We start from the raw sequence: 72,089 nt of genomic DNA, 5'->3' as shown, positions 1-72,089 counted from the left end.
ACATCACCATGTGATTCCAACGAATCCAACACCCATATAGTTATGGGGTCTGATCACGTCTTGCTCATGAGAGAGGTTTTAGTCAACGGTTCTGAAATTTTTCAGATCCGTGTGTTCTTTACAAATCTTTATGTCATCTTATAGATGCTGCTACTATGTGCTATTCGGAAATACTCCAAATATCTACTCTACTATACGAATCCGTTTCACTACTCATAGTTATTCGGATTAGTGTCAAAGCTTACATCGACGTAACCCTTTACGACGAACTCTTTAACCACCTCCATAATCGAGAAAAATTCCTTAGTCCATCAGTTACTAAGGATAAATTTTGACCGCTGCTAGTGATTCAATCATGGATCACTCTCTGTACCTCTCAACAGACTTGCTGCAAGGCACACATCAGGTGCGGTACTCAGCATGGCATACTTTAGAGTCTACGGCTAAGGCATAGAAGACGACCTTCGTCTATTCTCTTTATTCTGCCGTGGTCGGGTTTTGAGTCTTACTCAAATTCACACCATACAACGCAACCAAGAACTCCTTCTTTGCTGATCTATTTTGAACTCCTTCAAAACTTGTCAAGGCATGCATCTTGTTGAAACTTCCATTAAGCGCTTTTAATCTATCTCCATAGATCTTTGATGCTCAACGTTCAAGTAGCTCAATCCAGGTATTCCTTTGAAAACTCCTTTCAAACAACCTTGTGTGCTTTACAGAAATTCTACATTACTTCTGATCCACAATACGTCAACCACATATACTTATCAGAAATTCTATAGTGCTCCCACTCACTTCTTTGGAAATACAAGTTTCTCATAAACCTTGTACAAACCCAAAATACTTGATCATCTCATCAAAGTGTATATTCCAACTCCCAGATGCTTGCACCAGTCCATTTAAGGATCGCTGGAGCTTGCATACTTGCTAGTATCTTTAGGATCGACAAAACCTCATGGTTGTATCTCATACAATGTTCGCTCAAGGAAACCGTCGAGGAAACAATGTTTTGACATCCTACATGCAATATTTCATAAATAATGCAGCAACTACTAACATAATTCTAACAGACTTTTAGCATCGCTATGAGTGAGAAAGTCTCATCATGGTCAACTATTTGATCTTGTCGGAAACATGTTTGCGACAAGTCGAGCTTTTCTTAATAGTGACTTATCACTATCATCGTCTATCTTCCTTTTAAAGATCCATCTTTACTCAATAGTCCTATGACCATCAAGTAGTTCTTCCAAAGTCTACACTTTGTTTTCATACATGGATCCTCTCTCGGATTTCATGGCTTCCAGCCATTTGTCGGAATCTAGGCCCACCATTGCTTTCTTCATAACTCGTAGGTTCACTGTTGCTCAACAACATGACCTCCAAGACAGGGTTACCGTACCACTCTGTAGTAGTACGCGACCTTGTCAACCTACGAGGCTTGTAGTAACTTGATCCGATGCTCGATGATCACCATCATCAGCTTTCACTTCAATTGGTGTAGGCGCCACATGAACAACTTCCTGCGCCCTACTACACACTGGTCGAAGTGATGGTTCAATAACCTCATCAAGTTCTACCACCCTCCCACTCAATTCTTTCGAGAGAAACCTTTCCTCGAGAAAGGATCCGTTTCTAGAAACAAACACTTTGCTTCCGGATCTGAGATAGGAGATGTACCCAACTGTTTTGGATATCCTATGAAGATGCATTTATCCGCTTTGGGTTCGAGCTTATGAGACTGAAACTTTTTCACATAAGTGTCAAAACCCCAAACTTTCAAGAAACGACAGTTTAGATTTCTCTAAACCTCAGTCTATACTCTGTCATCTCAACGGAAATACTTAGTGCCCTATTTAAAGTGAATGCGGTTGTCTCTAATGCTTAACCCATAAACGATAGTGGTAATTCTATAAGAGACATCATAGCATACACCATACCAAATAGTGTGTGGCTATGACGTTCAGATACATCATCACACTATGATGTTCTAGATGGCATGAACTGCGAAACAATTTCCACATTGTCTTAACTACGTACCAAAACTCGTAACTCAGATATTCATTTATATGATCATATCGTAGACAGTTTATCCTCTTGTTACGACGAACTTCACTTCGAAACAGAATTGAACTTTTCAATATTTCAGACTTGTGATTTATTAAGCAAATACTCTAGTATCTACTCAAATCGTCATTGAAGTAAGAACATAATGATATCCACTACGTGCCTCAGCACCCATTGGACTGCATACATCATAATGTATCACTTCTAACAAGTTACTATCTTATTTCATCTCAATGAAAACAAGGCCTTGCTCATGTGGTATGATTTGCATGTCACTAGTGATTCAAAATCAAGTGAGTATAAAGATCCATCAGCATGGAACCTCTTCATGCAATTTATACCAACATGACTCAAGCGGCAGTGCCACAAGTAAGTGGTACTATCATCCTTACCTCGTATCTTTTGGCACCAATATCATGAACATGTGTAACACTACGATCGAGATTCAATAAACCATTGAAGGTGATTATTCAAGAAAATAGAGTAACCATTATTCTCTTTAAATGAATAATCGTATTGCAATAAACACGATCCAATCATGTTCATGCTTAACGCAAGCACCAAATAACAATTATTTAGGTTTAACACCAATCCCGATGGTAGAGGGAGCGTGCACGTTTGATCATATCAACCTTGGAAACACTTCCAACACGTATCGTCACCTCGCCTTTAGCTAGTCTCCGTTTATGCCGTAGCTTTCATTTCGTGTTACTAATCACTTAGCAACCGAACCGGTATCCAATACCCTCATGCTACTAGGAGTACTAGTAAAGTACACATCAACATCATGTATATCAAATATACTTCTTTCGACTTTTGCCAGCCTTCTTTGTTGGGGAACGTCGCATGGGAAACAAAAAATTTCCTACGTGCACGAAGACCTATCATGGTGATGTCCATCTACGAGAGAGGATGTGTGATCTACGTACCCTTGTAGACCGTACAGCAGAAGCGTTAGTGAACGCAGTTGATGTAGTGGAACGTCCTCACGTCCCTCGATCCGCCCCGCGAACCGTCCCGCGATCAGTCCCACGATCTAGTGCCGAACGGACGGCACCTCCGCGTTCAGCACACGTACAGCTCGACGATGATCTCGGCCTTCTTGATCCATCAAGAGAGACAGAGAGGTAGAAGAGTTCTCCGGCAGCGTGACGGCGCTCCAGAGGTTGGTGATGATCTTGTCTCAGCAGGGCTCCGCCCGAGCTCCGCAGAAACGCGATCTAGAGGAAAAATCGTGGAGGTATGTGGTCGGGCTGCCGTGGAAAAATCGTCTCAAATCAGCTCTAAAACCTTCGTATATATAGGTGGGAGAGGGGGAGCCTTGCCTTGGGGCACAAGGAGCCCCAAGGGGGTCGGCCGAGCCAAGGGGGGAAGGTCTCCCCCCCCCCCAAACCGAGTCCTACTTGGTTTGGTGGGTGGAGTCCTTCTTTCCTTTCCCACCTCCTCCTTTTTTTCTTTTCTCTTTCATTTTCTTCCTATGGCGCATAGGGCCTTCTTGGGCTGTCCCACCAGCCCACTAAGGGATGGTGTGCCACCCCCAAGGCCTATGGGCTTCCCCGGGGTGGGTTGCCCCCCCGGTGAACACCCGGAACCCATTCGTCATTCCCGGTACATTCCTGGTAACTCCGAAAACCTTCCGGTAATCAAATGAGGTCATCCTATATATCAATCTTCGTTTCCGGACCATTCCGGAAACCCTCGTGACGTCCGTGATCTCATCCGGGACTCCGAACAATATTCGGTAACCAACCATATAACTCAAATACGCATAAAACAACGTCGAACCTTAAATGTGCAGACCCTGCGGGTTCGAGAACTATGTAGACATGACCCGAGAGACTCCTCGGTCAATATCCAATAGCGGGACCTGGATGCCCATATTGGATCCTACATATTCTACGAAGATCTTATCGTTTGAACCTCAGTGCCAAGGATTCATATAATCCCGTATGTCATTCCCTCTGTCCTTCGGTATGTTACTTGCCCGAGATTCGATCATCAGTATCCGCATACCTATTTCAATCTCGTTTACCGGCAAGTCTCTTTACTCGTTCCGTAATACAAGATCCCGCAACTTACATTAAGTCACATTGCTTGCAAGGCTTGTGTGTGATGTTGTATTACCGAGTGGGCCCCGAGATACCTCTCCGTCACACGGAGTGACAAATCCAAGTCTCGATCCATACTAACTCAACTAACACCTTCGGAGATACCTGTAGAGCATCTTTATAGTCACCCAGTTACGTTGCGACGTTTGATACACACAAAGCATTCCTCCGGTGTCAGTGAGTTATATGATCTCATGGTCATAGGAACAAATACTTGACACGCAGAAAACAGTAGCAACAAAATGACACGATCAACATGCTACGCCTATTAGTTTGGGTCTAGTCCATCACATGATTCTCCTAATGATGTGATCCCGTTATCAAGTAACAACACTTGCCTATGGCCAGGAAACCTTGGCCATCTTTGATCAACGAGCTAGTCAACTAGAGGCTTACTAGGGACAGCGTTTTGTCTATGTATCCACACAAGTATTGTGTTTCCAATCAATACAATTATAGCATGGATAATAAACGATTATCATGAACAAAGAAATATAATAATAACTAATTTATTATTGCCTCTAGGGCATATTTCCAACATTCTTATCTACCAAGTATCTAGAGTTGCTCCGCCTCAGTGACTGTTCCCCTCATTACAGAAGCACTTAGTCTCGGGTTTGGGTTTAATCTTGGGTCTCTTCATTAGTGCAGCAATTGTTTTGCCGTTTCACGAAGTATCCCTTCTAGCCCTTGCCTTTCTTGAAACTTAGTGGTTTTACAAACCATCAACTATTGATGCTCCTTCTTGATTTCTACTTTCGCAGTGTCAAACATCGCGAATCGCTCAAGGATCATTGTATCTATCCTTGATATGTTATAGTTCATCACGAAGCTCTCACAGGTTGGTGGCAGTGACTTTGGAGAACCATCACTATCTCATCTGGAAGATTAACTCCCACTTGATTCAAGTGATTGTCGTACTCAGACAATCTGAGCACACGCTCAACGATTGAGCTTTTCTCCTTTACTTTGTGGACAAAGAATCTTGTCGGAGGTCTCGTACCTCTCAACAAGGGCACGAGCATGAAATCACAATTTCTTCTCTGTAGAACATCACGTATGTTCCGTGACGTTTCAAAACGTCTTCGGTGCCTTTCTTCTAAGCCATTAAGTATTTTGCACTGAACTATCGTGTAGTCATCAGAAACGTGTATGTCGGATGTTCACAGCATCCACAGACGACGCTCGAGGTGCAGCACACCGAGTGGTGCATTAAGGACATAAGCCTTCTGCGCAGCAACGAGGACAATCCTCGGTTTTACAGACTCAGTCTGCAAAGTTTGCTACTGTCAACTTTCAACTAAATTTTCTCTAGGATCATATAAAAACAGTAGAGCAATAGCGCAAGCTACATCGTAATTCGCAAAGACCATTAGACTATGTTCATGATAATTAGTTCAATTAATCATATTACTTAAGAACTCCCACTCAAAAAGGACATCTCTCTAGTCATTTGAGTGGTACATGATCCAAATCCACTATCTCAAGTCCGATCATCACGTGAGTCGAGAATAGTTTCAGTGGTAAGCATCTCTATGCTAATCATATCAACTATACGATTCATGCTCGACCTTTCGGTCTCATGTGTTCCGAGGCCATGTCTGCACATGCTAGGCTCGTCAAGCTTAACCCGAGTGTTCTGCGTGTGCAACTGTTTTGCACCTGTTGTATGTGAACGTTGAGTCTATCACACCCGATCATCACGTGGTGTCTCGAAATGAAGAACTGTCGCAACGGTGCACAGTCGGGGAGAACACAATTTCGTCTTCAAATTTTAGTGAGAGATCACCTCATAATGCTACCGTCGTTCTAAGCAAGATAAGGTGCAAAAAGGATTAACATCACATGCAATTCATAAGTGACATGATATGGCCATCATCATGCGCTTCTTGATCTCCATCACCAAAGCACCGGCACGATCTTCTTGTCATCGGCGTCACACCATCATCTCCATCATCATGATCTCCATCAACGTGTCGCCATCGGGGTTGTCGTGCTACTCATGCTATTACTACTAAAGCTACGTCCTAGCAATATAGTAAACGCATCTGCAAGCACAAACGTTAGTTTAAAGACAACCCTATGGCTCCTGCCGGTTGCCGTACCATCGACGTGCAAGTCGATATTAACTATTACAACATGATCATCTCATACATCCAATATATCACATCACATCGTTGGCCATATCACATCACAAGCATACCCTGCAAAAACAAGTTAGACGTCCTCTAATTTTGTTGTTGCATGTTTTACGTGGTGACCATGGGTATCCAGTAGGATCGCATCTTACTTACGTAAACACCACAACGGAGATATATGAATTGCTATTTAACCTCATCCAAGGACCTCCTCGGTCAAATCCGATTCAACTAAAGTTGGAGAGACTGACACTTGCCAGTCATCTTTGAGCAACGGGGTTACTCGTAGCGATGAAACCAGTCTCTCGTAAGCGTACGAGTAATGTCGGTCCAAGCCGCTTCAATCCAACAATACCGCGGAATCAAGAAAAGACTAAGGAGGGCAGCAAAACGCACATCACCGCCCACAAAAACTTTTGTGTTCTACTCGAGAAGACATCGACGCATGAACCTAGCTCATGATGCCACTGTTGGGGAACGTCGCATGGGAAACAAAAAATTTCCTACGCGCACGAAGACCTATCATGGTGATGTCCATCTACGAGAGGGGATGTGTGATCTATGTACCCTTGTAGACCGTACAGCAGAAGCGTTAGTGAACGCGGTTGATGTAGTGGAACGTCCTCACGTCCCTCGATCAGCCCCACAAACCGTCCCGCGATCAGTCCCACGATCTAGTGCCGAACGGATGGCACCTCCGCGTTCAGCACACGTACAGCTCGACGATGATCTCGGCCTTCTTGATCCAGCAAGAGAGACGGAGAGGTAGAAGAGTTCTCCGGCAGCGTGACGGCGCTCTGGAGGTTGGTGATGATCTTGTCTCAGCACGGCTCCGCCCGAGCTCTGCGGAAGCGCGATCTAGAGGAAAAACCGTGGAGGTATGTGGTCGGGCTGCCGTGGAAAAATCGTTTCAAATCAGCCCTAAAACCTCCGTATATATAGGTGGGAGAGGGGGAGCCTTGCCTTGGGGCTCAAGGAGCCCCAAGGGGGTCGGTCGAGCCAAGGGGGGAAGGTCTCCCCCCCAAACCGAGTCCTACTTGGTTTGGTGGGTGGAGTCCTTCTTTCATTTCCCACCTCCTCTTTTTTTTCCTTTTCTCTCTGATTTTCTTCCTATGGCGCATAGGGCCTTCTTGGGCTGTCCCACTAGCCCACTAAGGGCTGGTGCGCCACCCCCAAGGCCTATGGGCTTCCCCGGGGTGGGTTGCCCCCCCCCCCGGTTGAACACCCGGAACCCATTCGTCATTCCCGGTAACTCCGAAAACCTTCCGGTAATCAAATGAGGTCATCCTATATATCAATGTTCGTTTCCGGACCATTCCGGAAACCCTCGTGACTTCCGTGATCTCATTCGGGACTCCGAACAACATTCGGTAACCAACCATATAACTCAAATACGCATAAAACAACGTCGAACCTTAAGTGTGCAGACCCTGCGGGTTCGAGAACTATGTAGACATGACCCGAGAGCCTGCTCGGTCAATATCCAAAAGCGGGACCTGGATGCCCATATTGGATCCTACATATTCTACGAAGATCTTATCGTTTGAACCTCAGTGCCAAGGATTCGTATAATCCCGTATGTCATTCCCTTTGTCCTTCGGTATGTTACTTGCCCGAGATTCGATCGTCAGTATTCGCATACCTATTTCAATCTCGTTTACCGGCAAGTCTCTTTACTCGTTCCGTAATACAAGATCCCGCAACTTACACTAAGTCGCATTGCTTGCAAGGCTTGTGTGTGATGTTGTATTACCGAGTGGGCCCCGAGATACCTCTCCGTCACACGGAGTGACAAATCCCAGTCTCGATCCATACTAACTCAACTAACACCTTCAGAGATACCTGTAGAGTATCTTTATGGTCACCTAGTTACCTTGCGACGTTTGATACACACAAAGCATTCCTCCGGTGTTAGTGAGTTATATGATCTCATGGTCATAGGAACAAATACTTGACACGCAGAAAACGGTAGCAACAAAATGAGACGATCAACATGCTACGTCTATTAGTTTGGGTCTAGTCCATCACATGATTCTCCTAATGATGTGATCCCATTATCAAGTAACAACACTTGCCTATGGCCAGGAAACCTTGGCCATCTTTGATCAACGAGCTAGTCAACTAGAGGCTTACTAGGGACAGTGTTTTGTCTATGTATCCACGCAAGTATTGTGTTTCCAATCAATACAATTGTAGCATGGATAATAAACGATTATCATGTACAAAGAAATATAATAATAACTAATTTATTATTGCCTCTAGGGCATATTTCCAACACGGGGTAGATCATGGTTGTGCTGTGTGTGTGTTTACCATATTGTACACGTACTTAGCTTATTTCCCTCTTGTGTATATGTACTGGCTATTGGCTCCGTCCAATACAAGAAGCTCATTTCGTAAGAGGTGCTACCAACATTTTAAGAATCAAGAACTATCAAAATTCAGGCAAATCCACAATCCAGTTAACCATGGATAAGTTATACTACATAGTAGAGTTAGTAAAAATCATCGAAACCTGTGCCATTTCTTTCATGTTTGATTATTCAAGATCAAGTCCTATAGCAGTGGTAATTACCCCAAAAATATGAAATTATAAATCTTACAAGTATTGTATTCTGGCCATTTACAATGCTGGAAACCATATATTATTATTGAGCGTGTGACTTAGCTAGTCTTTGTAGGCAACTTTCTGAAACAGGTACACGTCCGAACGGTACACGTTACTATGTTAGTGAGGAGGACATCTTACTAGCAGATCCCACGATAATCAGAGAACATAAACGGACTCGACTATTGAAGAATACAACGCCGCAACACGCCCTAGGACACCTAAGCTCGACGACAACACCCTGAGGAGTGGGAACAACACTAAGCGTCGTCGCAACCGTCGCCGCAACGCTAAGTCTGTTGGAATTATGTTAGCAGTTGCTGCATCGTTTATGAAATCTTGCAGATAGGATGTCAAAACATTGTTTCCTTGACGGTTTCCTTGAGAAAAGGTTGTATGTGATACAATCAGAAGGTTTTGTCGATCCTAAGGATGCTAACAAGTATGCAAAGCTCCATCGATCCTTCCAAGGACTGAAGAAAGCATCTCGGAGTTGGAATATATGCTTTGATGAGATGATCAAAGCTTTTGGGTTTATACAAGGTTTATGAGAAACTTGTATTTCCAAAGAAGTAAGTGGGAGCACTATAGAATTTCTAATGAGTATATGTGGTTGACATATCGTTGACCGAAAATAATGTAGAATTTCTGGAAAGCATAAAGGGTTTTTTGAAAGGAGTTTTTCAAAGGAGAACCTGGATTAAGCTACTTGAACATTGAGCATCAAGATCTATGGGGATAAAGTGCTTAATAGAACTTTCAATGAAATGAATGCCTTGACAAGTTTTTGAAGGAGTTCAAAATAGACCGACAAAGAAGGAGTTCTCGGTTGTGTTGTAAGGTGTGAATTTGACTAAGACTCAAAAGCCCGACCACGACAGAAGAAAGAAAAAGGACGAAGGTCGTCCTCTATGCATCAGCCGTAGGCCCTAAAGTATGCCATATTGTGTACTGCACCTGATGTGTGCCTTGCCATGAGTTTGTCATGGGGTACAAAGAGTGATCCAGGATTGAATCACTGGACAACGGTCACAGTAATCCTTAGTATCTAGTGGACTAAGGAATTTTTCTCGATTATGGAGGTGATTAAAGAGTTCGTCGTAAAGGGTTACGTTGATGCAAGCTTTGACACTAATCCGGATAACTCTGAGTTGTAAACCAGATTCATATAGTGGAACAGTCATATGGAATAGTTCCAAATGGTGCGTAGTAGCAACATCTATAGGATGACATAGAGATTTGTAAATTACACACGGATCTGAAAGGTTCAGACCCGTTGACTAAAAACCTCTCTCACAAGCAAAGATATGATCAAACACCATGGGTGTTAGATTCATTACAATCACATAGTGATGTAAACTAGATTATTGACTCTAGTGCAAGTGGGAGATTGTTGGAAATATTCCCTAGAGGCAATAATAAATTGGTTATTATTATATTTCCTTGTTCATGATAATTGTCTATTGTTCATGCTATAATTGTATTATCCGGAAACCGTAATACATGTGTGAATACATAGACCACAACATGTCTCTAGTGAGCCTATAGTTGGCTAGCTCGTTGATCATTAGATGGTCATGGTTTCCTGATCATGGACATTGGATGTCATTGATAACGTGATCACATCATTAGGAGAATGATGTGATGGACAAGACCCAATCCTAAGCATAGCATAAGATCGTGTAGTTCGTCTGCTATAGCTTTTCTAATGGCAAGTATCATTTCCTTAGACCATGAGATTGTATAAATCCCGGATACCGTAGGAGTGCTCTGGGTGTATCAAATGTCACAACGTAACTAGGTGATTATAAAGGTGCACTACGGGTATCTCCAAAAGTGTCTGTTGGGTTGGTACGAATCGAGACTGGGATTTGTCCCTCCGTGTGACGGAGAGGTATCTCTGGGCCCACTCGATAATGCATCATCATAATGAGCTCAGTGTGACTAAGGAGTTAGCCACGGGATGATGTGTTACGGAACGAGTAAAGAGACTTGCCGGTAACGAGATTGAACAAGGTTTAGGGATACCAACGATCGAATCTCGGGCAAATATCATACCGGTAGACAAAGGGAATTGCATACGGGATTGAGAATCCTCGACATTGTGGTTCATCCGATGAGATCATCGTGGAACATGTGGGAGCCAACATGGATATCCAGACCCCGCTGTTAGTTATTGGCCGGAGAGGTGTCTCGGTCATGTCTGCATGTTTCCCGAACTCATAGGGTCTACACACTTAAGATTCGGTGACGCTAGAGTTGTTATGGGAATCGTATATGTGGTTACCAAAACTTGTTCGGAGTCCCGGATGTCACGAGGAGTTCCGGAATGGTCCGGAGGTAAATATTTATATATGGGAAGTCCTATTTTTGCCACCGAAAAATGTTTGGGATTTTTCTGTATTGTACCGGGAAGGTTCTAGAAGGTTCCGGAGTGGGCCCACCTGCATGGGGACCCACATGAACCTGGGTATTGGGGGCAAGGCCCCCACGTCCCTGGTCAAGGCGCAGAAAGATGTTTGCTTAGAAGGAATAAGATCATATCTCGAAGGGATAAGATCAAGATCCCTAAAAAAGGGGATAAGTATGGGATTTCTTTCCTCCCACCTTTACCAACGACCCAATGGACTTGGAGGGCAAGAAACCAGCCCCCTCCACCCCTATATATAGTGGGGAGGCGTTGGGAAATGAACCCTAGCCCCTGGTGTAGCCCTCCCCCTTCTACACCACCTCCTCCTCCGCGGTGCTTGGCGAAGCCCTGCCGGAGAACCACATAGCTCAACCGCCACCACGCCGTCGTGTTGCTGGAGTTCTCCCTCAACTTTTCCTCCCTCCTTGCTGGATCAAGAAGGAGGAGACGTCCCCGGGTTGTAGGTGTGTTGAACGCGGAGACACCGTACGTTCGGTGTTCAGATCGGATTTTCCATGATTTGAATCGCCGCGAGTACGACTCGAGCGACCGCGTTCATAGTAACGCTTCCGCATTGCGATCTTCAGCGGTATGAAGATGCTCCACCCCTTTTCTCATTGCTGGTCTCTCCTAGATATATCCTTGTGTGACGTAGATCTTTTTTGGAAATTACTATGTTCTCCAACAAGGCTTGGGTGAGGAACGTCCTGGTGGTAAAGAGACATTATCGGTGGAGGGGGGGGGTGTGGAGACATGGAGTGATAACTCGCATGCACCTGGTTATGGTGAGACGTGATTACTTAGAGTTGTACACGGGTTAGGGTATCTGTTTACACGATAAACAAGTGCGTGGTGAAAAAGATGAAACAAACACCTCCTACGAGCACCCTAAGAGCAAGTACAATAAGTTGACATAAGCAGACTATAAGGATTAGAATATTATATCCTTGCTTAGTTGGAGAAAAAGAGAAGAGGAGAGAGAAGAGAAGCGGGACCTTGATGAATAGCGAGCTCCAACACGAGACCAAGACACTTTGTGAGATTGTAAGATGAGACAACTAATACTAAAATAATACACATCTAAAACTTAGGGGGTGTTTGTTTCGAGGGACTTTTTGGTGTAGGGACTTAAAAAGGTCCCCTTTAGTCCCATGTGAAATTAAACAAGAGAGACTTTTAGGGACTAAAAGGTGGTATTTGGGACTAAAGGAAGAAGTCCCTATGAAAGTGTCTTTTTGGACTTTTTTGACACTTTTTTCAAAAGTGCCTCTATTTTAGCATGCCATTTAATAACTTCTATTACATTACTAGGGGTAACATGGTCTTTTTCATGTCATTTAATGACCTCTAGTTTCTGTTTAGTCCATGAAAACAAACGGGTAGGGACCAGAGATTTTTTAGTTGGGACTAAAAAAAATTATGTGACTTTTGAAACAAACAGGGCCTTAACATTACATATACCGGCTACTAGGTTGACGGGTTGGTTCACAACTCCTTATAACCGACTAGCAAAAGGGCACGTGCGTTGCAACGGGAAAAAAATACAACGAACTCTTAATTTATAAAAGTAGTCTTTAACTTTTTCAAGCTTATTATCCAATTGTTTGTTTAGCAGTTCCAAACTCGTAATCCAGTTAGAAATATTCTTGGGCTCACGAACTCGATTCGACTCAAGCAAAGTAGCTTCTTTCTAAAATGAAACATCTCCTCTGCTAGCTCCACCAGCGGCCAGAACGACTCATTGGAACAAAGTCACCATGATTTCCCACGGTGGCTCGGACAACCCACCCCTCGGCCATAGAAACGTTATGGAGTTTGCATACTGATAATCCAAAGTAAAAAAGGTACATAATACATCTTTCCGGAGTGTTGATCAAAATTTCCAAAAACAGCAGCCCGTTGATATTTGGAAAAGAGGTTTGAGGTGAGCAAGATCTTCAAATAACAGTAGCTTTATTAGTGAATACTCCCTCCGTTCCTAAATATTTGTCTTTCTAGAGATTTCACTACAGACTACATACGGATGTATATAGACATACGGAATAAGCCAGGATCTGCTACCCAGTTGTCCTCCGCGTGACCTACCTATATATGTTAACCTCCTCTACCATCCCTCCTACTCCTCCTTGCTCCCCCTTCACCCATCACAAATAGCAAAGGATCAAAATATGCAGGCCTGGAGAACAAAAATTCCTGAGTACATTGTGTAAGCAAGGAGCATCAAGAAAGCGAGTTCCTCTATGTATGAACATTTCTCGGTCTTCCTCCTCTCTAAAAGTGTAATGGTTATTAGATTAGGATCATGTTTGGTTCAGTTATACTATCAAATTGTGAATCACGAACAGCAATGGAGATAGTGCCAACTTATAAAAATCTCATAGCCACTGCAAATTTATTGTGGGTCTAATCAAGCAGTCCTATTAGGTGGGATGCAACTAAAGAAAAACAAATCCTTTTGAGATTTTAGGCTAACAGTCTATTCTGGACATTGCCAGTGTGACATACCCCTAACTTTTAAAGTGATGAACATAGTTCACTGTCTAAATTTGCATATCCAACCAATTTGTTTCCAGAATGAAATCTCAACATTAGATTTTATAATTTATAGCATGCTTTATCTTGCATTTTCTGTATATTCCTCTACAAAAGTATGCATGCAATTTTCAAAACTTGATTTTCTGAAGCTCTCCAACTGCAAGGGGCGCACACGCACTTGCCCTCATACAACTACATAGATTAGATTAATGTGTCCTGATAAGTGCGCAAAGTTAAATGAATTTGACCAAAACGTGTTGTGGTTAACTAAAAAGTTAACAGTTTATGCAGTCGTCAACTGAAAAATTAACAGTTTTGACTGAATAATTGAAGTTAGTAGAAATTATAGTGTGCAATTGAGTACTCCTTCTCTAAATATAACTTTAAATGTGGTGCAATTAACTTTAGATGTTTATGTCAGCAAGGAGCAATAGCAGAACATGCAGGCAACAATAGGAGAACCCCAGTAAGAAAGCAAGCAAAATGTTTCAGTTAAATTAACAGAAAGAGGTTTCTTATTTTAGCTAAGAAAAAGATTTCAACAAGCAAGCAAGCAAACAACTTGCTATTGCTACTATAGTGCAACTAAACAAGCAGTGCAAGAAAGCACAACTTGCTACTGCTACAGAAAAAGGAGTAGGTTGCAAGTAGTGCAAGCAAGCACAACTTGCAAGGTTAATTAGGTAAAACTTAATTAATGGAACTATAGAAAAAGGAGTAGCAGCCGCACACACTAAACTACTGAAACTACTGCAAGCAAACACATGAAAATCTGACATTAAACTAAAAACATTTCAGTTAATTAGTTGAAACATAACAGCAGCCACACATGCTATACTACTGCAAAGATAATTACAAAGATTCGTTTGCAAAATTGACAAAATTGGCTGAAACTCCACACCTACTGCAAATGCTACTCCCAAAATTGACAAAATTGCTTCATGTACAAAAGTAACAGTAGCTCTAATGGAGAAGAGAAGAGAAGCTTGCTTCTTGCGGTGGTCTTCCCTCCTTGTAGGCCTGCACGCATGATGCATCAGGGAGTTTGAGTGCAGGGGAAACCTTCGATGACAGACCTACATGTCCAGGGATAAGAATGGACCATAACTGCTTTTGTTTACAGGACAACTCTTCCACGTGGACGCGACCGCCGGCGTTCAGATGGAGGCGGCCTCCCTCCTCCTGCCCGAGCACGGCGCCGGCCAGATGGAGGCGGCCTCCCTCCTCCCGCGCGAGCACCGCGTTCGACGGCGAACAGATGGAGGTCGTCTCCCTCCTCCAGCGCAAGCACAATGTCCAACGCCGCCCAGATGGAGGCGTCCTCCCTCCTCCCGGCCTTAGCATGACGCCCGCGACGGCCATATGGAGGCGGTCTCCCTCCTCCCGCCCGAGCACGACGCCGACGGCGGACAGATGGAGGCGGCCACCCTCCTCCTGCACCGCCCATCACCTCGCCGCGGCTGCAGAGTCTGGATAAGATGAAACAGAGGCTCAGAATTAAATTTTTTACAAATGTATGGGGCTTTTTGAAACATGAAACGTTTTCTTAGATCCACTTATAAAGGGACTGTGGGTTGAATGTCATAAACATCAAGGGCTTTTTTATAAAATCACCGCGGTAGGTTTTTCGACAGAAGCGATAGGCTCTTTATTATTAGGTAAAGATAAAGATTTTTACTCTAAAATGTGTTTCCCATCAAATTGTTCCGCCGGTAATAATAGCACCCCCGTTCTCCGGTGAGTCACCGTGCTAATAAATCGAGCAACCAGGAAACCATCGGCAGGAGGGCGGCCCCAGTCGCACGCACGCACGCACCCACTCGACGCACGCACGCACGCACGCACCCACTCGACGCACGCACGCGGCTGAAATCTGCGACGGAATCCGAGGAATCCGCCGGAAATCAACCCCCACCCCCGCCCCCGCCCCCGCCCCCGCCCGATCTGCATGTCCGGAGCTCGCTGGCATCGGAATGCACTGGTGCCCCGGAATCGGGCCGCGGGTGCGCTCCTTCCTGCGTGACTACGACGCGCTCCAGTCCCTCGCCCTCGCCCTCATATACCTCCAGGTGCGCGCGCGGTTCTTTGCCCTCGGCTCGATCCGATCGTCTATTGCTAGTCCGGGCGCGGTTCTTTGTTGTTGCTGTTGTTATCCGTGATGGAGAGCTCAGGCACGGAGAAAAGGAGGGAGCAGATTTGAGGGCGCTGTATTTTGTTACTACCGTGCACGCGCTGCGGCCTTCTGGTGTCCCCATGGTTTATACCCTAACTAATCTAGTTCATCATTCTAGAGGTGTCGGACTACCTAGGATGAACAAGTTCATAATGCGGTTTGGATGGGCTTCAGCTCGCTTTCTTTCTTATGCGTGGCGTAACCTTTGGAAGAGAAGGGAGACGTTTTGATTCAGTCTGGTGTTGAGTCAAGTTTGGGGGCATTGCAATAATTCACAGGTTTAGTGACAACTGTGTGCCTTAGACTACCCATAGTGGGATGAACATACGCGGTAACATCACACATATCTAGGCAGAATAGATGATGTGGCAAGTAATTAATGAGGAAAGAGAGCCACGTGATAACATAATATGTTCCTCACACTATGAGTAACATCACACATACCAAGACAAGATAAGTCTATAACCTAAGAAATGAAGTGTTACATGACACCATACATATGTTACTCCCCACTATAGAGGTAGTAACATAGACTAGTAATATATGCATGTTAGTAGTAAGTTACTTCCCACTATGGGTAGTCTTAGAGGGTGCTTGGATGCATTTTAGTCCCATGACTAAAAGTAATGAGACTAAAACTTGCTAGCTTCACCCATGCTTGGATCCAAGTACTAAAGAGACTAAAATCAAGTTAATGAGCATTTATTATCCTCCAAACCCTCCAATCCATAACTTGCATGAGGAGTTAAATGAGGAGAGAGAGGACTAATGCACATTTTAGTAGGGGTACCCCTGACTAAAAGATTTTAGCCTCAGGGGTGCTTGGAACTTTAGCCTCTTAAAGAGACTAGTTTTAGTCAGACCAGTTTTAGTCTCTTGGATCCAAGCACACTCTTAGCTCGTGGGTTTGGACTTGCCCAAGTGCTGTCATTTTATGTTCCATTTGTCCAGGTCATTTTATTCAGATGCTAGCCTGGATGGGATTCATGTACAGGAAATAGATGACTTGTCTTGCTGTGATTTCTTACTAAGTTAAGTTGTTTTAAACTTTTAACGACACTATGCATGCAGAAATCATAACCAGAATTATTCATATTTGCAACAAATACCAAGCAGTAAAATTAAACAAATACCAAGCTGTTGAATCTCTTGTCTTGTTGGATCCACACTCTCCTCTGCCTCCCTCTTCTCCCTTGCCCTCTCCTTTGCCTCCCTCTTCTCCCTTGCACTCTCCTCTGCATCCCTCGTGTCTCTTGCACTAAAGAGACCACAACAACAACAACAACAACAACCAAGCCTTTCAGTCCCAGACAAGTTGGGGTAGGCTAGAGTTGAAACCCATAAGATCTCGAAGCCAAGTCATGGCTCTGGAAAGTGGATAGCTAACTTCCACGCACCCCTGTCCATGGCTAAGTCTTTGTCGATATTCCAAACCTTCAGGTGTCTCTTAACGGACTCCTCCCATGTCAAGTTTGGTCTACCACGACCCCTCTTAACATTCTCAGCACGCTTTATCCGTCCGCTATGCACCGGCGCTTCCGGTGGCCTCTGTTAAATATGTCCAAACCATTTGAGACGATGCTGGACCAACTTCTCTTCAATCGGTGCTACCCCAAGTCTCTCTTGTATATCGTCATTCCGTACCCGATCCTTCCTTGTGTGGCCACATATCCATCTCAACATGCGCATCTTTGCTACACCTAACTGTTGGATATGTCGTCTCTTGGTTGGCCAACACTCCACGCCGTGCAACATCGCGGGTCGGATAGCTGTCCTATAAAACCTGCCTTTTAGCTTTTTTGGCACTCTCTTGTCACAGAGTACGCCAGAAGCTTGGCGCCACTTCATCCACCCAGCCTTGATTCGGTGGCCCACGTCTTCATCGATATCGCCATCCTTCTGCAACATGGACCCCAAATATCGAAACGTGTCTCTCTCCGGTACCACCTGCCCACCAAGGCTAACCTCTCCATCCTCGTGCCTAGTAGCACTAAAACTGCACCTCATGTATTCAGTTTTAGTTCTACTAAGCCTAAAACCTTTCGATTCTAGAGTCCGCCTTCATAACTAACATTCTATTAACCCCCGTTTGGCTATCATCGACTAGCACCACATCATCCGCAAAGAGCATACACCATGGGATATCTCCTTGTATATCCCTTGTGACCTCATCCATCACCAAATCAAAAAGTTAAGGGCTCAAAGCTGACCCTTGGTGTAGCCCTATTCTAATCGGAAAGTCATCGGTGTCGCCATCACTTGTTCGAACACTTGTCACAACATTATCATACATATCCTTGATGAGGGTAATGTACTTTATTGGGACTTTGTGTTTCTCCAAGGCCCACCACATGACATTCCGAGGTATCTTATCATAGGCCTTCTCCAAATCAATGAACACCATATGAAGGTCCTTCTTTTGCTCCCTGTATCTCTCCATCAGCTGTCGTACCAAGAAGATGGCTTCCATGGTAGACCTCCCAGGCATGAAACCAAATTGTTTTTTGGTCACGCTTGTCAACCTTCTTAAGCGGTGTTCAATGACTCTCTCCCATAGCTTCATAGTATGGCTCATTAGCTTGATTCCGCGGTAATTAGTACAACTTTGAACATCCCCCTTGTTCTTAAAGATTGGTACTAAAATACTCCGCCTCCATTCTTCGGGCATCTTGTTTGATCGAAAAATGAGGTTGAAAAGCTTAGTTAGCCATACTATCGCTATGTCTCCAAGGCCTCTCCACACCTCGATGGGGATACCATCAGGACCCATCGCCTTGCCTACTTTCATCCTTTTTAACGCCTCCTTAACCTCACACTCCTGGATACGTCACACAAAGCACATGCTGGTATCATCAAAGGAGTCGTCTAGCTCAATGGTAGAGCTGTCAACCTCTCCATTGTAAAGGTTGTCAAAGTACTCCCGCCATCTACGCTTGATCGCCTCATCCTTCACAAGAAGCTGATCATCTCCGTCCTTGATGCATTTGACTTCGCCGACATCCCTCATCTTCCTCTCCCTAATCTTGGCCATCTTATAGATGTCCCTTTCGCCTTCCTTAGTGTTTAAACATTGGTAGAGGTCCTCATACGCCTGACCTCTCGCTTCACTCACCGCCCGCTTTGCAGCCTTCTTCGCCACCTTATACTTCTCCATGTTAGCTGCACTCCTGTCCAGATATAGGCATCTGAAACAGTCCTTCTTCTCCCTAATAACCTTCTGGACCTCATCGTTCCACCACCAGGTGTCCTTAGCTTCCCTTCTACTTCCCTTGGTCACCCCAAACTCCTTTACAACGACCTTCCGCAAGAAGGTCGCCATACTCGTCCACATCAAGTTTGCATCGCCTCCTTCCTCCCAAGGGCCCTCCTTAATGACCCTCTCCCTGAAAGCCTGGGATGCCTCCCCCTTGAGCTTCCACCACTTCGTTCTAGCGACTTTGGCGCGCTTATCCCGTTGGACACGAATCCTAAAGCGGAAGTCAGCACCACAAGCTTATGTTGAGGGACAACACTCTCTCCAGGTATCGCTTTACAATCAATGCAAGCGCGTCTGTCTTCTCTTCTAGAGAGGACAAAATCAATCTGGCTAGAGTGTAGACCACTACCGAACGTCACTAGATGGGATTCTCTCTTCCTAAAGAGGGTGTTAGCTACAACCATGTCTTAGGCTAGAGCGAAGCTCAGGACATCTTCTCCTTGGTTCCTAATGCCATAGCCAAAGCCCCCATGCACCCTTTCAAAACCTGTGTTAGATGTACCCACATGGCCATTGTGGTCTCCTCCTATGAAGAGCTTCTCACCAATAGGTACCCTCCTAACCAAGTCCTCCAGGCCTTCCCAAAACTCCCTCTTGGTGCTCTCATTGTGGCCTACTTGTGGGGCATACGCGTTGATAACACTGAGGACTAAGTCCCCAACTACCAGCTTGACAAGGATCATCCGGTCCCCTTGCCTCTTAACGTCCACAACTCCATCCCTAAGGCTCTTGTTGACCAAGATGCCTACTTCATGCGTACAAAAGCCTCATTTTTAGCATTCTCAGTCGCCCACTTATCATTCATCTTTGGACTTGGCAAGTAAGGACACGCCCTCTTCTTCCCACTCTTTCCTCGATTTTGAATAGGTGTAACTTGGCATTCCTGACTTTCACACCCCGAGTCATCCTCCAAAATGATTCGGGAGGGATCACCTTGATACAAGGGAGTTGGCACCCTCACATGCTCATTTCTGACACAACCCCGGGCATCTCCTCCACTTCTGGTTCGTCGGCTCCGCCACCCTCTCCATGAAGTTCTTCGGGGCGACTGGCGTCCGCCTGGAGTGCTGCGCTGAGGGTTCAAGTTGCAGCGAAATGGATTCCTCCGGCGATAGCGACGCTGACAACAGCGTCTTCGGCGTCAAGCTGGAGGGCGACGACTCTGAGTAGCGCGGTCGGCGCCATGAAGGGATCCGAAAAACGAGGCCCCGCCCGTGGGGCCGTTTTCGGATCGATCGCCACATCCTAGTGGCATATCTCCTCCAGACGCTAGCGGTGACGTTAGAGGAAGTCGTACTCCGACTTAACCTCGTCACCATCGTCGCTGACCTCGGAGCAGCTCCTTTTGTTTTTAAATAGCACTCAATGTAATCATGAAAGAAAATCAAAGAAAAACATTGGGTACTACTATCATGTCAAGAATTTGGCTTGTTTCCTCTTCCCCCCTTTTTTTGCGTCTATGCGTGTTAACTTCCTTCCGGACGCAAAGGTTGCGCCCGGGACGCCCTTCCGACTTTGACGCTTAACAGGAACGCTTGCCGGTGAGCGTCGTCTTGCTGTGGGGCGCTTCTAAGGTTAGATCCCGAGCACCCCTTTGGCGGCGCTATAGCCGACAAGGCTGACTTGTTATCCTCGTCGCGATCACCCGGGGCGCTGAGCATGCTTCCACCCCCCCGGCACGCAGCGATTCTGATAAGGGCTCAACAACGCGCAAGTCTTCTCATACATGCGGTGATTATGTAGGAGGGAATGTATTTACTTATCTTTTCCTTCCTCTGCCGACTTACTTGCCGTGAGGTGGTCGCCTTGAACACAGTTGCCCGCTCCTTCTTCCCTTGGGATGACTTATGCACGGGGAGCGCTCTTTCGGGAGAAATGTGATAATAGGATGCGCTACAGGACTTTAGCGTTCCGGTGACGACTTTGTACCGGCTATGAACTACCGCAAAAATCCGCACAATCTACATAATGTAAATATGTACTTAGGCAGGAAAAAGTTGCGGGATATGAAGTTCACCTGGCTTTGTACAAAGGATTACACACATTGCTGCACAAAAGCGGTTGCCGGGGGGCCCGACAATCGCGCCTTACGGGTAGAACTTGCGAAGATGCTCGATATTCCACGAGTTTTGCACCGGAGTGCCATTCTCGGTCTCCACGCGGACTGTGCCAGACCTAGTGACTCGTGCTACCCGGTAAGGGCCTTCCCACTTTGGCGTCAACTTGTTTGATCCCTTCGCGGACTGAATCCTTCTAAGGACCTAGTCGCCTTCCTCAACAATCCTGGTGCGCACTTTGTGGCTATGGTAGCGACGAAAGCCTGATGGTACCTAGCAGCCTACAGTGCAGCCTGGAGACGATCATCCTCGAGGAGCGTGGCATCGTCATGCCTTAGCCGCTCTTGCTGGTCCTCGTCAAAGGCCTGCACTCTTGGTGACCCATACATGAGTTTCGTGGGGAGAATTGCCTCCGCCCTGTAGACTAGGGTGAAGGGTGTGTCGTCGGTGGCTCGATTTGGCGTCGTTCTAATCAACCAAAGAACCGTCGGGATTTCATCAATCCAGTGCCTTCCGTGCTTGCGCAGCTTGTCGAAAGTCCTTGTCTTGAGGCCTCGCAACACTTCAGCATTTGCCCTATCTACTTGCCCGCTGTTCCTGGGGTGAGCAACGGAGGCGAAGCAGACCTTGGTGTCGATATCTTGACAGTATTGCATGAAAGTGCTACTGGTGAACTGCGTGCCGTTGTTGGTGATGATCCTGTTTGGGACCCTGAAACGACAAACAATCCCTTTGAGGAACTTGACTGCTGACAGCGCTGTCACCTTTCTCACCGGCTCCACCTCGGTCCACTTCATGAACTTGTCGATGGCAACAAAGAAGAACTTGAAGCCCCCGGTAGCACGGGGGAGGGGCCCGACGATGTCGAGCCCGTAGACCGAAAATGGCTAGTGGAGTGGTACGGTTTGAAGGGCTTGTGTTGGTTGGTGTATCTGCTTGGCGTGGTATTGGCATTCTTCACACGTTGTCACCATCTCTAAGGCGTCTTGACTCTTGAAGGGCTGTGGGCCAGTAGAAGCCTTGCTGGAACGCCTTTCCGACATGGGCTCGTGATCCTATGTGAGAGCCACAAATCCCCTCGTGTATCTTCCACAGCAGCCGTTGTCCTTCCTCCCGAGCGATGCACCTTAATTTCACCCCATTGGGTCTCCGCCTGTACAGATCGTTGTCCACGAACTGGTACATGCTTGACCGCCGGGCTACTCTTTTGGCTTCTTGCTCTTCGGGGGGTGGGGGGTCTCCTGTTTGGTGGTATTGGACAATCTGCTGCGCCCATGCTGGAGCCCGTGGCTCGACGACAAGGACTAAAGGCGTTTCTTCCGTCGCGGGAGCGCTAGCTTCGACGGCAAGGACTGCCTGTCTTGCCGGAGCTTTGCGCTCATCGTCGAGCACCTCGTCACCTCCGACAACCTTCTTGGCGGCCACGGGTGGCTCTGTCGGGAAATTGTCGCCGGAGTTGATCTTCCTCTTCATGGCTTGCCGCCCTGATGGTGTAACTAAAGGCTGAGTGAGTCGGAGCACGAAGGTGGTCGGTTCCACATGCGATTTCTGAGCTGCTTGTTTCGACAAGTCGTCGGCGATGTTGTTCTCCGTCCTAGGGACGTGTTCCATCTGTAGACCATCAAAACGTTCCTCCAACTTTCTCACTTCATCATCTTACGCTTCCATCACGGGGCTTTGGTAATCCTTATTGACCTGGCGCACAACCAATTGTGAGTCCCCTCGGACTATTAACTTCTTGATCCCCAACTCTACCGCTATCCGCAGCCCGACAAGCAAAACCTCGTATTCCGTTGTATTGTTGGTCGACACCTCCCGGGGGAACTGCATTTGGATCACATACTTGAGGTGCTCTTCGGTTGGTGCTATGAGCAGCACTCCGGCACCGACGCCTTGCAGCGAGAAAGCTCCATCGAAGTACATGACCCATGCCTGGGGGTTTCCTTGTCGTGAATGGCTGTTTCTGGGATCTCTTCATCTGGTGTTGGCATCCATTCGGCGAAGAACTCTACCAGTGCTCGGCTTTTGATGATCACCGTGCTTTCAAAGTTCAGGTCGAAACTGGCCAGCTCCAGGGCCCACTCGACAAGAGTACTTCGACCGAGCCCCCTATAGGAGGGAGCTGACAAAGTACACTGGTTGCTGCACCACCTTCTTCGCTCGCTGTTTCGCTTCCCGTGTCGCTTCCGTATTGAGTTCTTGGCTCATTGGGGTTGGCCTGGGTCCGATGGCTGTCGGTTCAGGGGCCATTGTTTCACTGTTCTCAGTTTCCCTTTTCGCCACTAATGGAGTGCTGACCACCTGGTTCGTTGCTGCCAAATATAATGTCAAAGGTTCCTCGGGCTTGGGCGCAACTACGACATGGGCCGAGGACAGGTACTTCTTCAGGTCTTGTAATGCTGCCTCTGCTTTCGGAGTCCATGTCATTGGTCCTGCCTTCTTCAAGATCTTGAAAAATGGCAGGGCGTGCTCTGCGGATTTGGAAATGAATCTGCTGAGAGCAGCGACACAACCCGCCAGCCGGCGTACATCCTTGACGCGCTTCGGTGCCTTCATTTGCTCGATTGCTTCAATCTTGGCGGGGTTGGCTTCTATCCCATGCTAAGATATGAAGAAACTGAGGAGCTTGCTAGATGGGACCCTGATCACACACTTCTTGGGGTTGAGATTCAAGTTGATCTTGCGCAAATTCGCAAAGGTCTCTTCCAGGTCTTGGATCAGCGTGGCCTTGTTCTTCGTCATGACTATGATGTCCATGTAGGCCTCCACATTTCTGTGCAGTTGTGGTCCAAGATCAATTTGGACGACCCTCACAAACATTGAGCCCGCACTCTTCAGTCCAAAAGGCATGCACCTGAAGCAGTACGTGTCGCAAATGGGTGATGAAGGCTGTTTTTTCTTCGTCTTCCTCGGCCATGAAGATCTGATGATAACCAGAGTACGCATTGAGGAACGACAATAGGTTGCAGCCGGCAGTCGAATCCACGATCTGGTCGATGCGCGACAAGGGAAAGGGGTCCTTTGGGCAAGCCTTGTTGACATCTGTGAAAATGGTGCAGAGCCTCCACTTCCCGCTTGCCTTGCGCACCACCACGGGATTCGCCAGCCATGTTGGGTGGAGCACACCCTTGACTAGCCCAATCGCTTCCAACTATTTGATCTCTTCGGCAATAAACTCTTGCCGCTCCAGTGCTTGTTTTCAGACCTTCTGTTTGACGGGGCGCGCACGAGGACAAACAACAAGGTGGTGCTCAGTCACCTCCTTGGGAACACCAGGGATGTCAGACGGTTGCCAGGCAAACACGTCGACATTTGCCTGCAGGAAGGAGATAGCGTGCTTTCCTATTTGCTGTCGAGGGTGGCACTTATGGTGAAAGTACCCCCTCGTCGTCCGTCGTCCTCTTGCACGGCCACTGGCTTCGTCTTGGGGATGGTCACTGTTTTTCTTGCCCCCGGCGTTAGAAGTCCCGGGTGAGTCATTGACGGGCGTGCTGTGCTCAGCGGCGCGCTTCCCGGATTCATCACGAGTCTTGCCAGAGGTCTTGGACTTGTTCTCGGCAGGAACGGGTGCCATGTCGGTGGACGCTGCGACTGCCTCTCGATAGATCTTGTCGACACATAGGACTGTGTCTTTCTTGTCTGCATGGATGGTGATGATTCTCATCGGCCCTGGCATCTTGAGTGTGTTGCAGGCGTGGTGGGATGCCGCCATGAACTTAGCCAGTGAGGGACGGCCCAGGACTCCGTTGTACGACAGCGACATCTTGGCAACGTCGAAGGTGACCCTCTCTGTCTTGAAATTGAGCTCGCTACCAAATGTGACCGGAAGGGTTATCTTCCCCTTTGGCTGAAATCTCCCCCCGTCCACTCCTTGGAAGGAGCCCGTGGGTTTAAGATCTGAATCGGGGATCTGCAGCCGCTTGATCACATCGGGCGATATCAAGTTCAGGCCGGCCTCACTGCCGACCAACATCTTTGTGACCTTGAGGTTGCGAACTGTTGGTGAGACCAACAGCGGCATGCACCCGACCGTGATGATGCAATTAGGGTGGTCCTCAACGTCGAAGATGATGGGAGTGTTGGATCACTTGAGAGACTTCCTTGCTTCTGCCGCTGGCTCCGCCACGTTGACTTCGCAGACCCATTGCTTCAGCTGCTTATGGGAGGACTGCAAAGATGTGCCTCCGTCAACGCACATAGCATCCATGGCCTTCTAGAACTTTTGCTCGTTGGATTCTTCTTCATCCTCGTCATTGTCATCATCACACCGTCAGATTGTCATCTGGCCTCTAGCAGGCTTCTCTTTCTGCTGTTTGGCCGCGGTGGCCACCTCGGCCGTTGCGTCCCTTCTTGTCGGATCCACCGGCACCATCTCGGCCCTTCTCCTTGTCACACCTTTCGTACTCTTGCTTCCGCTTCTCAGCAAGCTGTTCTACTTGGCGGCACTCGGTGATGTCGTGGCCCTTGGTGCGGTCGACCTTGCAGTACGGCTTGTCGGTCTTCTCGCTTGCCCCGGCATCATCGTTCCCGGAGCATGCGGCAACGTCCTTGTCGGACTCCTCGTATCTGGCCTTCTTGCCGGCGTTAGGCTTGCCGGAGCTCTCGACAGCAATCACTGCCTTTCCTTTGCTCTTCTTCTTACGCTTGCGTCCCTTCTTCGAGGAGGCAGGCGCGTTCTCGTCGTCGTCAGAGTCGACCTCCGCGCCAGCATCCTCCCATGGGAACCTTCTTTCCTCTTCAGCCCGTGCGCACTTGTTGGCCAGAGCGTAGAGCTCGGCGACATCCCGCACCTTGCTGATGGTCATCTCCTCGCGCATGCGGCGATTGCGTACGTTCGTGTGAAACGCAACGATCACCATATCAGGGTGGATGTCCGGGATGTTGTGCTGCAAGCGGTTGAACCTCTGGATGTACTTGCGGAGGGTCTCGCCGTCTCGCTGGGGGAGGATGTGCAGATCGTTGGGTTGCTCCGGGAGCTTGTGGCCTCCATGGTAAGCCCCAACGAACTGGTTACACATATCCGCCCAGGAGGAGTTGGACCCTTCCGGCAAATTCATCAGCCAACTCCTCACATTGGGCTTGAGTGCAAACAGGTAGTTGGCGAGCACCTTCTCGTCTCGTCCCTCGGCAGCCTGCACCGCGATGGTGTGGATGCCTAGGAACTTTGATGGACTGATGTTGCCGTCGTACTTGTCCGGCAACTCCGGCTTGAAGGCCTTGCTGGAGGGCCAGCGGACTTGCCGCAACTCACAAGTGAATGCCGGGCATCCCACCTGGTAAGGTAGGTTACCAGGCGCCCCGGGCGCATGCTCATCAACGACTGGATCCGTGCGACCATCTCCTCTCGATTATGGTGAGCGCGCCCTCCTTGCGCCGGCCCTTCAAGATTTGACGTTGATCTTGCTTCAGCCGCGGGCCCGTCGAGGCTAGAGACACCTCGTCTTGTATGTCGGTCCGGCGGGTAACTTGCTGCTGTCGTGGGGGCGATTGCACAATGTGTACTCCGTAGGCGTCGAGCCTGGCGGTAGGCCCTGCAGGAGCTGCGCGCAGGATACCGCCGCGTCTGGCTTGTCCTTGTTGGCGAAACTCTGCAGGCTTTGTATGGTCGCCCTCCACTCCATCACCTCCGGCGTAGGCGGAAAGTTCAGCAATGGGCCTGCGCCAAAGCTTCCCCGACGCGGGTAGTGCTCTTACTCCTGGTAGTGCCAGAAGGAGCACTTTCCTGCGTCGTCGCCCATCGCCTGCCCCCATCAGGGGGGTTGTTGAGCCTGGCCTTGTGCCTCCTACGCAAGGGTATCGTTCGCGCGTGGCCCGTCGTCGTCATCTCGCGGGCGCGGTGGAGGTCCGGTCGCAACTGCCGCCTCTGCGGCCGCGGCTGCAATGTCACCCCCGGCCGTAGCCGGCGCATACTGCGCTAGCACGACGGCGGCGTCCGGGCCGTGATTTGCGGAGCTCCGCGCAGTGTTGTGGCTGCGTTCGCCGGTTGGACGGGTGCGTTGCCCGCCCTCGTCTCCGTCGCTGTTAGCAGCCGACGTGGGCAGCTTGGACGTCGAAGGGGTGGCTGGCCTTCTTGGGCGCCATGGGTGTTGATGAAGGCACGCAGAAATGTCTGAAGTTTTGCGCACTGGAGCCCACTACGTGGTGCGCCAAAGATGTCGGGGGAAACGACGATCTATGGGACCTGCGAGGCAGTTCTGCAGGGGGATCCAGGTGCACGAAGAGCATCAGTCGACCAGACCACGCACGAGGGTTTATACAGGTTCGGGCCGCTCGGCAGCGTAAAACCCCACCTCCTGTTTGTGCTCGGTTAATTAGGTGGGTTCAAGTACAGGAGCGCAACGACCCAGCGAGGATGCTCGAGAGGCGGCTACGCGTGCAATTGAACAAAGTGTCAACCCTTCTAAAGGTAGTCATGGACCTCCTTTTATAGGACAAGGGGTTACCATAGTGGCTATAACGGTCTTTTTATTGGGTGTACAATGCGTACTCCAGTGACGGGGACTGCTTGTCGGAATAGGTATTGGGAAATACCTAACTCTGATGGACTAGGATAGACGCATTGAATGCGTCGTGAGGTGGCGCGCTGGCGACGTTCCCCGACAATGATTGCCTCTCCTTCTGTGTCGGCCGCCCAACTACCTCCTATTCTTCTGCCATGCCGCAGGACGAGTGTCATTAAGGTTGCAACGCGCCCGTTGCTGTGGCCACGTGCCCCTGCCAGCTCCGCCTGCCCGCTTGACACATCGGCCGATGTAGATAATCACACCCCCCTTGTGAGGTGGAGTGGTGACTTGGCAGACTGGGATCTCGCCAGGCGCCGTAGGCGGACGACTGCATACACTGGTGAGGGTTTTGCCGCCCCGCCTTGGTCTTGGTCCTGACTTGTCTTGGGGTTGCCGGCCTGGGGGTTGCGGTTGACTGTGCCTAAGTCTGGGGTACTAAGGAATCCATTTCTTAGTACACTGACATGTTGCCTCATCATGTTTGGATGGGGATAAGGTGTGAGGTGGAGTGGTGTCCCGTCGTTCCGTGACAAAGGAAAGCATGGCGACGTACGAGTGAAGAAGCGTGGTAGGATGAGCAGCCACGTCGCTGTCCCTGCTGTCGGCCTTCTTCCTCTCCCCCGTAGATCCACCCACCGTGCCAGATGGGCGCTGCCGCAGGCGAGAAGTGGATGGGCAGCGCTCCATCTGCTTCTTGCCCCCTTGCCTGCCTCTCCTCGACTCCGCTTCGCTGCTCCTTCACCCCACCCCGGTCACTCGCAGCAGCCACCTTTAACCAATCCGGATCCACGGTGTGCATCGGCGAGGGAAGAGATCGGCGAGGGAGGAGAGGCGTGGTGGCGTGCAGCGCGGGAGTACCGCAGCATCGAGGAGGCACGAGAGAGAGGGAGAGAGAAGAGGGAGCAGGGTGACCCTCTCCCATCCGCTGCCTTACCTCCCTCTCTTTCCTCTCAGTTTATCCATCGCCGACGGCGGCAAGAGGAACGAGGGTTGTGGGGGAGACGTGGGCTAGGTCTCGCTCTGGCTCACTTTGCCCCTTGCTGCTTGCTGTTTTTATCTCTCGCGCGACACTATTCATAGCAGACGTGGAGCCAACGGTTGCATCTAGCACCCCAGCATCCTTTATAAGAGAAATAACTTTCGCCAATTTGATAATTGGTCATGAAATTCTCAACATTATTACTAAATGAGATCAGATGATTTTTCTTCGACCAAGTTAGCTCAGAGCCATAACTGTAGTAGGTCCGGTCTATTATCTTCGGTGTATTTCTTGGAGAAAAGAAATAAGTTGACAATTAAAAATAAACAAATTTACTAGGGATGAGTAGCAACTACTTTTCAATAAACAATACAAATTATTTAACAAATTTGTGGACAAACTCACAAGGAGGTAGAACTGGAATCATGTCCACATGCACCCAAATTTTGATATTATTTTCACGATCATCTTGAGGACCAAGATCGAAGGTTATTTTCATGCCCTCCTGAAACCCGTAGGCCTTGGATAGTGCTCTCCAATTGGAACAACAAAAATATGTGTGACCTACTGCATTTCTTACCTTGACATAAAAAATGAAATTTTCTGTTTTTAGGTGAGCTCTCTTCGTCTCTATAACCTCCCTATCTTCTAAATGGAACATGTCCTAGGCATGCCTTCTTGCATAAAAGGGAATGCACTAGTCGAATTGCGAAAAAATAATAGGTTAAAACAAAAAGCACACGTCATGCTAAAGTACCAAAAAGAATACATGCCGTCGTTACATAACGTAATAATTTCAAAGCCCTCTTTTAGCGTCACGGTGAAGCACCTACCTTGTCTAAGTGAGGAAAACGGTTGCACGTACCCCCGTCGTCGGTGCAGTAATCGCACTTAGGGATCCTATCGTTGTCAGACATTTCATGTGTTCATGATTCAAAGATTAAAAATCAAGGACAATTATACCGGGAACTCAACACACAGATCATTATTCAGCATGGGTTGACTTTCGGTCTGTCGAGGCTTCCTTGAAAAACTCTCATATCTCATGATGTATATGGTGGGCACTACCTCATACTGATATGGTGGTGTATGTGGTGGCCACTCCCTCACACTAATATTACGACTGTTGGTGATGTTCGTTCTTCCCTTTCTCCCCGTGCATTACCAAAAGGTCTATCACGGGGAGAAAGAGGAAGAGCGACCCCCAAGACAACAGTCGATGTTCTTCCTCTTTGATATTTCGACTGTCGGTGCTGGTCGCTCCTCCCTTGTCCTTGCGTGCATTACCAAAATGTCTAGCACACGGGAAGGAGGAAGCGACCCCACGACATTCCTCCTCTCTTTGATATTTTGATTGTTGGTGATGGTCACTTTCCCTACTTCTCTAGCGCATTATACTAAGGTATATATCACGAGAAGAAGAGAAAACGACCCCCAGGACGACGACATCGGGATTCCTCCTTTAAGAACAGGCTGAGTCATACAAGGAGCTTGGACAGACTGAAAGTCAACCCTAATAAGCATCAGTCAGTTAACACTACATATATGGGGTAATGACATAAAAATGGCCTATGTTTTGCCGGAATGTCGTTTAATTCCTGTTTTGGCAAATCACGGGCACTCGATATTTCCTACTTTCTAGCACAAGTCATACCAAAATTTCGGCATGACCTTTGCTAAAAACAGGACATATCGAGTGCCTGAAATTTGCTGGAACATAAATGAATCAACATTCCAGCAAAACATAGGCCACTCAAAGGTGTTCCCTGCAAATCATACACGTGTCCAAAGAGACAACCAATACATGTACAATATCATTGACTTTTAGCTCTCGACAGAAGGAGGAGGTGGACTTTTAGCTCACCGACTCGACTGTAGAGGAAGCTCCGAGGACGATCACTCCAGGGAGACGCGACACTAGAAAGCCTGCATATTCCATCGAGTGAAAATTTTAGATCATCAAATCCAAGGTTTACGAGTCGATGAGTCGACGATTCGTTCGAATTTTGAGACTCATAGACTAAGCGTGAGTAATCCACACTAGTTGACACTCAAGTGTAGTCGGCCATGGAGTTGAGACTCAATAGACTAGTCTTGTGGTAGAAACTAGGGTTCTACCGGGTCTTGGCAGGAGGTTGTAGGGGAAGGAGGGGATCGGCCGTGGTCGCTGGCGCAGGGGCGCCGTCTCGTACGGATGGGGGCGGCGGCGCGATGGAAGAGGCGGCTAGGGTTAGGGCACCGACTTCTAGTTGGAGCCGATCAAAATAGATTGATCTTTGCTTAATCTTAAAAGTGCTGATTACATGACTATATATAAGTTCCCTAGGCTATAATAAACTGGGCTAAGCCCCTAATATTATTACGATAACTGGGCCAGTTTGGCTAACTGGGCCTCTGGTCATAACATTTCTCCCCGCCTGCGCAAACAGCTTGTCCTCGAGCTGGGCATTTAGAAAATGTTGGCGGAACTCCTTGAGCTGCTCCCAAGGTGCCTTCGGAGGGTTGAGCTGGTCCGAAGTACGTCGTGCATCAATGCTTGAAATGTCGCCGGCGCATTGGAGAGACCGAAAGGCATCACCAGAAACTCGAAGTGGCCGTGATGGGAACCAGAACGCAAATCGAGCGCAGGGAATAAGCGTGGCCCTGGCGGCTCTTCCCGGAGCTCCTGCACGACCGATATAGGAAAATTGACCCACGTCATCTTGGTAGTGAGAGCACGGTAATCGAGGCAGAAACGCCACGAGCCCTCGGGCTTGTGAACAAGGAGCACCAGTAAAAGGTCGTCGTGCTGCTGTAGGGGATGAGCCAACAGGGGTGGCTCGGAGTCTGCTATGGCGGTCGACAACTGAGAGGGAACTGTTGGAGAAGTGCCACCCTCGCCCTTCCACTGCACGATGCGCCCTTGATGCCAGGAAGTCATGGTCAGTGCGTCGAAGTCCCAAAGGATGGGTCCGAGCGTCTGCAAGAAGTCGACGCCGAGGATGAAGTCGTAGTCGCCCAAGTCGATGCCGACGCACGTGATGGCGAAGGACTCGTCGCCGATGAGGATGGGAACCTGCTGCGCAATTCCGTGGCAGCGGAGACGGTCACCATTAGCCATGGTAACTCGGAGTTGCACGCCGCCCGTTGGCTGGAGGGCCAGGCGACGGATAGTAGACGTGGGCAGGAAGTTGTGTGTAGAGCCCGTGTCCAGGAGAGCTAAGAGGCGCTCCCCATTAACTGTCACTGGCAACAACATCGTTGTTTCCGCTTGTATGCCGATAGGGCATGCAGGGAGACCACGAGAGCGGTGGCTGATGCCGGGGCTGCCGCCTCGGCAAGCTTGGAGGGAGCTGTATCCTCCACGATATAGTCGTCCGCCTGCAGGTAGAAGAGGCGCGGACAGACGTGTCTTGGCACGTAGGGCTCATCGCAGTTGAAATATAACCCCTGGCGACGACGCTCGTTTTGTTCGACTGGGGTTAGCCGACGGAATGGTCGAGTTGCTGCTGTGGCGGGCGTCCTTGTCGCCGGCTGGGCAGGCCGGTTGGGTGCAGACATAGCCGGCGGCGAGGTGCCTGGGCCGGGAACGCCTGCTGCATAGCCACCGTTTGCTGCTCGAATGCGCGGGCATAGTACATGGCCGTCTGGATGTCCTGCGGTCCCCGAAGCTCCACGTCCACGCGGATATGATCCGGCTGGCCGCCGACGAAGAGCTTGGCCCGCTGACGGGCCGTCACGACGGGCGCGTGGCACGCCAGGGCTTGGAAGCGGTCGGCGAAGTCCTGCACCATGGAGGTGAAGGGGAGTCGGCCTAGCTCCGCTAGCCGGCTCCCGCGTATCGGCGGCCCGAAGCGAAGGAGACAGAGCTCGCAAAAGCGCTCCCATGGGGGCATGCCGCCCTCTTCCTGCTCGAGGGCGTAGTACCATGTCTGCGTGGCGCCTCGGAGGTGATATGAGGCGAGCCAGGTGCGGTCCGATGCGAGCGTGCGTTGCCCCCGAAAGAACTGCTCACACTGATTAAGCCAGTTGAGGGGGTCCTCGTTGCCGTCGAAGGTGGCGAAGTCGAGTTTGGCGAAGCGCGGCGGTGTCTGAGTATGACCGTCGTGGCCGTACGGGTCGTCGGTGTGGAGCAGCATGGGGGGCGGCGCCGGGTCGGTGGACGCACGGGGTCCCCCATGAAACGGCTGCCCGTCGAGGCCGGCGTAGGGACCTGCGGAGCTGGAGGGCCCGCTGTACTGCAGGGCGGGCGCCGACTGCGGTGACGACCCGGCCGATCAGGCCGGAAGCGGTTACGGCGAAGGCGGGAACCGGACCTGGTGGATCGGGACTCCTACCGGCGCGGTCGTAGCCGGCCCAGAGTGGATCGGCGTGGGGGGGGGGGGGGGGCTTGCAGCTGCAGGGGCGAAACGGAGGCCGCGAGGGTCGGCGATGGCCACTGAGGCCAGGGCGGGTTGGAGGCGGAGGCGGCTGCAGCTGGTGCTGCAGCGGCCCAGCGAACGTCGCGGAGGCCGCCGGGTGCGGCGGTTGCCACGGCAGGAGCAGCGGCCCGGTGGCAGCGGCGGGTGGCGCGGCCGGCGGTGGCTCGTAGGGCCCAGCCAAGTAGAGGCGGATGCCCTGGACCGCGGTGGTGAGATCACGGAGCGCTCCGGTGGGGGGGGGGGGCTTGCAGCTGCGCTCACGGTGAGAATCGGCGCGGCGGAGGTGACCGACAACGGCAGAGAAGGGGTGCCGGCCGTGGTGGCCAGCGGGGCGGTGGTGGCGGTCGGCAGTGGGAGGGCTGAGGTGGGCGGCGGCGAAGACATGATCGCACCGAAGCTACCTGATACCAAACTGGTAGAAACTAGGGTTCTACCGGGTCTTGGCCGGAGGTTATAGGGGAAGGAGGGGATCGGCCGTTGTCGCCGGCGCAGGGGCGCCGTCTCGCACGGATGGGGGCGACGGCGCAATGGAAGAGGCGGTTAGGGTTAGGGTACCGGCTCCTAGTTGGAGCCGATCAAAATAGATTGATCTTTGCTTAATCTTAAAAGTGCTGATTACATGACTATATATAAGTTCCCTAGGCTATAATAAACTGGGCTAAGCCCCTAATATTATTACGATAACTGGGCCAGTTTTGGCTAACTGGGCCTCTGGTCATAACATCTTGACTAATCCTTGAACTCATAATTAATGATCAAATAACATATAGCGTTCTTTGACGACAAAGTGATATTGACATAAACATAATTAAAGTGTCGAATTTGTTTCTATATTCAAAAAACCCAGTCGATACCTAAAACATTTCTATATTCAAAAAAGCTATTCGATACCTAAAACATTTCTATATTAAAAAAACCTATTCGATGCCTAAAATATTTAAAGGTATTTTCTGTTCTCTTACAAACTTTTTTACTGAAAATTTCTATTCAATTAATTATTTTTACTGAAAATTCTCTATTCTATTACTAGTTCTTATAGTAATAACTAGTTTTTATGTTTCCTATTCTATTCTATTACTAATTTTTTTTACTGAAAATTCCTATATCAAACATCAACTAAATACGAAACAAAAAGTTTTAGTGTTATTGAGGAGGGCTGGAGGAGGGAGGGAGGGAGGGAGATTACCTCGGTCGAGGAGGAGTGGGGCAACGACGACGGTGGGCGACGGCCGATGACTGCGGCGGATGACGACGGTGGCAAAGACAGCGAGTGTGAGGGAGACGGGAACCGGCGCATGGGGTGTGGATAAGGTGCCCCTAGTATTAGCGCAGGGTACCTACCAGCTACTACTAGGTGGTGCCTGGGAGCTGGGCTCGGGTGTAAATAGTAGCAGCGCCAGGTCCGTAACCTGCGCTACTGCTAAAATGCTAGTTGTAGGGCGTGTTATAGGGCCGCGCTGCTACTATAGCCAACCCTGGGGACACGGTGGGGGCCATGTAGAAGTGGTGGGGGCCATGTAGAAGTAGTGTGGCCCACCAAGGCCCGCGCTGCTACCAACATGTACCTGTAGAGCTTTATTTGGCCGGTGCTACTGCTAAATAGCAGCAGCGGCAGCCCATTACCCCATGCTACTATTTAATCCTATACCTATTAGGTATTTCCTAGTAGTGTCCTGTGCTGAGGCCGAGCTGCGAGCTATAGCTTCCATGACTGCAGAGATCACTTGGCTATGGTGGCTTGTTCAGGACTTTTGTGTTTCTACTGCTGCACGGACCCTTTGCTCTTGACAACACTAGGGCGCTCATCATTGCCCTATGATGCTGTGAAGCTTGAGCTCACCAAGCACATAGGTGTTTATGCCTCCTACATGCGTTCTCAGGTGCAAGGGGACTGTGGCCCTTCATTATGTGCCCTTGGAGCTTCAGCTTGCTGATTGACAAAAGCTCAGACACGGTCACAACACAGCTTCTCCCTGTCCAAGACCCTACTTGAGTTTGAGGGGGGTGGGGATTAGATCATGGTTGTGCTGTGTGTGTATTTACCATATTGTACAGGTACTTTGCTTATTTCCCTCTTGTGTATATGTACTGGCTGTTGGCTCCGTCCAATACAAGAAACTCATTTCGTAAGAGGTGCTACCAACATTTTAAGAATCAAGAACTATCAAAATTCAGGCAAATCCACAATCCAATTAAACATGGATAAGTTATTCTACAGAGTAGAGTTAGTAAAAATCATCGAAACCTGTGCCATTTCTTTCATGTTTGATTATTCAAGATCAAGTCCTATAGCAGTGGTAATTACCCCAAAAATATGAAATTATAAATCTTACAAGTATTGTATTCTGGCCATTTACAATGCTGGAAACCATATATTATTATTGAGCGTGTGACTTAGCTAGTCTTTGTAGGCAACTTTCTGAAACAGGTACACGAACGGTACATGTTACTATGTTAGTGAGGAGGCCATCTTACTAGCAGATCCCAGGATAACCGGAGAACATAAACGGACGCGACTATGAAAGAATACAAGCATGCTATAATACAACGCCGCAACACGCCCTAGGACACCTAAGCTCGACGACAACACCATGAGGAGTGGGAACAACGCTAAGCGTCTCCGCAACCGAGCCTGAAAACGGAATAAGGTCTTCTCACCCAAAACCCTAGCACAGAGAGAACCACACAATGTCCTTGAGAGGAGGGAAACACCTGTAGGTATCGTCGCCTTTGGCGCCAAGGCGTGGAGCTTTCGCTCGACAGCTCACCCGTGCCACCACGAGGCACCTAGGACAACCGCGACGTGCACATGCCTCCAGATCCTGATATGGGTGTCGCCCTTGTCAATGACAGAGAGCGAGCCCGAGCCACCCGCCGCTACACCCCTTGCTGCCCACATGACCAAGAGACATAGCCACCCGCTGGAGATCCAACCATGCGGACGCCTTCGAGGGCCATCTTGTAGGCAACTAGGAATTGCTATTTTGAAATTTTTTTATCATACACCCCTCTCTGCGCACATGACCAAGAGACATAGCCACCACCGCCGCCATGGTGCCCGCTGGAGAGCCAACCATGCGGACCGCCTTCCAGGGCCATCTTGTAGGCAACTAGGAATTGCTATTTTGAAATTTTTATCATGTTGGTAGAAAATTAGTGATTACTGGTCTCCTTTGCTTTTGCTTATATCATGGTTTAACAGTTAACATTCTTAGATCCCGTGACGCTAGCGTAGTTGCTTTATTTTTAGTTAATTTTATAATACCTGGCTTAATGCTTATAACGTTGAGTGAGCTCTGAGCAGATTGTTCTTCAAACTAAATGTATTCATTTGCATATGTTGTAGATTGGTTGTGCGCTGATTGGATCGCTTGCTGCGCTGTTCAATGGGGTTCTTGTGATAAACCTTGTGATAGGGCTATTTGCTGTTGTTGCGATTGAAAGTAGTAGTCAAAGACTTGGCCGGACTTACGCTCTCCTGCTCTTCTTTGCTATCGTCCTTGATGTTGCATGGTTTATACTCTTCTCACATGCTATATGGTATGTCTTCTGCAACCACTATCTTTCTGTTTTAGTGACCTATTTTTTCTTTTCTTTTTATGCACGTGCAAGTGGGAGCTACATGCACCGGGCTGCCCTTTTTTTTACGCACGTGCACCCTCAGTACACATGGCAACAAAATGATAACATTTCCTGCATAATAGAAGTGCTAATGACTTTGTAAGTGCTACTATTAAACATTATTTTTTTAATAGTTTCATAAGCTTGACGAAATAGTGGACAGATGCAAAATAGTGGTCAAACTAATCTTCGTTTTTAATCTTCTGGGTATTGCATTTTGATTGCCCAAAACAAGGAATTAACAGAAGCACTAATGCCATTTTTTTTGGTGTGTGTGTGTGTGGGGGGGGGGGGGGGGGGGTTGAGTGGGATTTGATTTTAAGCCAGTACTTACTTTGGAATTTGACAATTTGCCTCTTCTTACTTTGTAATTGATCTATTGCCATCTTGTACTTTGCACTTTGATCTTTTGTCATTTAAAAAAAAATACTTGCCTGAGACTTTCTTTGGCTGTGCATTCTCCTTTTAGTATGCCATTTACATATTTTTTGATATTTTACAGATTTATTAGATTCAGTCATTACTACATTGTGAATATGTTTTCTTATCAAATAAGTATCTCTGTGGACAAATGTAGAAATATTTGTTTGTTTTCTTTTTGTTTAGTATCATAGAGAATACTCTGCTGTATTTTACAGTTTTATACCCGTGTGCTTCTGACTATATCTATTTGTACAGGAATAGTACCCCTGATGAGAAGTATGGTCAACTTTTTGTCTTCTCACTCAGACTTGCATTGTGGATGCAAACTATTGGGTTTTCAGTGAGGTTTTTGTCTTCATTTATATGGATCCAGATGTACAGGTTAGGGGTCTCATCAAGCACGCCAACGTATTATGAAGCAAATGATGCAAGAAATAGTTTCTTGAGCCCCAGATCTAATTCAGTTAGACGGGGTTCAGTGGCTGATGATATATTGGGTGGTTCTATTTATGATCCTTCTTACTACTCTTCTCTCTTTGAAGATGTTCGAAATAATGCATGCAATCATCAGGTATGAAAAAGACATACGGTTTCATCAAGCACGCCAACACAGTATCAATCCTAATTAATGCTACTCCCTCCATTTTTATATACAAGGCCACAATCCCACATTACAGGTACCAAGGCAAAAGTTAATGCCTTTTAAGTCAATGTTGCAAGACAACTTGTCTTTTTGTTTACTGTGTAAATTATTGTGTATTTTTCTCTCTCATGCATATCAAGCCAATGATCTCATTCCTGCATGCATGCAAGGGATAATTAATGTCCTCCTTTGCTAGTACTATGAGGCAAACACCATTAATATTGCATCGATTAATGTTAATGGCCTTGTATATATGCAAATTGTAATTTTAATAGTGGCCTTGTATATAAAAATGGAGGGAGTACCATTTCTCCTTGTTTGTACTTACCTGCATGAACAAGTATTAATAAGACGATTATTTCCTTTATGGTTCCTATCATATTGGTCTCATATAAACTACTCTATTCCTCGTTAAGGGGTTGTTTGGATATGGGGATTATGGAAACCGTATTCCCTAAAACGTGATTTCTAACCACCTAAAAAATTGTTTGAGTTATCCAAATAAATCATAGATAAGTACAAGTGAGTTCTATAAAAAGATGAAAAACCAGTTTTAATAGTCGTTTTTGTAGAGAAGCCATAGCGCCGCACAGTCCGATACCTCCTCCCAGCGGTTTCCGCTACTGCGTCTGCATGTCCATGTCCCGGCAATCGAGGAACTGCATCGGGGCACGACCTCCCAGTGAGCTCGCTCACATGAGTTGAGCACGACAAGCCTGCCCATGTGACCTTAGACGTGAGACTAGCCTTGCGCTTCGGGAACATGTCGAGATTGATTATTTGCTGCCTTATATGTGCACGCACATCCCTTTTTCCCTTGCATGAGTTTCCCTTAGTCCCATACGAATGGACTAATTTTAGAGATCTAAAGGATTGGAGCATCACCAAAGAACTAGCCATGGACAGGGATGCGTGGAAGCTTGCTATCCATGGGACAGAACCATGAGTTGGTCGCGAGATTTTATGGGTTTCACCTCTAGCCTACCCCAACTTGTTTGGGACTAAAGGCTTTGTTGTTGTTGTGTATGATCCCCTTACAAGGCAATGCTTGGTGCCAAAATCAGGAGTGATCAACCTGCCATCTGCATGCATAGGCAGGCTAGGAAATCCTTGCACAGCGGTGTGCTCTCACCAATCAGCAAGCTCCTTTCATGCGTGTCTAGAGACATTTAGACTCACCAATCAGCTGCACCGACTAAGGCCTCCATGTAGGGCTGGCCAGACTGACAGAAGAAAGCGTGCATGGTGACACCGATATCAAACCTGTACAGAGGACCCGTGGTACCGGGGCACCGTGTCAGGACTCATTCCTCCAAGCTCTGAAGAATTTGACACTTTAGTCGTGAGTCGGTTATAATTCAAACTTCATCTGTTGGTGTGAAGCAGCTATGGCCGTCCATCTTGCATCTGACGTCTTTCGTTCCTCCGTAACACTTCGTGGTTATGATTGTTGATGTTAGGAGAAAAACAACTTGATATTATTGGGAGGCCAAAGCCAAAACATATACAGGTACAATAGGATGACAAAAGTCTAGAATACAAAAGGTCTAGAGACATCATCAATATAGCTCTAACACCCCCCCTCAAACTCATGGTGGATCCACAACACTGAGTTTGAAGATGTAAAATCCATGTCACGCTCTAGTCTGGGCCTTCGTGAAGAAGTTTGCTAGCTGTAACTCAGAAGGTAGATAGTGAAGAGCAATAACATGATCCTGCACAACAGCACGGACAAAAGAAGCATCAACACCAACATGCTTGGTAAGCTCATGCTTCACGAGGTCCCTTGCAATACTGATAGCACGTGTACTGTCTCACAAGAGGGTGGTAGGTGTAGTAACAGAAACACCAAAATCCTCTATTAACCATCATAGCCAAGTCACCTCTGCCGTCAGAAGAGCCATAGCTCGCAACTCAGCCTCTGCACTCGAACGGGCAACTGCAATCTGTTTCTCCATCTTCCAGGCAATGAGAGAACCACCAAGAAAAACACAGTAAGCAGAAAGTGAACGACGGTTCGTAGGATCGCTAGCCCACGTAGCATCCGAGTAGGCCTGGAGCTGTAACGAGCTAGAACGAGGAAAGAAGAGACGGTGAGAGATCGTGTCACGAAGATATCGTAGAACAAGCATAATGTGACTATGGTGAACTGAAGTGGGAGAAGAGACGAACTGAGTCAGGATATGGACATTATAGGATATATCTGGACGAGTGACAACAAGATAGACAAGACTCCTAACAAGATGACGATAACACGTCGGATTAGACAAAGGCTCACCATCAGAAGCACGAAGGTAAACATTGAGCTTCATAGGAGTTTCAACAGTGCGCCCATCACTAAGAGTCGCACGAGCAAGAAGATCATGGATATACTTTTCTTGAGAAATAAAAAACCCATCGGAGGTGGAGGAAACCTCAATCCCAAGAAAGTAACGAAGAGGACCAAGATCAGACATAAGGAACTGCTCATTGAGACGGGCCTTGACAAAGGCAATGTACTCAGAATCGTCACCAGTGATGATCATGTCATCAACATATAGAAGAATGCGACTACGAGTAGAAAGGTGAACAAACACCGCTGAATCATGAGCACTGGACGAAAAACCAGCTGCAGTGACCACAAAGGCAAAACGCTCAAACCAAGCACGAGGGGCTTACTTAAGACCATAGAGAGAGCGACGAAGACGACAAACCATGCCATCAGGAACTGAATACCCAGGTGGTGGTTGCATATAAACCTCCTCACGCAACTCACTATTAAGGAAGGCATTCTTAACATCAAGCTGAGGCACAGACCAATGGCGAGCAGAGGCCTCGGCGAGAAGTGTGCAAACAGTGGTCATATGAGACACAGGAGCAAAAGTCTCATCGTAATCACGACCATGCTCCTGCTGAAAACCACAAGCCACAAGACGAGCTTTATAACGCTCAAAGAGAACCATCAGAGCGAGTCTTAATCTTATAGACCCACTTACAAGTGATTGGACGAACACGTGGAGGAAGAGAAACCAAATCCCATGTGTTGGCACGCTCAGGGGCAGCAAGCTCCTTTGCCATGGCAAACTGCCATTCAGGATGAATAACAACATCTCGATAAGAAGTCGGCTCAACAATGGTCGAAAGACCATAGCGAGAAGGAGAATATCGATCTGGGGGCGGACAAGGCCGAGAACGAAGACCATAAGTCGGCTGAGAGGAGGAAGATGACACATCAGAAGTAGATGGCACATCAGTAGACTCATCCACAACACGTCGACGACGAGTATAATGGAAAGGAAAGGAGGGGAGAGGTGGAATCACTTGAGGTGGAGACGGTGAATGTATTGGTGATGAAGGTGGAGAAGAGGAAGGTATCGATGATGAAGGTGGAGAGTCATGCGATGAGGGAGAAGAAACCATAGGAGAAGACGACGTCGGGTCCGCAACAGCGGGACGGGGAGTAGGACTACTAGGCAGAGAGGGAGGTGTATCAGGGAATGTGAGAAAAGAGATATCCTCGACTGAAAAGGTTGAGAGGATGGTCATGGGTAGAATGGACGAGACTCATAAAAAGTCACGTCCCGTGAAATACGCATCCGACGACCGATCGGATCCCAACAACGATAACCCTTATGGTCATCACTGTAGCCTAGAAAAACACACTCGACAGACTGAGCGGTCAGTTTGGTGCGTTCTCGAGGGGCAAGGAGAACATAACCAATGCAACCAGACAACCGAAGCATCGAATAATCAGAAACACGCTCAAGAGGAATACCACCCTGCAGAGTAGATGAGGATTGAATGTTGATGAGATATGTGGCAGTGGAGACAAGCTCAACCCAAAAATGAGGTGGAAGAGAGGTGGCAATCATCATCGCACGAGCTGTCTCAAGAAGATGATGATGGTTGCGCTTAGCCACGCCGTTTTGAGCGTGAGCACCAGGACAAGAGAACTGAGTGATAGTACCTTGCTCAGCAAGGAAACCACATAGCATTTTGGAGATATGTTCGCCAACGGAATCAACACGAAACACACGAATAGGTGTAGAGAACTGAGTGTCAACCATGGCAGCAAAGCGCTTATAAATAGAGAGAACCTCGCTACAAGAGGTCATAAACTAAAGCCAAGTATAGCGCGAGAAATCATCTATAAACATAATATAATATCGATGACCCCCTTTGGAAGCGAAGGGAGCCGGACCCCGCACATCAGCATGTACCAAATCAAAAGGGCGATGAGACACCAACTCACTAGAAGGATAAGGTAGTTGAACCTGTTTATCAAGCCTACAACCCAGACACTGTAAAGAGACATGCCCTAGAAGACCACAACCAACTAAAGACGATAGTCGAGAACCACAAAGGTCACCAAGTTGATGATGCCACTGCTGGAAGGAGCTAGTAGTTGAAGCAACAAAGGTCGATAGACTGGCAAGTGCGGTGGCAGCAGAAGGAACATGAAGCCAGTCTAACTCCTAAAGCCCTTGAGAATCAAGGCGGCGAGGGCCAGTCCCAACCAGAGCCTCCGTGTGACGATCCTGGATAGTGCAAGAATCAACATCAAGAATGACACGACAACCAGAATCAGTAAGCTGACTTGTGGAAAATAAGTTCATAGTAAGTCGAGGAACATGAGAAACATCTGGAACATAAAAGGAGGAAGTAGAAACAGTGACTTGACTAGTAACAGGAAGAGAAGTACCATCAGCTGTTAGAACATTAATAGGAGAATCAAGAGATCTAAGAGAGGACAAAACAGAAGAATCAAAAGACATGAAATGAAGCTCCAAAATCCAGGACCCATGGGGATGTACCTGACTGTGTAGATGGTGGTCGCTCAACACTAGAAGCACTTGTTAGAGTTATAATATAAGTCATGTACCCTTTTGTATTTATCCCAATATATAAGGTGTTTCCTGCATATAGTCCACCACCTGTACATGTATATATACTGGCCTATGGCCTCATGGGAATACAAGTTGCTTATTCCTAACATGGTATTAGAGCCTTAGGGTTTTTTCTCGCACGAGCAACTCGTGCTCCGATGTCGTCTCGTCCGCATCTAGTTCCCGTCCCGCTCGCGCCAACGCCAGCTCCCAGCCGAAATCACTCCTGGTGCTGGATCTCGCCTCCGAGCGCTGCTCTCGTCGCCAGCAGCCGCCCCGATCCCGATCCAGACGCTGCTCTCGTCCCGATCCAGGCATTGCTCCTGTCCCGATCCAGGGGCTGCTCTCGTCGCCAGTCGACGCCCCAATCCCAACTCCAGATCAAGGATCCGCTCCAGATCGAGGGCGCCGCTCCAGATCGAGGATCTGATCAAGCCGGTGCGATTTCCCCATCAGCCGGCGTGGCTCCTATCCAGTCTTCCGCTCCAGACCAGCCAGATCGAGCCGGAGCGGTTCCCCCATCGCTCCAGACCAGCCAGATCGAGGCGGTTCCCCCATGTCCAGATCTGACGCCCCATCTCGCCTCGCCAGATCGTGTCCTACTGTCTGACGCGGTTCGTTGACTTATTCCTAAAAAAAGAAAAAAAATGTCTGCTTCATCCGGCTACGTTGCTGTTCCTCGTTGTCCGGTGATCTTTGATGGCACTAATTACACCGAGTTCATTGGCTTCATGTGCATTCACATGCGTGGCATCCGCCTATGGGGTTTTCTTTCTGGCGAGGTCTGCTGTCCGCCATGTCCGATTCCTCCCGTGGCTCCCACTCCGCCGACCCCACCGGCTCTTCCTGTTGATGCTTCTCAGGCTGCAAAGGATGCGGCTAAGCTTGCTGATGAGGCCGCTATCTGTGCTTATGATGAGAAGGTTTTGGCTTATGAGGAGGCTCTTCAGACGTATCATGGTGCTCTGTCTGCTTACACCCAGTGGCTTGATGATGATGCTCGTGCTGCAGCTGTTCTCACTGCTAGCGTTCTGCCTCAGTTTGCCTCTAAGTTTCTGGGCCTTCCTACTGTGTTTGAGATGTGGACTCGCCTTCGTCAGCGCTATGAGCCCTCGGGTGATGCCTTATACCTCTATATGGTCTGTCAGGAGCATGCTCTTCAGCAGGGTGATTCTACTGTTGATGACTTCTATGCACAGAGTTCTGCTATCTGGCGCCAGCTTGATTCTCTCCGCGGTGCTGATTGTCATACTTGCCCCTGTTGCCAGGCTGTCCAGGCCGATTTGGAGTTTCATCGCGTCTACGAGTTCCTGTCTCGGCTCCGTAAGGAGTTTGAGCCCCAGCGTGCTCCGTTGTTTGCTCGTGGCCGTATCTCTCTCATGGAGGCGCTTTCTGAGATTCGTGCTGAGGAGACTCGCTTACGTGGTGCTGGTTTGCTGGAGGTTCCCTCGGTACTCGTTGCTCGGGCTACTTCTAAGCCATCTGCTGCACCGACCCCTTCTCGCTCGAGTGCTTCGCCGCTCTTGCCCACACCTTCTGGAGGCTCAGGTCGCCCCTGTCCACATTGTGGCTACTGCAACAATGATGGTCATATTGCGCCCAACTGCTACACGAAGAAGAAACACTCGCGCAAGGCGCGCTCATCATCTACAGAGACCTCGTCATCTACCTTAGACAGCTTCAGCCATCGCTTTGACTGAGCAGGATATTTTGAGACTTAAGCATCTGCTCGCTGCTTCGGGTTCTTCCTTGACGGGTACTGGGCGATATTTTGAGACTTCAGCGTCTGCTCGTTTGCAGTCGCTCTCCGCCTCCGCAGCAACCTGTGCGCGCCTGATGGCGTCCACGGCCTCTCCCTTGCTGCCGAGGACCATTGCCCACATGTAGCGAGAGAGGTCGTCGACGAGCAGCAGGAAGTAGCGTCGACCTCCTGGTGTGGCTGGCGTCATCGCGCCGCACAGGTCCCCGTGCACGAGCTCAAGCCTCCCCTTGGCCCGGAAACTTGCCTGCTGGGGAAAGGGGAGTCGCCTCTGCTTCGTTAACACATAGATGTCGCAGAACTGCTCCACATGGTCGAGGCACGACAGGCCTCACACCATCTCCTTGGCACTGAGACTCTTCATAGCCTCGAAATGAAGGTGCCCAAAGCTCTCGTGCCATTGCCATGCCTCGCCGTCCCGACGAGCAGCGAGACAGAGGGGTTGTGCCACCTGCACGTCAAGGACGTAGAGTCGATTTTCACCTCTGGGTACCTTGGCGAGAAGGCGACGCTGGCGATCCCAGATGCGTAGGACCCCATGCTTGATCAGCACACGAGCCGTTCTCATCCAGCTGTCCCAAGCTGATGATGGAATTCCTTAGCGCGGGGATGTAGTAGACACGGGTGAGCAGCCGGTGCTCTCTCGTTTTGGCCATGAAGATGATGGAGCCGACGCCCTTAATTTCCATGGTAGAGGCATCCCCAAACTTGAAGGAGCCTCGCGCGTCGGAGTTGAGCTCGGCGAAGAATTCCCTTCGACCGGTCATGTGATGGGTAGCGCCGGTATTGAGGCACCACCCCCCAGTCTTGTCCTTCCCAGAGCCATCGCCGAGAAGAGCGTGCGCTTTTGGCTCGTCGAGGTGGTGGAGAGCCTTTGCGGCTGGTGTCGCTGAAGGTGGCTCGATGCTTGCATGCGCCATGAACAAAGTCGTCTCCTCCTCCGCTGCCTATGCGACGTGAGCCTGGCCGTGTCGTGGCTGTCGATACTCATTGGCTCAATGGCCAAGTCGGCCACAGTTGTGGCAACTGTTGTCCTGTGCCGGTTGGGCTTGTCAGCGGCGCCGTCCTTGGCGCCTCCGCGGGCGTCACCTTCGGCACATCCTTGTGCCCTGCCTGGGGCGCCTCTTCGCGCCTTGCGCTGCTTGCCGCGCCTGTGGCCGCCCACCATGGAAGAGGGTTCCCCTTCTTCATGTCACCGAGGCCGGCATCCCACTGCTCCCGAGATAGGAGCAGCTTCCCGCTGGTGGTGATGGGCCTCGAGAGAGATTGTGGCTCGTCGATGTCGACGACCTTGAGGCGACCTATCGCCTCCTCGATCGTCATTGTGGAGAGGTCCAGCTAAAGACTCGATCGAGCGAGCCATCTTCTTGTACTTCTCGGGGATGCACCGAAAAAGCTTCTCGACAGCTCTCTCCTCGGTGTAGGTGGCATCGCCGAACTTCACCATCTTCTGCAGCAGATTGTTGAGACGGAGAGCAAAGTCATCAACGTCCTCACCTGGCTTGAAGGCCAGGCTCTCCCACTCCTTACGAAGTGCCTGCAGTGTGGATTTGCGAGCACGGTCGCTGTCGATGCGTGCCGCGGCGATGGTGTCCAAGCCTCCTTGGCAGTCCGCTTGTTGGAAAGCGGGAACTGCATCTCGGGCGGGACTGCGGTGATGAGGGCGTCTAGTGCCTGTCGATCCACATGGTGGTCGACGTTGCCGTCCTGGACCGTCTCCCACAGGTGCCGCACCTAGAGCCTGATCTTCATGATCGCGGCCCACTCGACGTAGTTGGTTTTGGTGAGGGTAGGCCACGCAACACCGGGACCAACATCCCTGACCACAGTCTGGACCTCGTAGAGGCTGCGGTCTTGGTCGTCGCAGCCGTCGTCGCCGTGCGCATCTCCACCTGGAGCGCCATCGCGATGTGTGTGGGTGTGCTCGGCTGCCCACTGCGCCATCCGCTCTTGCGCGACATTGGCGCGGTCTGCATAGGTGCCGTTGTCCGCAGGCGCGGAGCCGTTGGAGCTGCCGGAGCCGCCGCGGAGTGCCTTGGCATCCGCCGTAGCCTCACGTGCTGCCTCCGCTGTTGCTGCTTCTACCTTCGCTCTAGCTGCTGCCAGTTCCGCCGATGCCAGCCTCGATGCCTTTGCTGCCGCAGCAGCGGCTGCTGCAGCCACTCGCTCACGCTCCTCTGCCATGGCACGCTCGACCTCCTGTCGACGCTGTGTGCTCGAGGTAGCCGTGTGCTGAGAGCGGTCTGCAGACATGGCCCGCCGTTGGGGGGCTGTCGCGCGGAGAAGAAGCTGCTTCTGATGAGATGCTGCTCGACAGTCCGGAGGGAGGGAGGTAGTAACCAGGGGCAGTCGGAGCAACTGAGTACCCCCTATGTACACCGACAAAGTGAGAACTACCCCCTCTGTAACAAAATATAAAACGGCTTATATTTAGGGGAACTAAGGACCCCCATTCCTTAGTACACCGACACAGTGAGAACTACCCTCTCTGTAACAAAATATAAAACGGCTTATATTTAGTTACATAGGGAGTATTTGTTGACAGTGGCATGCTTTAATTAAACAGTGCGAGGATTAACGAAGTGCCATACATAGAAATATAAGGTTATGCACAAAGTGACATACAGGGATACAAAGTTCCAGACACAGAAATACAGTCATACACCAGTGCCGTAGATACCGCATTTACAAAAGTTCCATTTATACAAAGTGCCAGTTCAAAATATACAAGGTATTCAAATATAAAAGGTACCAAATTACAAAGTAAGTACAACATTCCGAAATATACAGAGTGCCACATCAGTAAACGTACCAAGTACCAGCAGTTTACCATCAATGCATTTGAAGTGCCAGATTACGAAATGCTGCATTGCGAAAATATACATAGGTTCACATCAGTTTACAAAGAGCCACATCAGTAAACATACCAAGTACCAGCAATACTAAATATAAGTGCCAAACATAAGTACCAGGAGTACTAAATTTAATTGCCAAATTACAGAGCGCCATGCAGTAAACATGCTATGTACAAGCAGTTTACCATCAATGCATTTGAAGTATCAGCAATACTGAATTTAAGTGCCAGATTACAAATCATAGTCAAGTTCGATCAGGAGATCAGCAAAGTTCATACTCATGTTTAGTTAAGTTCGAACAGGAGATAGCAAAGTTCATAGTTAATAAGAAAGTCTTCACTTATAAATGCATACTCCCTCTGTACCTAAATAATTATAGTTGGGGAGAACTAGTCTTGTTCTCCCCAACTACAGTTATTTAGGTACAGAGGGAGTACATGCAAAGTGCTGGCTGATATATAACAAAGTACCATATTTGAATTAATGCAACACAAAAGATACATTCAGAAAGTCTTGTACGGTCATTTACAAAGTACCGAAATTAGTACATGCCAACCTCGGTAGAAGCCGGAACATTTTAATTCACAGCGAACTTCTCTGTCTGCAGGGTGATAAACAAAGTGGTAGTAATGATAGCGGGTCAACATCTGCAGGACAATCTCCACGGCTTAAATCTTTTGGTAGTAGATCTTTTCTTTCTAATGATGTAAGTCACGTTCAATTATTTGAAATTAGAATATAGCATGTTTATTCTTAGATTCTCCTTTCTTCTATCACGTCACTACCTTCAGTGACAATCTTATTTCACTGTCTCATTTAAGTTGGATTTTGATCTATGAACGCATGAAGAAATATCTTGATCACACCTATTCATTATGGTGGTATGAGAGTTCATTTTGGTGATATGGTGGGACCATGAATGCAACTTATGTACTGCTGGAGTATATGACAAATTCTGCTCTATCTGTAATAATAAGAGCTGATTTAAACTGCCCTGTTCTAGTAATGGTATAAGTATTATTTATATTTGCGAGTGCTCCATAGTCCTTACTTGTGCAAGGCTTCATTTCGCGTGGCCGTGGTATTTCAAGAGCACATGGTATTTCCATGTCTGGATGTAAGTAGTTGAAAGCATAAATAAGTATATAAATTAAATGCAAAGTCTTGCTGGAATGGCACTGGCAGTCCGTCAGTTTTGGGCAAGAGTTCTAACCTGTAACTCATTGACATCATGTTTAACTGGTAGCATCTCTACAAATTGTTTCTTTAAATGCATTTGTGCTGAGCAATTGTAATTGTAATCACATTGATTCTGACTTTCATTTTGGGGCCATCTTTGTGACATTCTTCTCTTGAAGGTGGAAGTTGGACTAAGAAGGCCGCTGAACTCATGCTCAGTGGAGACAAGTTGAATGGAACTTAATTTTGTCAACCTGACTACCTGAGCACTGTTTGTTGGTCCTCTTTGAGACAGTCACTCTTCTTGACTTAACATAGAGATTTGTACAGTGCGAATGTTCGAACAGCGGCTCCCCAGTAAAACAAGAGCAGCAAGATAGTACACGATGATGGCCTGTGCAAGAGTTTCGGTGCCAATCTGTTAGCTCGTTTTTGCTTGGAGTTTGATTGTTTCACAGGGGCATACGCTGACCAGTTGACAACATGTGGAATACTAGTTGTACTTTGCTGCCCAGCATGGTCCATTTTTCAGACACGTGTATGGCCTGTTTTTCCTCCTGGTTGTCACGGAAGTGAGGCTGATAGTTGCCTACTCCACTATAGTTAAATCAGTCATTCCGAGCGGATGTTGGTCATGTCAACATCATCACTATTTTGACAATGCACATCTTTAGACCCTGAATGAAAGGAGTGTAAATTTTGACCATGTTTATATGCAAACTAAATTGAAATTTCCGCTATTTACTCGCAAGCATCGGTTTTGATCCAGCCAGTTTAGAAGTGGCAGCAAACAGTAGGTTTGCGTGCTGGTACGTACTGTAGATTTTCGAATACAAGGTTATGCAGATTTGAATACTGAGTTATGCTGGATTCCAACGTGGTACGGTAACGGAACGGACGTGGATTATGCTGGATTGAAATACAACATGCATATACGAGGAATACACAAACGACGTACGTAAAGGGCACACCAGATCGTTTCTGCTTTTTTACCGAACGACCTGCCTACCCTTCGATTCAGATCGCGCGTCTGCGAGAAGCCGTCCCGTCCAGATGAGGAATGACCTCCCAAAGACGAACTAGAAAGCAAGCGTCTACCCGCTCGAGCTCGCAACCCGGAAGCGCCCTTCCACCAGCGGCCGCTCTGCCGTCTCCCGGCCACCCCCGCCTTCATCACCTGCCTCGAGCATGCTGCCGTGCCTGCCTGAGCTTACAACCTGGAAGCGCCCTCCAGCTTAAAGATCTACGCGGCGGATGGGCGCTTGGACGAGTCGAGGACTCGGCCGGCGAGCACGAAGTCCACGGAGCCGGAGGAACGGCAGCCGGGGATCGTCTCCGGTGACGGCGAACAGGAGAGAGCACCTCTTCGCGACAGCTACGGCGTCGGACACAGCGAGCTCCTAGAGCACGAGCGTCTCCTGTGTTCAACCGAGTCACACGCTACAGGAGGACGGGCCGGGAACCTGATTTGGGGGGTGTAGACTAGAGAGATTTTGTGAACATGATTCGCATTGTATTACAGCCCATATGACCCATATATATAAAGTTACAAAAGCAATCCTATACTTATACTCCAAGATCTAATCTAGTTTAAAAGGAAAGGATAGATGTGGAGATAGAGATAGGAAGATTTAAGATTACATTAGGTATATATGCTAATACATGCTAACTTATTCTGACCCCCCCCCCCCCCCCTCAGTCGAAGCGTCGTGAGAGGAAATGCCGAGATTCGACCGAAAAGCTTCGAACGAAGAAGTAGGAAGCCTTTTAGTCATGATGTCTGCAAGTTGATGAGTTGTTTGGACATGAACAACACGAAACTGCCCCAAAGCCACCTTCTCGCGGACAAAATGAATATCTAAATCAATGTGTTTCGTGCGTCGATGATGAACGGGATTAGCAGAAAGGTATACTGCAGAGATATTATCACAGAACACGATGGAAGCCTTGTGAATGACACAATGGAGTTCGACAAGAAGTTGACGAAGCCAGCAACATTCAGCCACGGCATTGGTGACCGCGCGGTATTCAGCTTCAGCACTTGAGCGAGAGACAGTAGGTTGGCGTTTCGAGGACCAAGATACCAAAGAATCGCCAAGATAGATGCAATATCCTGAAGTAGACCGACGAGTATCTGGACAACCAACCCAATCAGCATCGGAATAAGCAACAATGTCAATAGAGGAATTGCCGGCAACCCTGAGTTCGTGAGAAGTAGTGCCGCATAGATAGCGAAGTAAGCGTTTGATCAATCCCCAATGAGTGGTACGTGGAGCATGCATATGCAAGCAAATCTGCTGAACAACATATGCAATGTCTGGACGTGTCAAAGTGAGGTATTGAAGACCACCAACAATGCTTCTGTAGTTGGTGGCATCGGTTACAAGTTCACCATCAGCAGCCGAAACCTTCGGTTTTGTGTCAACAGGTGTGGAGACAGGCTTGCAATTTGACATATCTGCACGATCAAGAAGATCCTCCACATATCGCTCCTGATATAGAAAGAAACCAGAGGATGTGCGACGAACAACAACACCGAGAAAAAAATGAAGAGGCCCAAGATCCTTCATCTTGAATTCAGTGCTGAGGGAGCTGATGATCGTGCGAAGAAACGGAACCGATGAAGCTGTGAGAACAATGTCATCAACATAGAGAAGCAAGTAGGCCATGCCGGTACCGCGACGAAGCACAAAGAGCGAGGTGTCCGAAAGAGCCGAGGTAAAACCAAGGCGCCGAAGAAAATCACCAATGCGCGTGTACCAAGCACGTGGGGCCTGTTTTCAATCCATAGAGTGACTTGGACAGCAGGCAAACATGCTCAGGATGGGTAGTGTCAATGAAGCCTGTAGGCTGAGCACAATAAACCCGCTCATGTAAAACACCATGAAGAAAAGCATTAGAGACATCCAGTTGATTGACCGGACAATTCCGAGAAGCAGCAAGGTGCAAAACGGTGCGAACTGTGGCGGGTTTAACGACGGGACTGAAAGTCTCACCAAAATCAATACCAGCACGCTGTGTGAATCCTCGAACGACCCAGCGCGCTTTATAGCGATCCAAAGAACCATCAGGTTTGAGTTTATGTTGAAATACCCATTTGCCGGTGACGATGTTGGCACCTCCAGGACGAGGCACAAGAGTCCATGTGTGATTAGCCTGGAGCTCATCATATTCCTCTTGCATGGCGGAATGCCATGAGGGATCATGAAGCGCTGCACGAGCAGAGTGGGAAGCGGCGAGGGCACAACAGTGGCCGTGTGAGCATCCACAAAACGCCGATTAGGCTGAAGAACACCATGGCGTGCTCGAGTAGCCATCGGATGGATGGATACAGCAGAGGGGCGTAGCCATGGTGCAGCATGGGCAGGTGCCACCGGAGCTGAAGTCGGAGCAGGTGATGACGAAGGCGCGACGATCTCAACGACAGAGCCGGAGGGTACCACGGATGGTGATGACATGTGGGTGGTGGCTGCTGTAGAGTTGCTGGAGGCAGCAGCCATGTCGCTGGGGAGTGGTGTCGGGGCAGCCGACGAGGGTGTTCGAGGAGCGTCAAGCGAGGCGTCTGTTTCCGGGGAACCGTCAGTAGCTTCCAGGGGAGCCGACGAGCGGGACGACCCAGAAAAGGCAACCGTCGTGGCGGCTGGGGAGGGCGATGCAGGGGCAGCCACGACCGGAGTTCTGCCACGACGTTGAGTGGCCAGAGGGGCAGGCACCACGACGGGGTCGGGCGGAGAAGGCTCAATCCGCCCGACGGATGGTGATGTAGTTTCCGGCAGTATGTTCCTGAAAGGAAAAACGCACTCGTCGAAAAACAACATGGCGTGATGTTAGTACACGGCAACTGACCGGATTATAGCAGCGGTATCCACGGTAATCAGGAGGGTAGCCGAAGAAAACACAAGCAATGGAGCGAGGTGCAAGTTTATGAGGAGTAGTGGCGGTGGTATTGGGGTAGCAGAGACATCCAAAAACTCAAAGATGAGAGTAATCAGGTGGGGAACCAAAAAGAAGTTGATGGGGAGGAAGGTTATTACGTGGACGACGGGGTCGAAAATTGAGAAGATAGGTTGCAATATTAAGGGCTTCAGCCCAAAACCTGGGAGGCATATGAGCATGAAATAACAGTGTACGGACACTGTCATTTAATGTGCGAAGTATGCGTTCGGCGTGCCCATTTTGCTGTGATGTATAAGGGCATGTGAGACGAAGGTGGATGCCATGTTGTGCAAAAAAGGTGCGAGAAGCATGGTTGTCAAATTCACGACCATTGTCAGTTTGAAAGGCTAAGATGTAACGTTGAAATTGGGTGGCGACAAAGGCATGAAAGCGAGAGATAATGGAAAATACATCCGACTTACGACGCAATGGAAAAATCCAAACATAGTGCGAGTAATCATCTAGTAAAATGACGTAATATTGAAACCCCGAAACACTGGTGATAGGAGATGTCCAAACATCGCAATGTATAAGAGCAAAAGGGAAACTAGCTTGACTGTCGGATTGTTTGAAGGGTAAACGAACATGCTTCCCCAATCTACAAGCATGGCATGATGTAGTGGGGGATTTGTTACAAGAGAAATCAAAAGAAGCAAGAGTCCTAGAGAGAGCAGCATGTCCTGGATGGCCAAGTCGTTGATGCCAAAGGTCGGTGGTGGCGGCAAGAAAAGCTTGAGGCCTGGTGATGGCGGGATAAAGGTCATGAGGACTGTCACATCGGAGAATCACCGCGCGGGTTCGCCGATCCTTGACAGAACAACCAAGTTCATCAAACTCAACATTAACAGGATTGGTACGAGTTAAAAGACGAACAGAGATTAGATTTTTAAGCAAATTGGGAGTGATAACAACATCACGTAATGAAAGTGGAAAAGAAGTGGTGGACAAAGAAGCAGTGCCGATGTGGGTAATGGGAAGAGAGCCGCCGTTTCCAAAGATGATAGAAGAAAAGGTGGAGGCAGGGGAGAAAGAAGAGAGGATACCGGGATCGCTGGCCATGTGGGCAGTCGCGCTGTGTCAAAAAACCAGTTGGAACCGCCACCGCTGGCGCCACCCTGCTGCAAGGATAGGTTGTTGAGGGCGGCGAGCAGTTGCGTTTGATCCCACGCGGGTGCAGCGACGGGTGACAGAGCGTAGGGATTGTAGACCGGTGGGGTGCCGTAGCCGGGTGGAGCGCCGTAGCCCGGCTGCCCGAGCTGGGCAGTATAGGCCTGGGGTGTAGAAACGCGAGGACGTGGACCAAGAATACCAGCACCGGGAGCACGCCAATTCGGTGGCCATGCCTGGAACATGCCGGAGAGTGGATAGTTGCCGACGGGCCAGAATGGCGTGACAGGATCCTGCACAGCAGGGGTGCGAGGAGGGACACCAGGGCCCTGTTGTTGTTGTGGCTTCTTGCGCCCTTGCCGCGACCCTTGCCACCAGACGAGGGTGCAGTGGGCGGGGAAGGTGCGGGGAAGCGAGGAGCCGAGGACGCCAGTGGTGCACGCGCGGGAGAAAAACGCTGGGCGACGAGAGCGGTCGCCTGAACTTGCTGGGTAAGGCACGCAAGACGGCACTCTTCCTGCAAAAGGGCGCCACGAGCACGGGCGAAGGTCAGGCCATCAGGGTTGATGGAGAGGGCGGCGATGCAGTGGCCGAACTCGCCGTTCAGCCCGTTGAGGAAGGTTGTGAGCATGTCCTGGTCGGTGACCGGAGTGCCCACGTCGCGTAGTGTGTCGGAGATGCTCTTGAGGCGGCTCGCGAAGGCGGTGACGGAGAGGGCAGCGCTCTTCCTGCAAAAGGGAGCCACAAGCACGGGCGAAGGTCAGGCCATCAGGGTTGATGGAGAGGGCGGCGATGCAGTGGCCGAACTCGCCGTTCAACCCGTTGAGGAAGGTTGTGAGCATGTCCTGGTCGGTGACCGGAGTGCCCACGTCGCGTAGTGTGTCGGAGATGCTCTTGAGGCGGCTCGCGAAGGCGGTGACAGAGAGGTCGCCTTGGACGAGGTTGAGGAAGTCACGTTTGGCGAACATGGACCGTTGGAGGCGATTGTCGCGGAAGAGGTCGGTGATGGCGGTCCAAGCATTGGCGGCGGTGTCGGAGGGCTGTATGATCATCTCAAGGATGTCCTTGGAGACCGTGGTGTACAGCCAAGAGACTATGCATTGATCTATTTGGGTCCACTCAACATCCCCGAGAGCCAGGAGGGCGTCGACGGAGCCGTCGATATGATCAACAAGACCAAGTTTGCGGAAGGTGAGATTGAAGAAGGTCTGCGAGATGCAAAAGTTGGACTCGTTGAAATCGAGAACGACGGTGACGTGGTTGCGGATGTTGATGAGCTGGATGGCGGTGGCGCTAGGTGCAGCGGGGTTGGCGGAGCTTGCAGCGAAGGGGTTGGACCCGGAGGAGGCGAGGGAGGAGTTTGGTGTGGAGGCGAGGTCGCCGAAATCCATGGCAGCAGCGGTGGATGGAGAAGCTGGCGGCTGGTGCTAGGGTTTGGTGACTACGGTTGCAGTGGAAATAGGTCACAGGAAAGAGAGAAAAACTGATAGCATGTAGACTAGAGAGATTTTGTGAATATGATTCGCATTGTATTACAGCCCATATGGCGCATATATATAGAGTTACAAAAGAAATCCTATACTTGTACTCCAAGATCTAATCCTAGTTTAAAAGGAAATGATAGATGTGGAGATAGAGATAGGAAGGTTTAAGATTACATTAGGTATATATGCTAATACATGCTAACTTATTCTGACAGGGGGACACATTCCTCCAGTGCTCCCCTGCAGCAGGCACCCCACTGCTCCGGCTTGGTGTCCGAGCTTCGAAATCATCCGTACACGACATGCCTGAGCTTGCATGGCGTGCTGCCGAAACGGCGGGCAACTCCCTCCTTTTCCGGCGCGCTATGGGCTTCTGGCGGGTGCGCGTGCGAGTGGCTCTGCGACTGAATGGAGGTGGTTGTGATCTCCTGCTACTGTGTCTGCTTTTAACACGAGCTTGTGTGTGTATGCGTGTGGGGCTTGTGTTGATGCTGTCAAGTTCGTTCAGTTTCGAATCTAAAAAAGTTTGTTCAATTTCATCAGGTAGTTTTTGTTTCCGACGTACTTCCTCTGGATAGGTTTTTTCTCTCCTGTTTTGCATGTATTCCATCCGTACCTAAATAAGGCTGTGTTTGGTTCAATTTCACCTGCCAACTTTTAGGTCTAAAAGCTAAAATCTGAACCAAACATGTTTTCTATCGAAGCAGCTTTGGGGGAAGCTGCAGATTCACAGAGTGTAATTTCGGCAGCTGGTCGAACCCAACATTCGCAGCTGCAAAAACAACTCAAATAGCTGCCCGAAGTTGGGTATTATCCTGTTTGGGACTGCTTTACTCCAGAAAATTCAGCTCCGCTCTAGAAAACGTAAGCCAAACGGGGTAGCTCCACGATATACCGCCTCGTAAAAAAACTAGAATCTGGGGTCCAACTCCTTGTTTTTTGTGAAACTCCCTAGGAGGTGCTGCATAGAATTATAGAAGCTGGAGTTGAACGAAAATTACTCACCACTGCCACCAGTAAGTGGATACCCCTTCGTTTCTTACCTCCCATCCAATCAAATAGGTCCTTTTCACCAAATTTTCCATCCGTGAAGCTGGAGCTAAATGAGAGCCAAACATTCTCTTGAAATGGTTGCAACTCCTATATGAAACTGCTCTAAAGTGGATTTGATGAAGCGGAGCTGATTTTGATGGAGTGAAGCAGTCCCAAACAGTGCCACTCCAAACTCAGAAGTGAAGTAACTCTTCGATCTATTCTCTCCCAGCACCCCTCCCTCACACGAACGAACAAAGCGAGCCGCCACGGGAGCTGCTCTCCTCGCTAGGGTTCGTCGCCGCCAGCTGCTGCAGCCGGACTCTGATGCAGCCACCGCCGCCACAGGTACTACCCCCTTCTCTCTCCTCCCTCGTCCCTCCCTCCATTCCCTTCGTCTCTCCCTCCTCCCCTTCGTCTCTATCCGGCTAGTCGGAGCATCGCCGGCTGGCCTGAGCAGCGGTATCCGGCTCCATCCTCCCCGCTCCTTACTCCCTCCTTCTCCACCATCGCCCCTCCCAACTCCCTCACAGGGGCCGCCCCTTGCCATCCCGTGCCGCCCAGGGTCAGCCGGCCTGTGGCCCAGATCCGGCTGGAGACCGGCCCTCCTTCACCCCCACCCTAGTGCACCGACCTCTTCCTCCTCCTCCCCCATCCCCTTTCTCACTCCTCTTCCCCCATCCCATGTTAATGTTCAGTTTTGTTCAGATTGTGTCAATGTTCAGTGTAGTTAAAACTAGTCACACATAACTTTAGTTAAATTCAATTCAGTTTATTCCTTTTGTATACTGTATCCCATGCTATGTGATTGTGCTATACTCCTCAATTGAATTTATTTGTTTGATTGAAGAATGACTGAAAAAGCGGTGTGGGATGATGCACACCTCAAGCAAGTTGAGTGACAATTTTTTTGATAAATGTGATGCTGATGATGAATATGTACCTCGAGTGCTACGACAGGAAGTAACACCAATACAAGCGGATCCCATTCAACGAAGGAGAATGAAGAGACCATAGATATTATTCGTAGTAGGATAGCACATGCTTGTCTTGCGATAGGTTAGCTATCTTTCATGGGGTTATCGTCATGTGAAGCACATGTATCTTCTACTCCCTCCGTTCCTAAATATAAGTCTTTATAGAGATTTCATTAAGGGACTACATACGGATGTATATAGACATGTTTTAGAGTGTAGATTCACTCATTTTGCTTCGTATGTAGACCCTTAGTGAAATCTCTTTAAAGACTTATATTTAGGAACGGAGGGAGTATGGCGTATGTCTTTTGTAATATTATTATGGGATCAATATCTATTTATATGTAATATGCAACATGAAAGTATAATTGTTGTATCCGTATACCTTAGTTGTGAATCATCTCAATTGTCATAATTTTATTTTACAAACCAGTCGTTCTATTGCCTACCAATCTAAATTTCATCATTTTACGATCAAGTTGCACATAAAAAAATTGACTCATTGCCCAAGGTCATTACAGACAATTCATAGTCAAATCTACAGTTTCATAATTGTTTCAGCCAAAAAGCTTTGAGCTTTTCCATAGCTGAAAGTTCACAGCTCACATCAGCTTTTACAGAATCTGCAGCTCAACCAAAAACAACCTAATTGTAGTTAGAGAGAATAGACTAGTTCTCTCCAACTACAAGTATTCAGGTACAGAGGGAGTAGCAAATAAGAGAACCTGAACGCGTGCTGGTTCACGGTGGAGGTGCATCTAGTTGTTAGACCGAGTCAGAAACCTGATCGTGGGATGACATGTGAGAAGGGGATCATGGCGCATGATTCAATCCAATTCTGTTAGTCTGTTTCCAAAAGAATAAAGGAAAGAAATGGAAAAGACCTTGAATGAACGCGCCGCAAAACTGCTCTTCCCGCTGGGTGTTCGTGTGTCCCTCTCGCGTGTGTGCATGTGTTCGTCGTAGTCGTTGTGTGATCCGGCCTGAGAACCAATAATTGATATACAAAGCTTGGTCGCGAGGTTTGGTGGCGATATGACGGCGGTGATTGGAGGCACAGCGGTGGCCTGAGAACCAATAATTGATATACAAAGCTTAGTCGCGAGGTTTGGTGGCGATATGACGGCGGTGATTGGAGGCACAGCGGTGGCGGCATGAAGCTGATGCCGTACAAGGACCCGACCAAGGACCTTTGGGTGGCGCAAAGTATCACCCGCCCAAGCATGCCAGGGGCGATGGTAGCTCAGAGGAGAGCGATGTTGTTGTGGTGCGTCTGATGCACAGGTCCACAAATGTCCCAGTCCAGTACCCACAACTGATGGAGTCCAACTGCCAGCTTTGGACGACAAAGATGAAAATCATCATGCGCGTGATGGGCGTGTGGTCGGTGGTCGAGGGAGATGCCGACTATGACGAAGAGAAGGATGAAGGGGTGATGACGGCGAGTTCACAGTTCGTACCCAAAGATGTTATGATGATTCTCACTGAGTACGAGATCGCGCGTGAGGCGTGGGCTGCCATCCACATGATGAGGGTCGGGGAAGACCTTGTAGTGCAAACACGGATGTAGTCGCTGCTCTCGCAGCTTGATCGGCTAAAGATGGGTGATGGTGACGATGTGTCCTCGTTCTACCGGCATGTCACACCCCTGGTAGGCGAGATCAGGTCTTTGCGGGAAAAGATAGCGGAGAGGACAATGATGCAACGGTTGTTCGCAGTGATGCGGATGTGCTTATCACACATCATTGAAACTATTGAGCAGTGGGCGGACATGAGCTAGATGACGGTAGTAGAGGCTGTGGGTCGTGTGAGTACGTTTGAGGAAAACGAGTCTGTGTGCTATGATGATCGCGGTGGCAAGGATGATCAACCGCTACTTATGACCAAGGCCCTTGAGTCCTTTTTTTCAAAAAAAGAAGGGCAGTCCCGGCACCAATGGAAGTTGTAGTAAGCCGAATGTAAATGTCCGAGGCCGATGCTCTAGAGGATTCCCGTTTTATTCCATTGTTGTCATCTGATTTGTTTGTTTGTCTCATGATGGGGTTATAGTCCTAGGGTAGGGTCATAGGCCTGCCCTATAAGTCCTACCCAAGGACTACCCCTCATAAGGGACAAGACCCTTAGTCAGTTCCGACTGAATTAAGGAGTCCCCATCACCCAGTCGGCAACGGGTCCTCGACCATCCAGTCGGAGACTAGCATTCGGAGAACATCCAACTAACCGACTGGCTGCCACTCGGGACACCGTAACCCCCCTGGAGGGAAACGGTCGTACGTTTCCCTGTGCACTTATTAGCATTTAGGACGTACATTACCGGTAACGTACGCATTCAATCGCCACTACTCCACCCCTGTACCAGAACCGTTGTGGAGGACAACACACTCTATATAAGCCACCCTCCCCCTCTGGTGCAGGGGTTAGCAACTCATTTGTATTCCATATTCCACTCGACAACAAGCTCCCAGAGCACTGAGACGTAGGGCTATTACCTCCACCGCAGAGGGGCCTGAACTCATACAACCTCGCCGTAGCTAAGGCTCTGCCCATCCTTTTCGTACCCTACACATCTACTGTCAGGCTTATACCCACGACAGTTGGCGCCCACCGTGGGGCAGGCGTCTAAGCGACTTCCGGCGAGTTTGCGACTAGTTCCTTTCGTCATGTCGTCCAGTGGAGATTCGAGCATAGGTCACCAGATCTTCTTCGGCGCTCTCTCCTTCATCGTCGACGATTCGGCGTGGCTTCGGGATGCGCCTCTCGACGTCGAGGCGCTTCCCCGTCGTGGGGCTATGCACTTCCGTGCCGGCGCCCGCGGCATTCTTCTTCTCCAGCAGTCGACTCCGGTGTCGACTACACCACCGTCACGCGCCGCAGCAAGCGGTCCCGCCGTCCGCGACTTCAGCGTTGGGTGCAACACGCCCAGGTGCGCCAGAACGCGTCTTCACAAGTGGCGGTTCTAGAGTCTGTTGTGGTTGCCCCGCAGTCCCAACACTCGGGCTCGGTTCCGACTGAGTTTCCTTCCGAGTACGCGGGTCGCGGGCCTGCGGCAGAAGTACACATGGCCAACTCCCATGAAGATCCCCGTCAAGATGGTCGGAACGAGCACGAGATCGGCGAAACGTCCGGCGCGCGTCGTCCGCCTCGCCGTTCTGCCAGTCGACACACTCGGCGGAGCAACGTGGAGTTGTTCCGCACACCCCTCCTCAACTTGGCTGCGGCTGCCAAGATAGCCGATTCCCTCCAGCCGACTGATTCAGAGGCTGGTAGGGGAATCGAGCAGATCCGAGCCGTGTTGCACACGGCGCAGCAGCAGAATTCGGCAGTCTCCCAGTCGCGCAACAGGATCCATAATAGTTCCGTTCATGCGAATACGCATCGGTCGGTTCACAGCCCTGGTTCCCATCAGCGGCACAGAGGAGGCAGCCGTTCCATAAATCACGAGGATCGCCGCCGTTCACGCACCCCTCCGCGGGGTGGGCCCTACGGGCCCCGACATCATGATGATCGGCGTTTAGTCGGTGACACTTACGATCCAAGGCCTCACGCAAGAGGACGTATCGCTCAGCGAAGGGTCGACAGGGGTCGAGCCCACCGCGAGGGTTATGATATGGACCGTCCGAGTGGAAGCAGGACCATCGTGTCTGGTCCCGAGTGTTTCAGTCGAGCCATCCGTTCGGCTGACATCCCGCCAAACTTCACATTTGCGACGAGAATCAACAAGTTTACAGGAGAGTCCAAGCCCGAAACGTGGCTGGATGACTACCGAGTGGCAGTCCAGATCGGAGGAGGGGACGACCATGTCGCCATGAAGCACCTCCCTCTGATGCTCGATGGCTCGGCTCGAGCGTGGCTGAACCAGTTGGCCCCCCTCAAGCATCTACAGCTGGGCAGATCTGGCCCGGGTGTTCATCAGGACCTTCGAAGGGACGTGCAAGCGCCCTGCTGGCCTCGTGGAGCTCCAGCACTGCGTCCAGAAACAGAATGAGCCCCTGCGAGACTTCATCCAGCGTTGGACAACTCTCTACCACACGGTGGAGAACCTCACCGAGCATCAAGCAGTCTGCGCCTTCAAGGCAGGCGTGCGGTACAGAGATCTGTACCTGAAGTTCGGTCGAACAGGCGACATCTCCATGAGCAAGATGATGGAAATAGCGACGCGCTATGCTAATGGCGAAGAAGAAGACCACATCCGAAGCGGCAAGCACAAAACAATCGCTGATGGAGATGGGGGCAACACTCGGAAGCAGAAGCAGAAAGCTCCGACTGCTCCGCAAGCAGAAGCTGCAGCCGTAACCAATGCCAAGTTCAAGGGCAAAGGGAAGGCTCAGTTCACCCCCAAGAAGAAGCAGTTCAATAACCCCATCCTGGACCAGCCATGTCCGGTTCATACGAAGATGGATGAAGAGGGTGTTGGAAATATGCCCTAGAGGCAATAATAAATTAGTTATTATTATATTTCTTAGTTCATGATAATCGTTTATTATCCATGCTATAATTGTATTGATTGGAAACACAATACTTGTGTGGATACATAGACAAAACACTGTCCCTAGTAAGCCTCTAGTTGACTAGCTCGTTGTTCAAAAGATGGTCAAGGTTTCCTGGCCATAGGCAAGTGTTGTCACTTGATAACGGGATCACATCATTAGGAGAATCATGTGATGGACTAGACCCAAACTAATAGACGTAGCATGTTGATCGTGTCATTTTGTTGCTACTGTTTTCTGCGTGTCAAGTATTTATTCCTATGACCATGAGATCATATAACTCACTGACACCGGAGGAATGCTTTGTGTGTATCAAACGTCGCAACGTAACTGGGTGACTATAAAGATGCTCTACAGGTATCTCCGAAGGTGTTAGTTGAGTTAGTATGGATCAAGACTGGGATTTGTCACTCCGTGTGACGGAGAGGTATCTCGGGGCCCACTCGGTAATACAACATCACACACAAGCCTTGCAAGCAATGTAACTTAGTGTAAGTTGCTGGATCTTGTATTACGGAACAAGTAAAGAGACTTGCCGGTAAACGAGATTGAAATAGGTATGCGGATACTGACGATCGAATCTCGGGCAAGTAACATACCGAAGGACAAAGGGAATGACATACGGGATTATACGAATCCTTGGCACTGAGGTTCAAACGATAAGATCTTCGTAGAATATGTAGGATCCAATATGGGCATCCAGGTCCCGCTGTTGGATATTGACCGAGGAGTCTCTCGGGTCATGTCTGCATAGTTCTCGAACCCGCAGGGTCTGCACACTTGAGGTTCGACGTTGTTTTATGCGTATTTGAGTTATATGGTTGGTTACCGAATGTTGTTCGGAGTCCCGGATGAGATCACGGACGTCACGAGGGTTTCCGGAATGGTCCGGAAACGAAGATTGATATATAGGATGATCTCATTTGATTACCGGAAGGTTTTCGGAGTTACCGGGAATGTGCCGGGAATGACGAATGCGTTCCGGGAGTTCACCGGAGGGGGGCAACCCACTCCGGGGAAGCCCATAGGCATTTGGGGGGGTCACACCAGCCCTTAGTGGGCTGGCCAATCCCCTATGCGCCAAGGGAGAAAAAATCAAAGGAAAGGAAAAAAAAGGAAGAAGTGGGAAGGGGGAAGGACTCCCTCCCACCAAACCAAGTAGGACTCGGTTTGGGGGGGGGGGGGGAGAGTCCTCCCCCCTGGCTCGGCCGACCCCTTGGGGATCCCTTGGACCCCAAGGCAAGGTCCCCCTCCCTCCTCCTATATATATGGGGCTTTTAGGGCAGATTTGAGACGACTTTCTCACGGCTGCCCGACCACATACCTCCATAGTTTTTCCTCTAGATCGCGTTTCTGCGGAGCTCGGGCGGAGCCCTGCTGAGACGAGATCATCACCAACCTCCGGAGCGCCGTCACGCTGCCGGAGAACTCTTCTACCTCTCTGTCTCTCTTGCTGGATCAAGAAGGCCGAGATCATCGTCGAGCTGTACGTGTGCTGAACGCGGAGGTGCCGTCCGTTCGGTACTAGATCGTGGGACTGATCGCGGGATTGTTCGCGGGGCGGATCGAGGGACGTGAGGACGTTCCACTACATCAACCGCGTTCTCTAACGCTTCTGCTGTGCGATCTACAAGGGTACGTAGATCACTCATCCCCTCTCGTAGATGGACATCACCATGATAGGTCTTCGTGCGCGTAGGAAAATTTTTGTTTCCCATGCGACGTTCCCAACAGTGGCATCATGAGCTAGGTTCATGCGTAGATGTCTTCTCGAGTAGAACACAAAAGGTTTTGTGGGCGGTGATGTGCGTTTTGCTGCCCTCCTTAGTCTTTTCTTGATTCCGCGGTATTGTTGGATTGAAGCGGCTTGGACCGACATTACTCGTACGCTTACGAGAGACTGGTTTCATCGTTACGAGTAACCCCCTTTGCTCAAAGATGACTGGCAAGTGACGGTTTCTCCAACTTTAGTTGAATCGGATTTGACCGAGGAGGTCCTTGGATGAGGTTAAATAGCAATTCATATATCTCCGTTGTGGTGTTTGCGTAAGTAAGATGCAATCCTACTAGATACCCTTGGTCACCACGTAAAACATGCAACAACAAAATTAGAGGACGTCTAACTTGTTTTTGCTGGGTATGATTGTGATGTGATATGGCCAATGATGTGATGTGATATATTGGATGTATGAGATGATCATGTTGTAATAGAAATATCGACTTGCACGTCGATGGTACGGCAACCGGCAGGAGCCATAGGGTTGTCTTTATACTAACATATGTGCTTGCAGATGCGTTTACTATTTTGCTAGGATGTAGCTTTAGTAGTAATAGCATAAGTAGCACGACAACCCCGATGGCAACACGTTGATGGATGATCATGGTGTGGCGCCGGTGACAAGAAGATCGTGCCGGTGCTTTGGTGATGGAGATCAAGAAGCACGTGATGATGGCCATATCATGTCACTTATGAATTGCATGTGATGTTAATCCTTTTATGCACCTTATTTTGCTTAGAACGACGGTAGCATTATGAGGTGATCTCTCACTAAAATTTCAAGACGAAATTGTGTTCTCCCCGACTGTGCACCGTTGCGACAGTTCTTCGTTTCGAGACACCACGTGATGATCGGGTGTGATAGACTCAACGTTCACATACAACGGGTGCAAAACAGTTGCACACGCGGAACACTCGGGTTAAGCTTGACGAGCCTAGCATGTGCAGACATGGCCTCGGAACACATGAGACCGAAAGGTCGAGCATGAATCGTATAGTTGATATGATTAGCATAGGGATGCTTACCACTGAAACTATTCTCGACTCACGTGATGATCAGACTTGAGATAGCGAATTTGGATCATGTACCACTCAAATAACTAGAGAGATGTACTTTTTGAGTGGGAGTTCTTAAGTAATATGATTAATTGAACTAATTGTCATGAACATAGTCTAATGGTCTTTGCGAATTACGATGTAGCTTGCGCTATAGCTCTACTGTTTTTATATGTTCCTAGAGAAAATTTAGTTGAAAATTGATAGTAGCAACCTTTGCAGACTGAGTCTGTAAAACCGAGGATTGTCCTCGTTGCTACGCAGAAGGCTTATGTCCTTAATGCACCACTCGGTGAGCTGCACCTCGAGCGTCGTCTGTGGATGCTATGAACATCCGACATACACGTTACTGATGACTACACGATAGTTCAGTGCAAGATACTTGATGGCTTAGAAGCAAGGCGCCGAAAACGTTGTAAAACGTCACGGAACATAAGTGATGTTCCGAAGAGATGAAATTGTGATTTCATGCTTGTGCCCTTGTTAAGAGGTACGAGACCTCCAAACAAGATTCTTTGTCCACAAAGTAAAGGAGAAAAGCTCAATCGTTGAGCATGTGCTCAGATTGTCTGAGTACGACAATCGCTTGAATCAAGTGGGAGTTAATCTTCCAGATGAGATAGTGATGGTTCTCCAAAGTCACTGCCACCAAGCTATGAGAGCTTCGTGATGAACTATAACATATCAAGGATAGATACTATGATCTTTTGAGTGATTCGCGATGTTTGACACTGCGAAAGTAGAAATCAAGAAGGAGCATCAATAGTTGATGGTTAGTAAAACCACTAAGTTTCAAGAAAGGCAAGGGCTAGAAGGGATACTTCGTGAAACGGCAAAACAGTTGCTGCACTAATGAAGAGACCCAATATTAAACCCAAAACCCGAGACTAAGTGCTTCTGTAATAAGGGGAACAGTCACTGAGGCGGAGCAACTCTAGATACTTGGTGGATAAGAAGGCTGGCAAAAGTCGAGAGAAGTATATTTGATATACATAATGTTGATGTGTACTTTACTAGTACTCCTAGTAGCACGAGGGTATTGGATACCGGTTCGGTTGCTAAGTGATTAGTAACGCGAAATGAAAGCTACGGCATAAACGGAGACTAGCGAAAGACGAGGTGACGATACGTGTTGGAAGTGTTTCCAAGGTTGATATAATCAAACGTCGCACGCTCCCTCTACCATCGGGATTGGTGTTGAACCTAAATAATTGTTATTTTGTGTTTGCGTTAAGCGTGAACATGATTGGATCGTGTTTATTGCAATACGATTATTCATTCAAGGAGAATAATGGTTACTCTATTTGCTTGAATGATCACCTTCAATGGTTTATTGAATCTCGATTGTAGTGTTACTCATTGGTGCCAAAAGATACGAGTTAATAATGATAGTACCACTTACTTGTGGAACTGCCGCTTGAGTCATGTTAGTATAAATTGCATGAAGAGGCTCCATGCTGATGGATCTTTGTACTCACCTGATTTCGAATCACTAGTGACATGCAAATCATACCACGTGAGCAAGGCCTTGTTTTCATCGAGATAAAATAAGATAGTAACTTGTTCGAAGTGATACATTTTGATGTATGCAGTCCAATGGGTGCTGAGGCACGCAGTGGATATCATTATGTTCTTACTTCACTGACGATTTGAGTAGATACTAGAGTATTTACTTAATGAATCACAAGTCTGAAATATTGAAAGGTTCAATTCTGTTTCAGAGTGAAGTTCGTCGTAACAAGAGGATAAACTGTCTACGATATGATCATAGAAATGAATATCTGAGTTACGAGTTTTGGTACGCAGTTAAGACAATGTGGAAGTTGTTTCGCAGTTCATGCCACCTGGAACATCATAGTGTGATAATGTGTTTGAACATCATAGCCACGCACTATTTGGTATGATGCATACTATGATGTCTCTTATCGAATTACCACTATCGTTTATGGGTTATGCATTAGAGACAACCGCACTCACTTTAAATAGGGCACCGCGTATTTCCGTTGAGATGACACAGTATAGACTGAGGTTTAGAGAAATCTAAACTGTCGTTTCTTGAAAGTTTGGGGTTTCGACACTTATGTGAAAAAGTTTCAGTCTGATAAGCTCGAACCCAAAGCGGATAAATGCATCTTCATAGGATATCCAAAACAGTTGGGTACATCTCCTATCTCAGATCCGAAAGCAAAGTGTTTGTTTCTAGAAACAGATCCTTTCTCGTGGAAAGGTTTCTCTCGAAAGAATTGAGTGGGAGGGTAGTAGAACTTGATGAGGTTATTGAACCATCACTTCAACCAGTGTGTAGCAGGGCGCAGGAAGTTGTTCATTTGGCGCCTACACCAATTGAAGTGGAAGCTGATGATGATGATCATTGAGCTTCGAATCAAGTTACTACAAACCTCGTAGGTCGACAAGGTCGCGTACTGCTGCAGAGTGGTACGGTAACCCTGTCTTGGAGGTCATGTTGTTGAGCAACAGTGAACCTACGAGTTATGGAGAAAGCGATGGTGGGCCCGGATTCCGACAAATGGCTGGAAGCCATGAAATCTGAGAGAGGATCCATGTATGAAACCAAAGTGTAGACTTTGGAAGAATTACTTGATGGTCATAGGACTATTGAGTAAAGATGGATCTTTAAAAGAAGACAGACGATGATGGTGATAAGTCACTATTAAGAAAAGCTCGACTTGTCGCAAAGATGTTTTCGACAAGATCAAACAGTTGACTATGATGAGACTTTCTCACTCGTAGCGATGCTAAAGGTCTGTTAGAATTATGTTAGTTTTTGATGCATTATTTATGAAATATTGCACGTAGGATGTCAAAACATTGTTTCCTCGACGGTTTCCTTGAGCAAACATTGTATGTGATACAACCAGAAGGTTTTGTCGATCCTAAAGATACTAGCAAGTATGCAAGCTCCAGTGATCCTTCAATGGACTGGTGCAAGCATCTCGGAGTTGGAATATACACTTTGATGAGATGATCAAGGATTTTGGGTTTGTACAAGCTTTATGAGAAACTTGTATTTCCAAAGAAGTGAGTGGGAGCACTATAGAATTTCTGATAGGTATATGTGGTTGACATATTGTGGATCAGAAGTAATGTAGAATTTCTGTAAAGCATACAAGGTTGTTTTGAAAGAAGTTTTCAAAGGAGTACCTGGATTACGCTACTTGAACGTTGAGCATCAAAGATCTATGGAGATAGATCGAAAAGCGCTTAATGGAAGTTTTCAACAAGATGCATGCCTTGACAAGTTTTTGAAAGGAGTTCAAAATAGATCAGCAAAGAAGGAGTTCTTGGTTGCGTTGTGAGGTGTGAATTTGAGTAAGACTCAAAACCAGACCCCGGCAGAATAAAGAGAATAGACGAAGGTCGTCTTCTATGCCTTAGCCGTAGAATCTAAAGTATGCCATGCTATGTACCGCACCTGATGTGTGCCTTGACTCAAAGTATGTTGAGAGGTACAGAGAGTGATCCATGATTGAATCACTAGCAGCGGTCAAAATTTATCCTTAGTAACTAATGGACTAAGGAATTTTTCTTGATTATGGAGGTGGTTGAAGAGTTCGTCGTAAAGGGTTACGTCGATGTAAGCTTTGACACTAATCCGAATAACTATGAGTAGTGAAACGGATTCGTATAGTAGAGTAGATATTTGGAGCATTTCCGAATAGCATGTAGTAGCAGCATCTATAAAATGACATAAAGATTTGTAAAGAACGCACGAATCTGAAAGTTTCAGAACCGTTGACTAAAACCTCTCTCACGAGCAAGACGTGATCAGACCCCATAACTATATGGGTGTTGGATTCGTTGGAATCACATGGTGATGTGAACTAGATTATTGACTCTAGTGCAAGTGGGAGACTGTTGGAAATATGCCCTAGAGGCAATAATAAATTAGTTATTATTATATTTCTTAGTTCATGATAATCGTTTATTATCCATGCTATAATTGTATTGATTGGAAACACAATACTTGTGTGGATACATAGACAAAACACTGTCCCTAGTAAGCCTCTAGTTGACTAGCTCGTTGTTCAAAAGATGGTCAAGGTTTCCTGGCCATAGGCAAGTGTTGTCACTTGATAACGGGATCACATCATTAGGAGAATCATGTGATGGACTAGACCCAAACTAATAGACGTAGCATGTTGATCGTGTCATTTTGTTGCTACTGTTTTCTGCGTGTCAAGTATTTATTCCTATGACCATGAGATCATATAACTCACTGACACCGGAGGAATGCTTTGTGTGTATCAAATGTCGCAACGTAACTGGGTGACTATAAAGATGCTCTACAGGTATCTCCGAAGGTGTTAGTTGAGTTAGTATGGATCAAGACTGGGATTTGTCACTCCGTGTGACGGAGAGGTATCTCGGGGCCCACTCGGTAATACAACATCACACACAAGCCTTGCAAGCAATGTAACTTAGTGTAAGTTGCTGGATCTTGTATTACGGAACGAGTAAAGAGACTTGCCGGTAAACGAGATTGAAATAGGTATGCGGATACTGACGATCGAATCTCGGGCAAGTAACATACCGAAGGACAAAGGGAATGACATACGGGATTATACGAATCCTTGGCACTGAGGTTCAAACGATAATATCTTCGTAGAATATGTAGGATCCAATATGGGCATCCAGGTCCCGCTGTTGGATATTGACCGAGGAGTCTCTCGGGTCATGTCTGCATAGTTCTCGAACCCGCAGGGTTTGCACACTTAAGGTTCGACGTTGTTTTATGCGTATTTGAGTTATATGGTTGGTTACCGAATGTTGTTCGGAGTCTCGGATGAGATCACGGACGTCACGAGGGTTTCCGGAATGGTCCGAAAATGAAGATTGATATATAGGATGACCTCATTTGATTACCGGAAGGTTTTCGGAGTTACCGGGAATGTGCCGGGAATGACGAATGGGTTCCGGGAGTTCACCGGAGGGGGGCAACCCACTCCGGGGAAGCCCATAGGCATTTGGGGGGGTCACACCAGCCCTTAGTGGGCTGGTGGTGTTGGGGAACGTCGCAAGGGAAACAAAAATTTTCCTACGCGCACGAAGACCTATCATGGTGATGTCCATCTACGAGAGGGGATGAGTGATCTACGTACCCTAGTAGATCGTACAGCAGAAGCATTAGAACAGGTGGGACAGCCCACCAATCCCCTATGCGCCAAGGGAGAAAAAATCAAAGGAAAGGAAAAAAAAGGAAGAAGTGGGAAGGGGGAAGGACTCCCTCCCACCAAACCAAGTAGGACTCGGTTTGGGGGGGGGAGAGTCCTCCCCCCTGGCTCGGCCGACCCCTTGGGGATCCCTTGGACCCCAAGGCAAGGTCCCCCTCCCTCCTCCTATATATATGGGGCTTTTAGGGGCAGATTTGAGACGACTTTCTCACGGCTGCCCGACCACATACCTCCATAGTTTTTCCTCTAGATCGCGTTTCTGCGGAGCTCGGGCGGAGCCCTGCTGAGACGAGATCATCACCAACCTCCGGAGCACCATAACGCTGCCGGAGAACTCTTCTACCTCTCCGTCTCTCTTGCTGGATCAAGAAGGCCGAGATCATCGTCGAGCTGTACGTGTGCTGAACGCGGAGGTGCCGTCCGTTCGGTACTAGATCGTGGGACTGATCGCGGGATTGTTCGCGGGGCGGATCGAGGGACGTGAGGACGTTCCACTACATCAACCGCGTTCTCTAACGCTTCTGCTGTGCGATCTACAAGGGTACGTAGATCACTCATCCCCTCTCGTAGATGGACATCACCATGATAGGTCTTCGTGCGCGTAGGAAATTTTTTGTTTCCCATGCGACGTTCCCAACAGAGGGCAACCCCATATATGCGAAGCATACCACTCGACAGTGTCGCCTCCTGATCCAGGGGTTCGGCGAAGGCAACCGAGTGAAAAGGACAACGAACAGGAAGAGGAGGATAAGGAGGATCCGTTCCCCCAAGTCCATGCAACTCTCATGATTTTTGCTGACGTTGAGAGCAAGAGTCGACTGAAGCTGGTGAACAAAGAGGTGAACATGGCCACCCCCAGCAACCCCAAGTTCCTTAAATGGTTTCAGACTGCGATCACCTTCGACCAGTCGGATCATCCGGCACATGTACCCACCCCGGGGTGACAGGCTCTGGTCGTCGACCCGGTGGTGGAAGGAGTTCGACTGCGCAAAGTCCTCATGGACGGCGGCAGTGGTTGAACATCATGTACGCCAACACAGTCAAGGGGATGGGCATCCTGATGTCCAAACTCAGCGAGAGCAGCATGCAGTTCCATGGAGTCGTCCCTGGATGAAAGGCCAAGTCACTCGGTCAGATCACGTTGGACGTCGTTTTCGGCTCCGACAAGAACTTCCGCAAGGAAAAGCTGACGTTCGAAGTGGTCGACTTCCAGAGCGCTTATCACGCAATTCTGGGCCGCCCAGCGTATGCACGTTTCATGGCCCGTCCATGTTACGTATACCTGAAGCTGAAGATGCCAGGCCCGAAGGGTGTGATCACCATCACAGGCAATCGGCAGCGAGCCGAAGAGTGTCTGCAGCAGGGATCAAGAATCGCCGACGAGCAGATGGCCGTCCTCGTGCTTGACGAGTATAAGAAAACAGTCGACCCCGCCGACCTGATGCGCTCGAAGATTCCAGCTTCAGAGTCTGCATTCCAGTCGACAGGAGAGACGAAGAAGGTCAGCATCCACTCGACGGACGCCACTGCTGCCCCGACGAACATCTCCACCACCCTCGATCCTAAATAGGAAGCCGAGCTCACCCAATTCCTCCGTGAGAACTGGGACATCTTCGCATGGAAACCCTCTGACATGCCAGGTGTACCCAGGGAGTTGGCTGAGCACCGACTGTACGTGGATTCCACTGCTCGGCCTGTCCGAGAGCGCCTGCGCCGGTCCGCCGCGCACAAGAGGAAGGCAATCGGGGAAGAGGTGGCCAAGCTGCTGGCGGCCAACTTCATTCGTGAGGTTCACCACTCCGAGTGGCTCGCCAATGTTGTCATGGTGCCCAAGAAGGATAAGTCGCTCCGAATGTGCATCGACTTCAAGCATCTCAATAAGGTCTGCCCGAAAGACCATTTTCCGCTCCCCCGCATAGATCAAATTGTCGATTCGACTGCGGGTTGCGAGCGTCTGTCATTTCTTGATGCCTATTCGGGCTATCATCAGATCCGTCTGTATGGTCCCGATGAGTTAAAAACAGCCTTCATCACCCCATTCGGGTGCTTCTGCTACATCACTATGCCAGTCGGTTTGAAGAATGCAGGAGCTACCTTTATGCGCATGATCCAAAAATGTCTCCTCGACCAGATCGGTCGGAATGTGGAGGCGTATATGGATGATATCGTAGTCAAGTCACGCAAAGGTTCCGACCTGCTGACTGACTTGGCAGAAACATTCGCCAACCTTCGTAGGTACGATATCAAGCTCAACCCCGCCAAATGTTCATTCGACGTTCCCAGCGGAAAGTTACTCGGTTTCTTCGTTTCCGAACGAGGGATCGATGTCAACCCCGAAAAGATCGGGGCCATCGTCCGAATAGAGAGGCCGGTCAGAATACACGATGTTCAACGGCTCACAGGTTGCCTAGCGGTTTTGAGCAGGTTCATCAGTCGACTCGGCGATAAAGCACTTCCTCTGTACC

At 48.7% G+C, this 72,089-nt stretch overlaps 1 protein-coding gene across 1 annotated transcript; it reads left to right on the top strand.

The window, feature by feature from the left end:
• Positions 1-15,651: 15,651 nt before the first annotated feature.
• LOC123426125 lies at positions 15,652-49,316 on the top strand. The gene is made up of 5 exons (XM_045109908.1): positions 15,652-15,932; positions 36,578-36,771; positions 37,531-37,846; positions 48,005-48,103; positions 48,756-49,316. Exons 1-5 carry the CDS (start codon positions 15,837-15,839, stop codon positions 48,807-48,809), a joined length of 759 nt encoding a protein of 252 aa, XP_044965843.1. The 5' UTR covers positions 15,652-15,836; the 3' UTR covers positions 48,810-49,316.
• The last annotated feature ends 22,773 nt before the right edge of the window (positions 49,317-72,089 follow it).

This window comes from Hordeum vulgare, chromosome 2H (genome assembly GCF_904849725.1).
Source record: "Hordeum vulgare subsp. vulgare chromosome 2H, MorexV3_pseudomolecules_assembly, whole genome shotgun sequence".
Lineage (NCBI taxonomy): Eukaryota > Viridiplantae > Streptophyta > Magnoliopsida > Poales > Poaceae > Hordeum > Hordeum vulgare.
This window is presented reverse-complemented; position numbering and strand designations above follow the sequence as displayed.

Excerpts from the sequence above, each read along its gene's own strand:
- LOC123426125 (XM_045109908.1), top strand. The coding sequence starts at position 15,837 with ATGCACTGGTGCCCCGGAATCGGGCCGCGGGTGCGCTCCTTCCTGCGT. Across the intron at positions 36,772-37,530 it reads CTCTTCTCACATGCTATATG|GAATAGTACCCCTGATGAGA; the intron begins GTATGTCTTCTG and ends CTATTTGTACAG. Across the intron at positions 37,847-48,004 it reads ATAATGCATGCAATCATCAG|GGTGATAAACAAAGTGGTAG; the intron begins GTATGAAAAAGA and ends CTCTGTCTGCAG.